This window comes from Haliaeetus leucocephalus, unplaced genomic scaffold (assembly GCF_000737465.1).
Source record: "Haliaeetus leucocephalus isolate CR32 unplaced genomic scaffold, Haliaeetus_leucocephalus-4.0 Scaffold555, whole genome shotgun sequence".
NCBI classification, from domain to species: domain Eukaryota; kingdom Metazoa; phylum Chordata; class Aves; order Accipitriformes; family Accipitridae; genus Haliaeetus; species Haliaeetus leucocephalus.
The window spans coordinates 2,917,567-2,989,225 of NW_010972991.1; the positions used below are offsets into that span (position 1 = coordinate 2,917,567).

General features: G+C 45.1%; 1 protein-coding gene across 1 annotated transcript; it reads left to right on the forward strand.

Moving 5' to 3' along the window:
• Window positions 1-35,612: 35,612 nt before the first annotated feature.
• On the forward strand, window positions 35,613-58,177 carry ST3GAL1 (ST3 beta-galactoside alpha-2,3-sialyltransferase 1). The gene is made up of 6 exons (XM_010576901.1): window positions 35,613-36,162; window positions 45,328-45,524; window positions 48,701-48,880; window positions 53,576-53,621; window positions 56,161-56,280; window positions 57,442-58,177. The coding sequence occupies exons 1-6, from the start codon at window positions 35,851-35,853 to the stop codon at window positions 57,613-57,615; spliced, it is 1,029 nt and encodes a 342-aa protein (XP_010575203.1). The 5' UTR covers window positions 35,613-35,850; the 3' UTR covers window positions 57,616-58,177.
• Window positions 58,178-71,659: the final 13,482 nt, after the last annotated feature.

Consider the following 71,659-nt stretch of genomic DNA (forward strand, 5'->3'; position numbering starts at 1 on the left):
GTAACCCTTAATATACTAGATGAGAAAAATGAATGTGGCTCATTTACTGTGACAGTGGTGAGGCACTGGAACCGGCTGCCCAGAGAAGTTGTGGATGCCCCATCCCTGGCAGTGTTCAAGGCCAGGTTGGATGGGGCTTTGAGCAACCTGGTCTAGTGGAAGGTGTCCCTGCCCATGGCAGAGGGGTTGGAACTAGATGATCTTTAAGGTCCCTTCCAGCCCAAACCATTCTATGATTCTATGATTAATAGCTGTCGATAGGTAGCAGACATGGTTGCAAATGACAGCATGTGATTGGCAGTGTGCTGAGAGTAGGTGCCCCTCGGCAGGATTTCGTGGCCCTGCTTGGCAAAGAGGTGGAATATCCCTGATCCCTGGAGAGGGTATCAAAGTGGGATGCTGCTGGCTGCCTGCCCATGAAAGCAGAGATAAAATCCAGCCACGATGACTCTTGAGCAGCGAAGGGTGCATGGGTATGGGAATTAATCAGTCCAGGTGCACGGTAGTGCCCTGTGGGAGCGTAGTTTAGAGGGCTGCCAGGCCTAAAGTAGCTGCAAATGTGTCAACCTTTCAAGCAGAAAACCTTGATGGGCGGAAGAATTACTGCTGCCCAGGCAACTCCGTAATCTGAGGTGCCTTATTGACTGCAATTACTCTGGTACCTACTGAGAGATGTTACTCTCATACTTCACTTTACATGCAGTGATGGAGAGTGGAGGGAGCCGCTACCACAACGCTCATCTTTTCTTCTCTGGCAGGATGAAACCTGGAACAGTGTTCTCTCTCTCTCCTCTTGGTCACAGTGCTGGGAAGGGGGATGGAGATGTGGCAATTGTACCCATGCTGGGGAAGGTGGTTTTGGGTTCACAGGGCTTCCCAACCTTGGCAGCTCCAGTATATTTTTTTTTTTCCCCAGGCAAGTCTTTATTCTTCATTTCTGTGGCTTTTCAAGTGAGGAAGCACTGAGAGCGCTGTCCTCCTGGGCATCCTGGGCTGGCGGTGAGGACAAAAAGGGGCGAGGGAAAGCCGTCAAACCGAGTCAGTGCTCAAAGGAGCCCAGAAAACAAACAGCTAGGAAAAAAGCTCAGCTTCTGGGTCTCATTTCCGTAGGAAGTACAATGGAAGCAAAAACATGTGGGATGACTAAGATACGGAGGAAAACCATGCTTATGTTTGGCAACAAGCCTGCCTTTCAGCGCTGAGGGTAGGGCTTGGTTTCTCTGTCTTGCTCCAGGTCTCGCACACGTGTGGCTCTCGTGGGCAGCACTCCCACTCCACCTGCCCACCTCAGTGCTGCCGGCTGACAGAGCTACTGGCAGAATCAATACTGGGAATAATAGGCTGCTGCAACCCCATAATTTAAAAACGACCTTGCAGAAGGGAGTATGTTCTCCGGCGTCGCCGAGGGAATTGGCGCTTCATTTTCTTTTAAGAAAACTCCGGTTTCTTTTAATTGGGAGAAAACTGCTCGCCTTATGAAATGAAAGGGAGCGCATGGAGGACAGGCATGGGGAGGGGGAAGCAGTTTGTGCTCCTTCTGGAGCAAGGGGTGTTGTCCTGTGCTGGGAATTTGCTTAGAGTGCAGGAGATCAGTGTGGGATGCATCCGACCGAGTGCCAGCATCTGCAATGCACGTGCTGCTGTCAGAGCTGTTTCTCTGTCCTCCTTTTGTAGGTGGCAAAGAGAAATAGGTACTTCAGCATGTGATTTGTCTCATTTTAGAGGAAACATCGAAAAAATAGGCTCTGGAGGTGGGAATTCATCCCTGTTGACACTCGAAGAAGCCTTGATCACTTGCTCAGGCATTGAGGTGTAATGTCAGATCAGATGGGTCCTGCCCCAGCATGGCTACGAGCGAGATCCCATTAACCTCTTTGTTAGGGAGGCAAGTGCCAGAGGATAGAGGCTGGGGCATTTAAACCAAAGGAGCTAATACTGGTTTTGTGATTTTTCTTCTTCTGTGGAGAATTGAAGTCCTGAGGCTGTGTCCCTCAGGTAAGCTGATGGGAGGTTTTCAGAGCCCAAACAGCACTGAGTTGTCTGCACCTTACTGAAAGTCAGTGAGAGCTGTGCCTGCCTGCTTTTTAAAAAAAAAAAAAAAGAAAAAAAAAAAATTTGGTGTTATCTATTGAGAAAACATCCAGCATATAGGTGTTGTCCCTTGTAAATGAGTGTGAAAGAGATGGAGAAGCATCTTTATGGTCCAAATTAACAGGATCTGCTCCTCTTTCTGTAGGAAGGAAAAAAAAAATTACTGGCCTGATTGACTCAGAGCTGCCCTGCAGACCCCAGGACCCAGACTCTTTTTCATAAAAGCTTACTACATATAAACAGAGTCAAACCCCCAATAATCAATCATACTAAGATGCATGGCTTAGCTGAAAACTCACCCAGCTGGTGTCTTCCCCCTGTACCCTCTCAGAGATGAGAGGTCCAGACTGACCCGATTCCAGGCGCTCGCAAGTGCAGTGAGTGAAGCTTTTTGCAAAGTGTTGATTCTCCACGTGTGAAAACAACTTCCTCAAGTATTTAATATTTAGCCTTGTCCCCTGCTTGAAAGGATGCTGTGAGCCCTCTGCCACAGGGCAGATGTTAGCGACTTTTTTTACTGCAATGAAAGAATAGCAACATTTAAGTTCCAGTGAGATGTTGCTGCTTTGTCGAAGTCCAGTTGACCCTGAAACTTGCCGCTGCGCTACAGTTTTGAGTAAGCCAGAAAAGCAAGGTTTCTGATATGCCAGATGTTGTATCTCGTGCTTTGGGCTGTATTGCTGTCTCCAAAAGGTTGAGGAGGAGATGGCTTTTCCTATCTTAAAGAGCCTTTCACAACTTTCTGGTGGTCTTCTGAAGCACCAATTGCTGGTGATAACCTCGGGATGGAATTTTTCCTGCACAAACATCTGATCAGTTGTAATTTGTGGCAATTTCCCTTTGTTCACACTGTTCAGATGCTTTTGCTGATGTTTTGTAGCAGCGGATTCATGAGCTCTTTTTTCAGTAGGATATCTCTGCCGTGTATGCAAGTCACCGTTGATATTATAACACGTTTGCCTTTAACTCGATAGCCCATTGCTCTTACACGTGTTCACTGTCATTGCAAAAAAGTGCTTTTCTCAGGAAGGGGTGAGGGGATGCAGAAGTGAAATTTCTTTAGTAGAGAAACATCTTTTCTGTTCTCTAAATATGTAAAAGAATAAAGCTAAAAATATTGGTCATTCTGTAGAGAAATAAAAGCACCACTGCCTTGCAAATGCAGCTGTGGGATGTGAAAACATGATTCTCGTTCAGAAGATTTTGGATTGTAATTCTGCATCACACCTCTGCCGCTCGGTGCTCTGCTCTGTGTCTCTCTGTGTGTTCAACTCATAATATTTTGAGTATTTGTGACTAGCTGGACAGCTACAGCCTTAGATACAATGTGATCTAAAATCCTCTGAGACACAGAAATACTTGGAGGCAAGGAAAGATGTTGCTAAAGAGTACATGATGTAACTGAAAAGTCTGACCACAGAAAGCCCAATGTCTGCTAGAGGCACTATTTGCTTAATTCCTTAAATGTCCAATATTAGGCAACTGTGTTAAAAAAACCAAACCAACAACTAAGTTGCAGGCAGTTCTTTTGAGGTCTAAAATGACTGTCATGGATGATCCTTAGACAGACTTTCGAAATACAGATTCTTCCAGAAAACCAAACAAACCTCTAGTCTATGCCATTTTAGCAGGCTGGGGTTTTTTTTTGGTTTTTTGGTTTTTTTAAATTTTGGTAGCTTTTAAATCAAAAGTTGCATGTCAGGTTGCTGGGAATGCTCAGTCTGTTTCGCAGTGATGCTTTCCTTATTTCCAAGGTTTGTGCTGAACCATTCATGAATATCTGGTTTCGCACAGTCCCCCGGATTACTATCCGCCTGCGTGCAGCTTTGCACTGGGATGGCTCTCCGGTGCTCTGGCCGCTGCCCTTTCTCAACGCCAGACCTCAGGGAGCGATAACTTCCCAGCACTACGCACTTGCCCTGTAGTTCTGCTTTTGCATTGTCATATTCCAATTTTTTTTTACTTTTTTTTTCTCCCTCTGACCTGCTGCTGATGACCGTGCTGAACCCGTGTCCTGATATGTATCTTATGCTACCCTGAAATGTCATGCACAGGAAGCATCTGGCTCTTCCCCTGCTGTATGGGGCATTCTTTCAGCAGATTATCTCTGTTTCATTCTGCTTCATTCTGGCACAAAGCCCTGAAAAAGTCATTTGACTAACCCGAGCTCTCTGCAGATCCAGCTCACCCATCTCTTGCCGCTCTTGAGACGCAAGTGATTCCTGCTGTGTCCACCTGCTTGGAGCTGGCTGTCTTGGGGACGTGGGCATGTGTCAGGTTTGCTTTTCCCCCTTCTCATTGCTTTATCATTCATATCCCCTAGAAGATGAACTGCAAGTTGCTAGGAGAAGGTGAATCAAAATATGCTCAACTTCAGGAAGTGAAGTTTGCGATGGGGATGGTATTTTTAAACGTCCATTTTGAGTATTCACAGTGGGGGGGGGCTGGTTTTCTCTGAAGGCTCTGCATTTGCAGGTTTTCCATTGAGAGAAAAGGGAAGTTAGCTTTGGGTTTGCAGGTGTAAGAGAACACAAGTGTCTGTGACTTCCCTCTGATTTTACGCTGGCTTTTTTTTTTTTTTTTTTTCATTTGGCGCAACTGCTCTGCACAGGCTTGGCAGGTACTCAGCTCTCTGTGCTTTCTTTTGTTGAGTCAACAATAAATCCAGCCAGAGGAGAACAGCTTAATGTCTATAGTAATCATCTAGCCAAAATCTGGCTAAAATATCCTCATCCCTCCAACCTGTGTAGCTCCTGGGTTTGCCTCCTTTCATCCCAAAGGGGACAACATTTGTGTGTGTGGTGGGGTATTGGAGGGTCCTTGTTTTGTGTTCAAGGCGAGACTGGATGAGGCTTTGAGCAACCTGGTCTAGTGGAAGGTGTCCCTGCCCATGGGAGGGGGGGTTGGAACTAGATGATCTTTAAGGTCCCTTCCAACCCAAACCACTCTATGATACTATGATTCTATGCCATGAGCAGGGCAGGTGATGTTGGTCTAGCAGAAGTGGCCCGGACCCCTGGGATCCCCACATCCCTGGTGAAATATGTGCCTAACATGGTCCCTTTAGGAAAATCAGGAGAGCATTCAATCAGGATGTAGTACCTTTTTCCAGGGTAAAAAGTAATCTACTCAGTTCCAGACAAATGGGTTTCACTTTGACATTGGAGCTGCAGGCTTTAGTCTTGTGTTTATTGCTGTGTTGATAAGATTAATGATGTTGTCATGATTATCTTAATGGTGTTTCCCCAAAACGCCTCCTTTTCAGGTTGGGTAGAAATGTGGGCATCTCTTCCTTCACCTTTTAAGTTGTTTTCTAACTTTCTTACTAGCAGGAGAAGCTTTGAGGTGTGATTCCCAGTGCTGAGACCGGAAGGTCTGTTCAAAGAATTCAAAACCTCCTGATTTCTGAGGCCTGACTGAAGGTTATTTAACGGTTGGGGCTGCTGACTTGCACCAAACCCCTCAGGGTGTGCCGGCACGAAACAAAAGCCTGAGAGGCATACTTATTCATGACTGTGTACACTCATTATAAAGCTTAATGTTTGCTTGAAGCCTGGGTGATAGGGGCTCCATTTACGCTGTGTTTGGCTCTTAATCATTATGATAATTTATTATACGTCATCTCTAAAAGGTAGATTAAGTCCAAGCATGACAAAACCTCCTATTGTGTTGCTGCTGAGATCTGCCCGATAAAACCAGCCTTGGGTATATTTTAATTTTTTTGAAGCAAAGTTTTTATTTACCTATTCCCAGACCATGCAATTACTTAAAGATATTATTTTTCTGGTCAATGGTGAAATAAGCCCCAAAGTTATATCAGTGAGGTCACCCGGATACCTGCAAATGAGATCTCCGAGCTTAGCAGCGGTTTGCTAATTACTGCTGATACGGTGCCCTGTAAGCAGCAATCATTAGCAAGATGCTGTTCGGCTGCTGGCAGTTTCCAGCCTGGATGCACAGCACACTGGTGCCTGTGCTGTTCTCAGCATCACGGAAATCCTGAAGTAAGTGATAACCCTGCCGTCAGCACGGGTGAATATAAGCAGAGCAGACATCCTGATGGAGGCTAGGCAATGCTGTTTAGTTCACAGGGCAGTCTTTTCGAACCACAAGAATTTATTTTCCCATTTGGGGCCCCTGGGCTTGACTTTCAAAACAGAACCATATTCTGAGCTTTTTGTTCCAGCAGAAAATGAGCTTGCTTTTTCCTGCTGAAGCTCTCTTAGTGCTGCAAAGGTGTAAAAAGAAATCAGGTTCTGGCTCACGCCTTCGATTTAATTTTTTGCATTTGCCAGATTGGCTCTTTTGGTCGGCCCTGTGTTCCCCGTACAGGCTGTGGCTGCGCAGGGAAGATCCCACGGTATTAGCACATGTTGCCGAATGCAGATCCACTCCTCGTGTGTGGCTGCTCTCGCTGCCTACAACTGTTTCAGCTCACTTTGTGTGAGATGTCTCCCTTCCAAGTGAGTAAACCACAGATGCGACTTCCCGCATGATTACCAACTTTTATGGAAAGCTTATGGCTCCCTACGAGGTCTCCTCCTCCGCTCCCACTGTGCAGCTGCTTTTCTGAAGGCAAATTAAACAGATCTATTCCTATCTGACTGAAGCCATTGAGTTACTTAAACAGATTGACCTGACTTAGGCTTATCAATTTCTTTAATGAGGTATCCTCTGCAACTTCGGCTTGGCTTTTCGCCATCCTTCTCATTAAAAAAGTTTATTTTGGTATCTCTTTGTTCCAGGTGGAGACATTGCCAGCTAGTTGGCTGGGTATATGCCTGACCCTTAGCCCCTAATAAAGCTTTAATTTTAATTTTTAAATCTATCAAAGGCACTGAGAAGTTACCTTGCTTATAAATGTATGATTTGGAGAGCATTTTAACTCTACCCAAGGAGCAGCAGTGGAGACGGTGCTTCCTACCTCTGGCTCCATGGAACTAATCCTGCAGAACAGAAAGAGTTTCAAGATTAAGATGCTGTTTCTTGCAGCCTGGGTGAGATGCCTTCTCACGATCGCCTTTTAAAATGACAACAGTGACAGATTCCACCCAGGCTGGAGGATAACCACCTCCCACTGCATCTTCTTTACGAAGTCAAACCTTCAGGATCAAATGGTGGGTATCTGTGAAGAGCTTACCCGAAGTGTAGGAAAAAAAACATTATCGATGCATAGAGAAACTGGTGTGTTTCTCTGGGATGAGTATGAACCAAAAATGGCTGAATTAATCCAGATTTACTCTGATAAAACTGCGCTCTGCTCTCGAGCATCACTCCATGGCCCCGTCTTTCTTGATGCTGATCGTCCATCTCCTAAAGCTATTAAACTGGCTAATGTTAGAGGGTGGTGGTTTTTTTTCCTTCAGCCACTAAGTATCATTTATGTATCATACATCAGTCAGGGCCAGATCTTCCACAGGACCTGTATGTGGATGAAGTCATGCCTTTCTGAAGGCCTTATTCAAGCCACAAGGAAGCTACCTTTCTTGTGTTCCAGATCCCTCACCTTGAACCTTTACCCAAAAGTACCTCCCAAGCTCTTCCTCCCCACCAAAAAACCCCACGCAACAAGCAGTACTGGCTATCTTCTTTCAGGGCACAGATTATTAATCCTGCAGGTGAGATCCTGAGCAGAGCACTCAGCGGTGGGAAGGATGTACCTCAGTCTCCTTCTCAACAAATCTGATCTTGTGGCTGACTTTTCTGCAAAAGCCCACCTTGTCCATGTGTGTTGGGCACAACACATACAATGTGGAGACCCCAAGGAAGCACAGACACAGGAATGCCTGATTTTTGGGTGCCTGTTGTGCGCGGCCATGAGGTAGATGGCAAATACATACTCCTGCAATGTGCAGGGACATCACCCCTGGTACCTCTGGGAACATTACTACTACTACTACGATAATAATTATTATTATATATTAAATAATAATAATGATAATTTTTTTCCTTTAAGACAAAGTCCCTGCAGAGTTTAGGAGCCAGTGTGGGAAGAGGGCTGCTAACTAGGAAGGGTTAGATGTGCAAGTTTGCATGCAGGCATCCAGAGGCAACAAGAGACTAAAGTCTCTTCTTGTTGTCTCTCTGACCCTTTCCTGGAGCAGAGTCTATCAGAGCTGACCAGGTTTAGCAGGGACTGGTTTTCCCTTTGTCTTTGGCGTGCTCCATGTATATTGTTAGTGGGGGCAGGTTCCCAGCTCCAGTGAAGTGTCGGTTTGGTCTTTTATCCTGGTAGAAATAAAGCCAATTTAATAGAAAGTTGCTGCAGAAGAAAAGCCTTCTGCTCTGGCAAGTAAACCGTCTCTGCTTCTGCCCCTCTTGCTTCAGACACCCAGCCTAGGCGCTGACAGTATTTTCATCTCAAATGCATGGTTAGAAGAGCGGGGCAGGGAAACCCAAGATAAATCTTGCATAATAGATACCTTCAATACAGAGACATATCTTATTCCCAGACAGAGAGAGGAGGAGGAGTGCGTGTGGCTCTCGGCCCAGGGAATAGAGTGGGATGCGGCGAAGCGGAGGCAGTCCCATGGCACTGGTGAGGACACTACGTTACAGAGCCCAGCAGTGCGCTCCAACCTCCTGGCTGTGGAGCAGAGAGTGCTCTTGTATGTCACAGTATTTATTACTGACTGCTATTGGATTTTTATAAACCTGATTCAGCAGAGCATTTGCATCTGCATCATTTAAGTGAGTGGGAAACCCACTCTGTCTTTATAAAGTTAGATGTTCACTTAAGTGTCTTGCTGAGCTGGGATTAATTTAGAGAAAATAAATAGCTGCTTCCTGGCTTGGGTAGCAAGCAGTCTGGGGCCAGCATTTGCAACCTGATTAGATTTAGGATGTTTCGGTTCTGAGTGCCTGACTTGAGATACCTCAGCACACAAGTTTATCAAAACACACAAGCACCCGTGAGAAAAGCAGAGCTTTAACTGCATTGAACCACATTTAACAGCCCAAACACTAATTTACAGAGTGTTTTCCAAAGTGTGTGGTCCAAACAGTTGGATAATGAATGTAAAGCTGTCCAGAGGGCCATGTATATTGGATTTGCAGACAGTATTATTGAGTTGTGGTCAAACTGACCACAGATAGACCTGTTCCGACTCAAATAATCGAGGAGCAGTCTGCGTGTGAGCCACAGGAGTGTGGAGAAGGTGCTTCTTGTGCCTGTGTGTGCCCAGTGGGCCTGACCCTGCATTCCTGTGCTGGGCTCTGAGAAATTGTCCATTAAAATCAAAGAGTTTTTTGAGTGAATGAGGAGTTCAGGCTGTATTGCTGTGGATTTTAGTTCCTTCTATTCATTTTCCTTTGATTATCAGTACAACACTTTATTTTCACACAGTGTAATATTTTATTAAAGGCGCATTTGTAGCTAATAACATTTATGAAGAGGCAGCTTTGACTTTTTTTTTTCAGAAACTGCATCTGAACGTCACTTAAATAATGAATGGGAATGCCATATATTCATTAAAATTTGAACAATGATAACTGTATGTCTGTTAGAGTCCCCTTTTTGATGGATATGGCCAGCAGCCATTAAAATACAGTGGGAATTCTTGTTCAGCCAGCCTCACAGTGGCTGATAATAACACTCTTGATAAGTATTTGCAGCTCAGGACACTGCATTTACAAAAGGGATTCATCACAGCTAACAGTGGCTCTGAAGATTGAGATGTTATCATCATTCAGCTCTACTTTTTCTTTTCTTTTTTTTTTTTTGTCTTATATGTGTAAAGAGTATTTCACTTCCCTGTCAGTCTGTAGAGTTGGTTTTCTGCTGGCCCCTATGAGAAGCTACTCACTTTTTGAATTTAAAATATTCACCAGTATCCCCAGCTGGTGCAAACTGGTCTCAGCACCACAATGGGAGAGGTGGAGTCTCGGTGCAATGAAAGTATGCACCTTTCCTAGGTTTTTCTGCCCCTCTTCCTTTCACAGCAAACCATGCGTAAGCAGAAGAAAAGACAGCACATAGGTTACATTGAGATGTTGTTTCAAATGACTTGGCACCTGATTTCCAGCCACTGTGACTAATATGAACTTTAATATAAATGAAGCCGTCCAACAGATCTTTAAAACGTTCCCATACTTGCAAAGGCAGTGTTTAGCACCCTGTCACGGACACATTCTCTCTGCACAGACAGAGCACATATAGTCACTTGTGACCTTCTAATTACTCTCGACCTATAACATAGCACTGGTGTAAAGAAAAAAAGATCTACTTTTCATCTGATTTTTAACCCAGAGAGTTTGTAGAATTTAGAAATGAAAGTGACCTTCTGGGTCGTCTAGTCCATTTTCTACACCCCTCCACTCCTCTTCCAAGCCTTCATGTTTCTGGGCTTTTTAATGTTTACAGATGCATTGCTGCTGCCGCTGTTTCTCCAGCTCAGTAATGTGTGGATGTCACTCAGCTCTAACAAGGAGACTCACACGGCACTTTGAAGTCAGAGGAAAATATGGAAGAATCCTCTTAACAGCATCTATTCCAGAAAGTGACTTTGCTTAGCTTACAGTAAATATGAGGTACTTCAAAAAATTTATTAACTACAGAGTCTTGTAACTCTTTGCTTAGACCTACAAAGCTGATCCAACAGAGGCAGTGTAGTACAGTGGCTAAGATGACTGGCAGATTTATATTCTTCATTTTGACCTTGAAAAAGTCACTTGATAGAGCTTTTCCTTTCCGTCCTTGTCCATTCTGCAGGGCAAGGTTTATCTGAGCAAAATGTGCTTACTAAGCATCAGTAGAGTACCTACTGTGCCAGGACCCTGAGCTTTATCTCTCAAGCCTGGTCAAATAAAAAACGATAAGTTGGTCTTCTGAAGAAATAGATGTCTGAAGGAATCTTGTAGGGTTGGGTTTTCAACTGGCACAAAGCGTTGGAGTTCTTCTTAAGGATTTGGGAAGCTGTTTGAGTTTAGTTTTTCCTCTGTCATCAAGGATATAGTCTGTTGACTTCACTCATTCTTTCCCTCATTCCTGTGTTCAGTTCCGATCTGGCAGTGGGAGCTGGAAGGCTCACATCCTTGTGCATTAAACAGGATGCAGCACCTAATTATTATCTTGATTAAATTTTGTGATTAAGTGGTCTGTAATTGTCTGTAGGCTCAGACTTTCCAAGATATTACTCAGAGCTGCATTGACTGATTATCTGGTCAGGGTTGAGGTGGCACACTGCTTTTATTAAATCTTACTTTAAGGGGAAACGGCACACATCTCTGCATGCGCTTAAGCTCTGTGGAATTTCGTTATATTTCTCTTTGCTGAGCAATATGTAAAAGTCTATCATCAAGTGCAAGGCTAGATAGGTAATAAATGTTGAGAAAGTATCTATAGGGGGATGTCTGTGTAACAGATATTAATGACTTCTTGTTTAATTTCAGAAGACAGAAAAATACCAGATTCCTGATAAATTTCCGAAGTATGTACAAAACCCAGAGAAAATAGATATATAATAGCATCTTAACTTCCCCTTGATGACTAAAGCTACAGCATTTTTAAAGCTAGGGAAGAAGCAATTTTAGGGGTGATTAAATTGAAATCTCTGTCTTTCCCTGTCCTCTCAGAATAAACTATCCATGCATTTTAAATTTTACTTCTCTATTGATAAATAATAATAATGAAAAAGCAATGCTCCTTTTAACAAAGAAAGGGCAGTCTGGTAGTCAAATGTTTTTTTTTCAAGCTTGGTGCAACTTGGATTTAAAGACTTGAGCATCACCCAGCAATAAGACTGTGGAGATGAAATCCACTTGGATAAAAAGCACAGAGCAATGCAACTTGACAGGCTGAGTCCTAAAGGGCAGCACTCTTGGATCCAATAGTCTCTCTCATTTTGAATAATTGCTGTGCAACACGGAATCAAACATTTATTGCTGAGTACAGGCGCATTTGCTCTCCCTGGTGACCCTCTATAAGCAAATGTGCAATACAATTTTATTACCAGGAATGCATTTCACACAAACTGTTTGCTTTACAGAATTAAATAAACCCGGACAAAGGACAGTCAATACTATTGTTTTGCCTTCTTGCATTTAAATGCTGTCTCCTAGACAGTTCAATAGCAATCCAGAAGAGAGAATGGTTCTGTCTAAGTGATTCACGTAGAGAAATTCACCTTTGAGGAAAAGCTCATAAGAGCACCAAAATCAAGGGGTTACTTCTCTGTAGACAAAGCTTTCAGACTATTGCCTTCATCTGAGCAGACCGTTGCGATTCATGGCTAGTGGGAATTAGGTTGACTGGAGAAATCTTAGCCAAAAAATTTGTTTCCAAACTGGAACAGCCGAGCAGTGGCAAAGCTTTGATTTTGCTGCCAATGCAGCATTTGAAGAGCGAAACCATATTTGTGGCTGTGGCTGAAAGAGCTTCTGGGAGACATTTGAACCCACGCCATGAATTTATGAACTAGAAACATCTTTCAGTGCGCAGGAAAAGGGCATCTCGGAGCAGCATTTGCCTGGGGAGGGGCTGTGACCAGTCTTGCCTTTGGGCAGAGCCTGCGATATAAGACCGTCTCTCTTCAGTGCAATTAAAAATAAAGGCATCTGGTGCCTTGCTTGTCATGATGACAGCACATTGCACTGTTGTGGAGGGACGTTAGGAGCCACTTAAAGTGCCAACTAGTGCCTTATTTGTTGTGCTAATGTATTCCTGTAGTGTTGACTCTCCCTTGCTGGGACAAAACTAGACTAAGCAGAGTCAGAAAGGTTAATGTGTTCGGTCTTTTTCTTTCTATCAGCTTTATGAGCACGAGAGGGCTAAGGCATCCCAAGGCATGGAGCAGGGGCTTTGTTGTCTTCATAAAAACTTCAGAACTCCGCTCAGAGATACAGATCCAGCACAACACCCTAAACTCTAAAATCTTGTAACTGTTCATATTCAGATGCATGCTGGTGGTGTTCTCCCCCCGCAACGCTGTGCTTTGTACAATGATATGGTTAAGTCAAAGGGAAGTGTATTGGGTTTGAGTGTCAAGGTTTTTGGTAGTGGGGGGGGCTACAGGGGTGCCTTCTGTGAGAAGCTGCTGGAAGCTTCCCCCATGTTTGATACAGCCAACCCCAGCCGGCTCCAAGACAGACCCGTTGCTGGCCGAGGCTGAACCCATCAGCGACAGTGGTAGTGCCTCTGGGAGAACAGATTTAAGAAGGGGAAAAAAACCTGGTACACAATAGCAGCTGGGAGAGAGGAGTGAGAACATGTGAGAGAAACAGCCCTGCAGACCCCCAGGTCAGTGCAGAAGGAGGGGGAGGAGATGCTCCAGGCACCAGAGCAGAGATTCCCCTGCAGCCCGTGGGGAAGACCATGGTGAGGCAGGCTGTCCCCCTGCAGCCCAGGGAGGTCCACGGGGGAGCAGGGGGATGCCCAAAGGAGGCTGTGACCCCGTGGGAAGCCCGCGCTGGAGCAGGGTCCTGGCAGGACCTGTGGCCCTGTGGAGAGAGGAGCCAAGGCTGGAGCAGGTTTTCTGGCAGGACTTGTGACCCCGTGGGGGACCCACACTGGAGCAGTCTGTGCCTGAAGGACTGCAGCCCGTGGGAAGGACCCCACACTGGAGCAGGTGAAGAATGAGGAGTCCTCCCCCTGAGGAGGAAGGAACAGCAGAGACAACGTGTGATGAACTGACCCCAACCCCCATTCCCCGTCCCCCTGTGCCGCTCGGGGGTAGGAGGTAGAGAAAATCAGGGGTAGAGTTAATCCTGGGAAGAAGAGAGGGGTGGGGGAAGGTGTTTTAAGATCTGGGTTTATTTCTCATTACCCTGCTCTGACTTTTGATTGGCAGTAAATTAAACTAATTTCGCCAAGTCAAGTCTGTTTTGCCCATGACAGTAATTGCTGAGTGGTCTCCTTGTCCTTATCTTGACCCACAAGCCTTTCATTATATTTTCTCTCCCCTGTCCAGCTGAGGAGGGGCAGTGATAGAGCGGCTTTGGTGGGCACCTGGCATCCAGCCAGGGTCAACCCGCCACAGGAAGCAATGTAAAATATATATTGGATGTGATTGATAGCACTGCATGGAAGCAAAAGCAAGTTCTGAAATGCTGATTTATTGTTCCAAGACCAGCAATTGGGCTATTTATGAGACAAACTAAGGAATATAAACACTGGATGACAGGCACAGTGGGATTGGCTACTCGGACTATACCACCAGTCTGTCTTATCAAGAGCCAGCACAGAACAGCAGAGAAGCCATCAAAACATTGCAGGAACTCATCAGCTGTTGCAGATATGTTGGTGGTGCACGGATGAGATGTCCTGGGGCTCAAGCCCAGTCAGGGTATTCTGTGGTGTTCATCCTCTGCGTGGTCCAGGATCAAGCCTCCAGATGCAGGGAGCAGAACCGGCACCGGGTGCAGGGTGATCACCATCGTGGACCATTTTCTGAGAGTCTAACCCCGTGTTTGGAGCAACAGGTTTAGTCCTGAGCAAAAAAAGGTGGGAGGAGGTATGTCATCTCAGCACTCTGACTGTGTGATCTGGCAGAGGAGTCCTCTCTACCAAAATTGTCTTTGTAATCGTGAGATAAATAAACTGCAAGCATCACACACAGCCAAATGAAATGGAAGCTACAGCGAAGCTGGTCAAGGGGACCATAACAAGGCACTTTTAAGTCAAGGAGACTTTCTCTTTCAAAAAGTTATGTAATTGGTGACCCAGACTTTCATGACAAAATTTTGGCAAGTGAGTTTGATCTGAAGAAATTCTCTTACTCACTCAAAAGCTCCTGCCTCTTGCCAACTCAGTAATGTGCTGCCAGGACAGGTATAAAGGGCTGCTTTCCAAAAAATAAGCAGATATTATGCAATAAGCTTAGTTATGTTAATAACTAAAAGACGGATGTACTATTTATTATCGGCTTTCAAATCCAAGTAGGCAGTCATGCTGATGATTACTGATTTTTTTTCCTCTTATAAAGGTAAATGTGTGGGGAAGGGTAGAACTCGGTATTTAGCATTCTACTTTTGACTCTACGGTGCAGCTTGGTAACTGATTAAAGATCCTGGCATGTGTTGCTAGAAGCTTTTCTGTTGGCTTTGTGCTTTGAACCAGGTCTGAGAAGCCACATCAGGCATCCTTCACAGGACGCTTGCTCTAGCTAGAGTAAAATCCTTCTTGCAGGACCTGCTTCTGGAGTTTACATTGAAGTGAATGGAGTAGATCTGGATAGAAAGCGCCTGTCCCCATTCTGTTACTTTGTATTTTTGGTCCCCATTCTGTTGAATATAGGAGCTGTCCTGAATGTAATGTCCACTGTTGTAATCAGCAGCGATCTTAAGATTCATCCTGAATTTTGAAAAAAGGGACTTTTTAGATAAAACGGCTGGTGGAAATCACTTGGAAGACTCAGCTGGCTGTATGTGAACTTGGAGCAGGCTCAAAATACACTAAGTCCAGCAGTGAAAAAAATCTCTGTGTTTGTTGTCAGCTAATGTAACCTTCCCCTGCACTCTGGGTTATTCGCACTGCCTCTCCTTAGGCACTTAAGTTTGATGTCTAAATCAGGAGCCCAGTAAATGAGAAGGCAAGGCTCCCCACGTTGCCAATGGAGGGAGCGAGCCCCTGCGCCACAGTCACTCAGTGGAGGAATTTAACTTGGAAATTACAAGTGTGAGTTGAAAGTGTGAGATCGAGGCACGTGTCCCAACGCCGGGCTTGAGCTGCACGTCCTGGCTCTCGTCCCAGCTGTTCGTGAGGAGCGACCCAAGTGCTTACCTACCTCCATTCACCTGCGCCATCATCCCTAGGGGATTTACATTACCCTCTGCAGGAGCACCACTGTCTGCATAAGGAACCTGCTGGTAGCATCACACTAAGCACCAGATTCACGTCTCTGCAGCCTCAGTGACCTAAAAGGGGTTGTGCAAATGTGAGTAGATGCACATGGCTTCTCTGCCCCAGAGAAAGGCAGTATGTGAAATTTGGGCTTGTACGCCTACATGGAGATACACAGCTAGAAAACAAATAAAAATCTTGAGTTGATAATATGTCCCCCTATCACACTCAAAAATGCTCTTGAATAGGGTGGGTGACAATATCACGGTGTCTCCTGGATGCAGGTGGAGGCTGCTGGGCAAACTGGCTGCTGCCGCCAGGACCCAGCCTGGGACCCCGCGGCTCCTTTGCAGGCGTCGCCGCGGGTCGCTGAATCGCAGCCAGTGAGCCAGCTGGTAACACGCTCTCTGTCTGCAGTTTGCTTTATCCCATAAAGTGTTTCAAATGCTCCCCCCCGCCCCGCCCCACCTCTCTCTCCTTGCTTTTTAACAGATGGCATTGAAGGACTTTTACCTTTTTTTTTTTCCCGAGTCTTTTTTAGGCTCTCCCTGCCTCTCGTCATGTCACGGGTGATGCCCCTGACAGCTGACTGCTGACTTCTGCGCCAGCAAGCTTTTTTCTTGTCCAGAAAGCGATCTTTTACAAGGCTGCCTAATAACCCCTTCCTCCTGCCACCGGCACCAAGCCCTCACCCCACCTTGAGCGGCTGCTCCATCCTTCTGCCAGAGGCGTCAGGGATGGGCACATAAAGCCCCCAGGAGCAGCAATCCCAGCCTCTCCACTCAGCTCCCGCGATGCTGCCTTTGCCAAGCGGCACGGCAATCTGGGCTAAATTACCGAAGCAAAAGCCAGCTGAAGCGGTGCAGTGTTACGCTCTTCGGAGACCGACTGCTCTCACCTGGCATCTTGCAGCTAATCATATTGACAGGAGCCATTGTTTATTTTCCTCCGTCCTTGTCTTTCTTGTTTTATGGTAAATTAGAGCAGGCAGGCAAGCCATCCATCAGCCTATAAATGCTGCGGAGTATTTTGGCTTTGTGCTAAATAATTGTGCATTTTATTGCTATTTACACATTCATTTTCCTAGGCAATAAAATGCAAACTGCAGTCCCCAATAGTTTTTATATTTTGTATCTGTATTGTGGCAGCCGCACAGGCTTCAGCAGCAGCAGCGTGCAGCCTGCTGCCGTAAATTCACTCTCTTATTTTAGTAGGTCTAACATTTATTTATAATTAATGTCAGGGACCTTACACAGTAATACCAATTATTGATTTTTTTTTTTTTAAGAAAAAGAAATTACTTTTTTTCTTATTACTGCCATAGCAACACAATCAAGTTGCAGGGGATAATCTTGTCCAGAACAGTGAAAGACAAGGCTCTTAAAAACTGAGTTGGTGGTAAACTTATAAAAAGGAACATGTGACTCCTTAACTCTAGGGTTCATATAGATGGAGATTATCATATGGTGGTCAGGGGGCAGTAACTCAAATTAGCAGCTCTGTTGGTGTCAGCGAAGGCGAGTGGGAATGGGAAAGCTCTGCAGCAGGAGCCGTTGTAGCCACTGCAAAATGAACACCTTTGGAAGTAGCAATAGGGCTTAATGTCCCAACACAGCTGGGGATGGGGTGGAGGGGTACAGGCTCTCCAGTGGATCCCCGAAGTCCCATCATTAATGACGGAGGGGTGACCGCTGTGACTGCAGGTTGTGCACTGCCAGCCGATGGGATGCAGCACTCTCTGTGCAATGAACGTAAATGAAACTCACCTTGAGTCGCCACAAACACATGCACAAGGATGTGAACTGGACCAAAGAAGCCTTAAAATAAATTTTTATACTTTGAATCATCTGTTACGTTCTTGGTGTTAAGATGGCTAGCCACGCATTTGCAAAGTAAATTGCCCTTATCAGTAGCCCTTGCATGCATTGTGCTTCTTTTTCCATCCGACTGTGGCCCATTATGCCAGAAATTTGCTGAGGGCCGCATCAGACTTGGCAAAGAGCGATGGGAACAGCAGCCAACTCCATCTTAAACTAATTTTTACCCCTGCCAGGGACGGCTGCCTAACAAGTGCTCAGAAGACCCAGGCTGAACACACAGCCCTGAAAAAGCTGTGGGTCGGAGGCGTGAAGGGGGCTGCAGAGGGCAAAGTAACATTTCTGTTACTGCTCCAGGTTCCCACTCCTAATAATTTACATTTGAAATGCTGAGCAGCAGTGGGAAAGGGAAGAAGTGGAGTCAGGAGCAGAGTCGGGAGCCGGGAATGGATGTTGCATTTCTGCCTCGAGCTCTGTAAGGGTGAGAAAAAGTTGGATGCCTGCAGGCTCGCTCAACCCTTCCCCATCTGTAAAGCACAGCTGGCAGCAGGATGTCTTGTGCATGGTGGTATTTGGGGGATCATGGAAAAAAAGGCTTGTGGTGAAGAGTTGTCATGGGGGTTGAATAAGCAGCTCGTTTGTCATCTCCCCCTCTGAGGGGTTGGCCCCAGGTTAACCTTCCCATAGCAAAACCAACCTCAGTGGGTCAGGAAATGGAAACAGAGATGGTAAATCCTTTTCTGTGCCACCTTTCTAATGTGCTCTGAAACCAGTAGCGAAGCCCTGTCTCACCTGGGCTGTGTGTGATGTCTGTGTATGAACGTGGGAAGAGATGCTCTCAGCCCAAAGCGGGATGTTGCTCAAAACTGGGATAAATTGGGGGTTTCTCAGTTTGAGGAACAGCAATCCTGAGGGATTCTGCTCTGGCTTCTTGAGGTCGTTGAGTGGTTAAAATTGTGGAAACCAGTGAGGGGTGGATGCTCAGCATTTCTGGAAACTCAGCCCCCAAACATCTCAAGTGGACTACCCCAACTGTAATCAGTGAGTGCTATGGCTGGTACTTGGTTGTCAACATGCAGCCTCAAATGCCGCCCGGATTTTGTCACTTCAAGTCTGCCATTGCGAGGGATTTTTTTTTTTTTTTCTCTAGGACTATTAGGGTTTTTCTTTTTTTACCCGCTCATCAGGAAGACAGCTCTATTTTCATTTCTTAATTAGCCTGGTATTTCTACAGTCATTTAAAGATGTCTAAACAACTTGAAGTAATGTGCAACACCTGTCAAGCCAAGAGATTTACATATCAGGGCTAGATAGCCTGGAGCTGGGAGAACACATCCACGCCACATGCGCTCTCACAAAGCTGTATTGTTGGGGCTTGGGCAAGTATCGTCCAAAGGAACCTCACCTGCATGCAGGGGAACGTTGCTGATGGGCATCTGGGCAGCAAAGGGGCTTTATTCCTCCCCAGTAGCACTGGTGGGCTGCAAAAACTTCTTCATTCCTTCTGTTTGCTGTGATGATGCCGTGGAGCCCAGTCACCAAACACACAGCTCACCTCCATGATTTTTGTAAAGCTGTTTCTGAAAGCAAATCCCATTTTTATCCTGCCTCTGTTGAGCAGGTTGAGCCATAAATCATGTTTCATCCCATGGATGCTTTGCAGCCTCAGCCCTGCTTTGCAGAGGATGAGTTGGAGAGAGTACCTGTAATCCCCAAGGGCCTGTAATGGTAGGACAAGGGGAATGGTTTTAAACTAAAAGAGGGTAGATTTAGACTAGATATAAGGAAGAAATTTTTTACAATGAGGGTTGTGAAACACTGGAGCAGGTTGCCCAGAGAGGTGGTAGATGCCCCATCCCTGGAAATATTCAAGGTCAGGTTGGACGGGGCTCTGAGCAACCTGGTCTAGTTGAAGATGTCCCTGCTCATTGCAGGGGGGTTGGACTCGATGAACTTTAAAGGTCCCTTCCAACCCAAACCATTTGATGATTCTATGATTCTGTGGTTCTAATACAAGCCATGAGGAGGAAAAGGGGTGATATCCCTCTCATTTGTTTCAGGCCTTGCTGTAGCAGAGGCTTTTTATCATGGTGGGAGGTTGGTTTGGTTCAGACCACCAGAAATTTTGACAGTGGCTAGATCCTTGCGTGCCCCTCAGCCTCCTTGCATGCCGCGGTATGATCCATCTAAGGGTTAATTCCAGCTGTAAGCCCTGTCAGACGGGCAGTAAACCTGCTCCCAGACCCTTCCTGCTCCCAGCTAATCCAGGCAAATCCTCTTTCCTTGTACCTTCTCCTCTTTCTTCCACTACCTTGAGGTAAAAAGGTGAGGACAAACGGAAGTTATGGAAGCACACTTCAGTTTCCCACAGGTACAGATTAGCCCCTGATGTCCCTGCAGGCTACGTGCATACAACTATGTGCAGTTTACTCAACCTACATGGTCCTCCCCATTTGGCCACCTGGCCCACAGCATCCCGGGATTTTTCCTATTGCTGCCGGCATAGTGTCCTGTCCTGTAAGTGAGGGATGGGATCACAGGCTGAAGCTGTTTCCCAGGACACCTGTATCTGGAAGCAGGGGGACATTCCTCCTGGGGTTGTTTAGTCTGGAAAAAAGGAGGCGGAGGGGAGATGGGGAGACCTTCTCGCTTGCTTTCTACAGCTACCTGAAAGGAGGCTGTAGCAAGGTGGGGGTCGCTCTCTTTTCCCAGATAACAGGTGATAGCACGAGAGGAAACGTCCTCAAGTTGCGCCAGGGGAGGCTTAAATTGGATATTAGGAAAAATTTCTTCACCGAAAGGGTTTTCAAGCATTGGAACAGGCTGCCCAGGGAATTGGTGGAGTCACCATCCCTGGAGGTATCAAAAGACGTGTAGACGTGGCACTTAAGGACATGGTTTAGTGGTGGACTTGGCAGTGTTCGGTTTACGGTAGGACTCGATGATCTTAAAGGTCGTTTCCAATGTAAATGCTCCTCTGATTCTTGCCCCCCTGCACCGCTGTGCAAGCCGGGGTGCAGCTTCAGCAGCAGGTGGATGCTCACAGATGCTACAGGGCGATGCTCTGAGGTGTTCCCAAAAATTTTGGTTTTGATTCAGGGCTGAAAGGTTTGCAGCATAGTGTTTCAGCTGAAGGCTGGACTTGTTTCAATTTCTTTCTTTAAGACTAACTCAAATGGGAGTTTGGGGAAGGGCTTTTTTTGCTATTGTCTGAGCCAGGGTTGGTCTTGTATGGATAACAAATTGCTCAGAGAGGCAGGAGGATTTCCTCTACTGGCTGTTTTCAGAAGGAGTTAAGACAAACTTCTATTAAAATAGTTACGTGTAACTTGTTGGTGCCGTCTTTGTGCAGGAGGAAACCTCTTAGCACCCCACCCAGCTAAGCATCCTACGAGTCTATGAACAAATGTCCAGAATTAAAGCCAAATCGTGTCAGTTTTGGGTGTCAGGCAGGAGCTGCACCTTGCTGAGTGGCTGCGGGTGGTAAGCAGTCCTCTCTCTCTTTCTGGTTGATAGCTCTGTGAACAGAAATGAGTGCATGTATTTGTAAAACTCAGGCAAGATCATTTTGCCTTCGTATGCCATGTGCTGTCACTGTGAGCCCCATCGCCGTCTGTCTCCCACACTTTCCTCGCTGTTTTTCATACAAATCAGCGATGCACCAAATCTGCCGTGCACGTAAATCAGAGCAAGGTCAATGAAATTCAGAAGTACGAAATACAAGAGGCTGTAACATGAGAATGATTTCCATCAACTGCAAGTTTGGAAATGTCTCTGCAGCAGCCATGCTGGTCACTGGAAACTTCATCTTTTAAACAACAGATTTAGGAGCGATCCAGGAATCTGTCGAGGCACAGGATCCCCTTGTATCCACTCTCTTTTCCTAAGGATGGGAACACCCCAGCAACAACAACTACCACGTACTGGATCAACCCCTTGTAGCTGAGTGTGACAACGCTTCTGGGGCTGGGGACTCTTGTCCCCTTTTAGAGCAACTTAAAAGCAACGCTACCCCTCATTTGATACTACATCTCCTCCATGAGAAGTCATAGGTCAGTTCTCCTCTGGGAACATTTAAGGTCTATTTGTAATGACTTCCCTTTGGATGCAGTCATTATTTTCCAGCATTCACTTTGGTTTTTGAGCAAGAGAGACGTAATAAAAGAGGTTAAAAACTCATCTCACCCTATTTAAAACCTAGCCAAGCAGAACAGTGTGTTTTCAAGTCTTTTTTGGTATACAGTTCCTGGCAAATCCTTGAGAGGTTTTAATTAAAGGTGAAATGACTTTTCTTTTTCCTTTGCTTAATAAAGGCAAAACACAAATAAAAATCCTGTAGCTGCCACTTGCAAAGCAAACTTTTTGACACAAATTGGTGGCTCATTTAAAAGAAAACCCAAAGCCCCAGGGCTGCACTGCCTGCGGTCATTGAGGACTGTTAGTTTTTAACACTGTGCCCATTAAAACTTGCCAGGAGCTTTATGGCTGGAGCAAGTGGTGACATTTTTGTAAGTCCCATTTTAAAAGTTAATGTGAAACTTTTCATCAAAGTGGGAATGAGATGCCACATTTATTGCAATAGTAATATGCACAAAAGCTTGCAACAGAAAGAAAAAGCGTCCCTGTGCCACTGAAAATGGAGGGATGTTTTAGATAGGGAAAGGATATTGCAATGAATGTGGGATTCCTGTTCTCAGTGTTTGAAAGGGAGACATGATCTTGAACCCAAAGACAGGATTTAGCTTTAGATGTTGCTCCTCTGTGGGGTTTGTGCTGACATAGCACTGATGTGGTTATGGTCACTTAAGGATAGTGACCCCAAGGCTGAAGCTGGGATTTCTGACCAGCGCCAAACCAGCCCGTGTAGGACTGGTGTTTATCTTTTGGTGATGCAGGAGAAAAAGTTCTTGGTTTTCTAATGCACCAACAACTGGGCAGATGTTGGAAATTATTGTTGGGGAAAAGTAAGCAGCAGAGGCTTCCCCGACCTGGTTCGATAATCAGAGCCCAAGGACAGAGATCCTCTCTCTTCCACTCTTAGTCATCACTAAAAGAATAAGTCCAGACTGATGTTTCCAGCATCTGGCCTGCTATGGCTTGATTTCTAGGTAGGATGTGGCTGGCAGCACTGCAGAGGACAAGACCAAAGCAGTATTGAATTGATCACCGCTTTCTTGTGTTCAAATTTCTGCTTTTACAAAATCAATGCCTGATAGTATGATGCCATTTTAGAATTGAAAATCTTAATACTAAATAAATTAAATCTTCCTCTGCTAATTATTTCTGTATGGATAAGTGATACTTTGAATTTCTCTTTGAACCAGAAAGCCCTTAAATATTCACGGATTGCTGTCTACCTTGCCAATCTCCCTTTTTATGATTTAACCACCTAAGTAAGACAAGTGGAAAAGATGCCATAGTTTTGTGCATGTCTGTGTATGTTTCTCCAGCATTCAATTATCAGCATCCACATAATTCAGTATTAACATTTTTAATGCACTTCAGGTTGCCCAGTCGAGCGGCTGTATGTGCAGTTCTGATGTATGTAAATCCATTTTGCATGCAGCTCTTGACATATTTTCATATTCAGGATTACGGGAAGCCTTTTCTGTGCCACTCTGATGTATGCTAATCTTTGTTTCTCTCAAACACTTTAAAAGTCCAGAAAAAAACAGACAAATTTCTTCTTCACTGAAAACCTGTGGTTTTTCTGTACCCAGGCTACCACATGGTCCAAAGCAAATCTGCCACCGATGGAGCACCAAAGGGCCATATTCATATTGCCTGCTCTGGGCAGCTACTTCTCTCCATCAGGTATCAGAGACAACCTAAGATCTGGCAGTCCTCTGGATAAAAGGCAGTCTGAATCATTCGTTTCTTTCTTGACTGTCAACACCATTGTAGATGTAGGGCAAGAGCTGGAATGGGACCGTCACCATATGCACAGAAACTGGATGATGCCTGGGCTTTTAATGTATTATTTATTGATGCCTTATAAACTTATTGTTGCTGCCAAACTCTCAGAAGTGTGCACGTAAATGGAAAACTCAAAGTATTTTTTTGTACTTGCCGTAGTTTGCACTGACTGCCAAGTCCAGACTATGCAGAGATGCTAAAACACCTCTGAATTTAATTGTGGTCAGTTTGACACCTTCGTAGCATGAGAAAGCCTAAATGTAAATCACAGGTTAATGAAGGAGAAAATCCCTGTGGTGTCATGAAACCTTCTCCAGAGTGAATTCAGTCTGATAAATAAATCTTTAATGCAGAGCCGAATCAGTTGGTGTCATCGATTGTAAGATAAACGCTGTTGGTTTAACGAGGAGCCCATCAGTGTGAACATGAGTTAACAACCTCACAGTGCCAACAACTGCTTGGTATTGCTTCAGGGCAGGAATCCCAGTGAAGAGAGTAGAGATGCTCACGTGGGCATGGAAACATGTTTCCTAGATTTTAGGGTTTATTGGAATACCATCAATATTATCATTATCATTATCATCTGATCTTTCTCTGCATTTAGAATTATAATGCCATGAGGGTCCCTGTGGTGTGTTAATCACTCTCTTAATATCAGAAATCAGGGTACCTCACAACATATCCTTTGAAGTCTGTTCCACATGAACAACTGTATTTATAGTCACATACGTTTCCCTACAGTTTTAACCAAGGAACAAGTTTGGTGAATATTTTTGAGCTGGATACTCATAGACAGTCTAGGAAAACACCTGCTGTCAATGTGATTGAGTCCCACCTTTAGTTTAGAGTCTCCTATAATCTGAAATAATCCTATATCTTCACCTGTAATCCTGTAAAACTGAAACTAATGCATGTACAGGAATTCACTTCTACAATACTTTTAGCTTGCCTCTATTTCTACTGTGGCTGTTGCCATCATTAGTTTGTCTTTTTGTATTTGGATTACCTGAAAGTAGCATTCTTACTGTCTCTGGGGAATGAGAAAGACTTTAAAAAAAATACATAGCCAGCCCAATATGAAGGTAAAACCAAATAGAAGAGGTGGTAATTTTTTTCACCCTTCTCCTAGCAGGAGTGAAAATAGAGCTTTTTTTTTTTTTTCATATTGAACTTCTAAATGTTTTCCTTTCCTTTAATTACCATAAATTATACATTTTCTAGAAGAAGATTTTTGAAAACTAGAATTTTTTGTTTAAAATGTCGAAGATCCTTCTTTTTTGAAAGTGAGAATATGTGAGAGAAGCAGCCCTGCAGACCCCCAGGTCAGTGCAGAAGGAGGGGAGGAGATGCTCCAGGCGCCGGAGCAGAGATTCCCCTGCAGCTCGTGGGGAAGACCATGGTGAGGCAGGCTGTCCCCCTGCAGCCCAGGGAGGTCCATGGGGGAGCAGATCTCCACCTGCAGCCCGGGGAGGACCCCGCGCTGGAGCAGGGGGATGCCCAAAGGAGGCTGTGACCCCGTGGGAAGCCCGCACTGGAGCAGGGTCCTGGCAGGACCTGTGGCCCCGTGGAGAGAGGAGCCCACGCTGGAGCAGGTTTTCTGGCAGGATTTGTGACCCTGAGGGGGACCCACACTGGAGCAGTCTGTGCCTGAAGGACTGCAGCCCGTGGAAGGGACCCACGCTGGAGCAGTTCATGAAGGACTGTCTGGTGTGGGAGGGACCCTACGCTGGAGCAGGGGACGAGTGAGGAGTCCTCCCCCTGAGGAGGAAGGAGCAGCAGAGACAACGTGTGATGAACTGACCGCAAACCCCATTCCCCGTCCCCCTGTGCTACTGAGGGGAAGGAGGTAGAGAATTCAGGAGTGAAGCTGTGCCTGGGAGGAAGGCAGGGGCAGGGGGAAGGATTTTTAAGATTTGGTTTTATTTCTTATTACCCTGCTCTGACTTTTGATTGGCAGTAAATTAAACTAATTTCCTCAAGTCAAGTCTGTTTTGCCCTTGACGGTAATTGGTATATGATCTCTCCCTGCCCTTATCTTGACCCACAAGCCCTTTGTTATATTTTCTCTCCTCTGCCCAGCTGAGGAGGGGGAGTGATAGAGCGGCTTCGGTGAGCACCTGGTGTCCAGGCAGGGTCAACCGACCACAAGGGCACTCTGTCCTCCATGGACTCTGCTATCAAAGGTTGTCAACAGGAATCAAACAGCAATTTTTATATGTCCAGTTGTCTGCTTGGATGTTTTTAAAGAACTCTTCGAAGTAGATCAATTCACAGAGATAGAGTGAATGTTTAGTCAGTGAATTTTAGTTTAGGATTTTCACCATAGTTATTCTTTCCATTGCCCCAGCTTTGGGCTCTCAGTGTGCTGGCCTATATAAAGACAACACAAAAACTCCCATCCCAACCCATCGGTGGATATTGGCCCACCACAGAAAAGCTCTCATAGACCAGCCGGTTAAACCTACGCGTCTGTCCAGCATTGCAAACTACAGGATGAGGAAGGAAAAGCATATATTTAAAGAGCTTGTAGTAATATATTTGCTATTTAAAACATCAGTGTGTCTGTGGGGAAGGGGATTTGGAATATAGGGAAAAAAATTAAGTACCACCAGGGAAGCAGAGGTGCCATTTCTTGATTAATAGAGTGTGTGCAAAGAGGTATGGCTCCTCCAAAATCACCTTCTAGCAAGTCGGAGGCTGTGAAAGACGTTACTACCAGCAGCTTATTTTTCCACTGTTGTTTTTCAGCACATCCCTGGCGAGACCTGGCAGCCTCCAGCCTCTTGGCCGTAGTTGCTACTGTTCATGGCTTGGCTGGACAGTGCTCTCGTTCTGGTGCTCCTATTTTGTCCTGGAAATACTTGATCTGAGGCTTGAGCCAGAGGAATGGACCATAAACAGGTCAGCAGTGGAGCTGTCCGTTAAGTTTGAATTAATCGCCCTTTTCACTGGCCTATTCCATTTTATCCCATGAAAAAGACACAGAGGGGCCAGTTTGCAAGGGCTGGTTGCTTCATGGTCTGCAGATGTGGCTGAGCGCTCCCTTGGCCCGTAATGACCAGGAAAAGTTAAGACTAGGCTTACATTGGCAAGTTTTGGTACATTATCAGTGGGCTTTTTCACTGAGCCTGGCATGATACCAAGCCTGGCCTCCTTAACAAAGGGCTATTATATAAACAGTGATTTATTTACATACTTATTTACTTACTCCCACTGGAAATAAATTGATCATGAGGTTATCTCCACAGTCACAGTCATCCATGTGTTTCTCAGTGATAAGTGGTACCCAGGTGAATGTTGTCCTTGCATAGCTGCTGCCACCAGGGCAGGCATCTGGGCTCCCCACAGCCTTGCCCTTCACCCCAAGCCCAGTTTCACTCCTTTCTCAAGGCTGAAGATCAGGTGCGGTAGGAAGACATGGCAGTAGGGGACACAGCGTTTAACAGAATGGTGCCAATTTGATTTGGATCCTGGAATGAATTTGCAGCATCAGCATTTTTTATTCATAGAATCATAGGATGGTTTGGGTTGGGAGGGACCTTTAAAGGTCATCTAGTCCAAGCCCCCTGCAATGAGCAGGGACATCTTCAACTAGACCAGGTTGCTCAGAGCCCCGTCCAACCTGACCTTGAAGGTTTCCAGGGATGGGGCATCTACCACCTCTCTGGGCAACCTGCTCCAGTGTTTCACCACCCTCACTGTGAAAAGTTTCTTCCTTATATCTAGTCTGAATCTACCCTCTTTTAGTATAAAACCATTACCCCTTGTCCTACCGCAACAGGCCCTAATAAAAAGTTTGTCCTCATCTTTTTTATAAGTCCCTTTTAAGTACTGGAAGGCTGCAATAAGGTGTCCCTGGAGCTTTCTCTTCTCCAGGCTGAACAACCCCAACTCTCTCAGCCTGTCCTCACAGGAGAGGTGTTCCATCACTCTGATCATTTTTGTGGCCCTCCTCTGGACCTGTTCCAACAGGTCCATGTCTTTGCTGTACTGAGGACTCCAGAGCTGAATGCAGTACTCCAGGTGAGGTCTCACCAGAGGGGAGTAGAGGGGCAGAATCACCTCCCTCAACCTGCTGGCCATGCTTCTTGTTATGTAGCCCAGGCTACATATGGCTCCCCAGGAGCAGAGTGAATTTGCCCTGTAGCCCCAGAGGAGAGGTGGTTGCAGCATCTACCCTTCTCTCCATGCTCAGCTCCTAAGACGACTTTGCCATAGACATGGTGGACTGGCAAGGGCAGAGATTTTGGAGCCAGACCATCTTTCATGGCACTCCCAGCCCCATTCAAAGCAAAAATTCCCACTTAGCCTGAAGACATGAGTAGGAACCCTAGTCCATGGAGGACAGCACAATTAATCCTGGATACTACCACTGCAGTTTCTCTAGACCAAACACTCCTTGCAGGAATCGACTTTTGGTATGTGAGCTTTTGCTACTGCAAACACCTCTGCAGCGGTGGAGAACAAAACATCTTTACCCCAGTGGGAGGAAGCAGGGATGGCAGCTCTAAACACCCAAGGGTACGGGCAGGCTCATGACCCTTTCTGAGCCAGAGACTCCAGCCCTTTCCTCAAGCATTGCGAGGGAGTTTTCATTTCCAGACCGCTCAGCAACATGCCTGATAAAGTCTGCCAAGATAAAGATTTATTTTGAGGCAACAGAATGCAAATTCTCCACCCAAGTTTCTCTTAATCTTCTACACATCTTGCACAAAAAACTGTTTGCTTACCCTGACTACACAGACCTGTTATGCACGTAAGCAGGGCAGGCTGTGTAAGAGTACCAGGGAGATCTCCTATCTACCTGGCCAGCCTGAGCCTGCCAGCAAACCTGCCCACTGATAAAAGTCAAGTAGGTAATGATTTTTTTTCAGATTGCTGGCACCTAAAATGCCTTGCAGTTACATTCCATAAACCACCTCCAGTTTTTCTTCTGTTCACTGTGATGGATGAAACACTGCCCAATAGCTGGCTCCAAATTCAAGAAGCATGGAGGAGTTGCTGCCTTCAAATTTGTCTAAAGCTACCTTTTCTCATGTCTTAAATGTTCGTGAATGGTTTTGTTTTCTAGGCAGTGTTGATATGATTAGTTGGAGTTGCTTCGGGTGAGCTTTTTAATAAATCCAAGAGTGATATATGGACCTGCTTGCCTGACTTCAATGCTGTGACCCTGTTTGTCAGTAACAGTCAAACAGATTTATGCCTTGCAGCATGGTCAGGGATGGGGCAGAAGAGTTACAGATCATTTTCTCCCTGATTAAATGGCAGAGGAGGCTTGGGGCTGCTTTTCCGTGGCTGTGGGCACACGGGACAGCAGCACCTATGTCATCCCTCTGAGGATCTAACGATAGGCAGGAGAGAAGAGTCAGGTAGCTCTGAGAAACAAAACACAGTCTGATTTTAATTATATGTGCTGGTTTTGGCTGGGATAGAGTTAATTTTCTTCATAGTAGCTAGTATGGGGCTATGTTTGGGATTTGTGCTGCAGTGTTGATAATACAAGCATGTTTTCATTACTGCTGAGCAGCGCTTACACAGCCTCAAGGCCATTTCTGCTTCTCAGCCCACCCCACCAGCGAGGAGGCTGGGGGTGCACAAGAATTTGGGAGGGGACACAGCTGGGACAGCTGACCCCAACTGACCCAAGGGGTATTCCAGACCATACGACGTCATGATCAGCAATAAAAGCTGGGGGAAGAAGGAGGAAGGGGGCACATTTGGAGTGATGGTGTTTGTCTTCTCAAGTAACCGTTACGCATGACAGAGCCCTGCTTTCCTGGAGATGGCTGAACACCTGCCTGCCCATGGGAAGTGGTGAATGAATGTCTTGTTTTGCTTTGCTTGCATGCGTGGTTTTTGCTTTACCTGTTAAACTGCTCCAATCTCAACCCACAATTTTTCTCACTTTTACCCTTCTGCTTCTCTCCCCCATCCCACCGTGAGGGAGGTGAGTGAGCGGCTGCGCGGTGCTTAGTTGCCAGCTGGGGTTAAACCACGACAGGATGGAAAAGGGGAAAGTCACGTGGCAGCTGGTGCTTTTCCAAAATTGCATTCTGTGATGGCTTTTGGTGTCTGAGAAGGACCAGGCTCACCTTTGCCTGCCAGTGCCATGGGGCCAGCAGCACGTGAGAAGTCACACACGAACAGGCTGAAGTCGCAGAGGCCGTGCTGGGGCACAGGCAGCACCCCCTCGTATCTCCAGCCCTCATGTGGCCTTCGATGCTTGGTGAGACTGATCTCCTGGAGCTGAAGGAGATGGACCAGAGGTCTTGCACGGGCTCCCAGCATCATATATGGTTAAGGGAGATTCATGTTTCTGCCCTGTGTTTAACTGACGGGCTGCCAGGCCGTCTCGTAATTGCACAATCTATTTCGCGTAGCAAATGCCTCATGCTCAGAAGTCTCTGGCAAGGTGTCAGCCCAATGAAGTGTGTCTTTCTAAAAGTCAGCCAGCTCCGGGCAGTGGGAGGAAGCCAGCGATGAGCCAGGGCAGGGCAGACAAGCCTGTGGTTTGGAGTGAAACAGTCCCCTCCATTGTTCCTCTCCAGCCCTAAGCATAGACCTGGGGTGGAAATTTATGTGTATTTTTCCAGGGACAGGCTTTTTGCTGCCCCAGGATGACATCCTCCGAGACTGCTCTGGGCCTTTGTGGGTGCAGTAAAGGAAGATTTAACATTCCATCCTCTCCCAGGCCAGGGCTTTGAGACTGAGGGTTGCTCAAGTAGTTACTCGCAAGGAGTGCGGATGGGAAGAAAGTCCCCAAACAGCAGGAAGGATGCTTGAGGACATACTGTTTGTGTTGCCAAAAGGCTTTATAACAATATAGCTGTCAGTGGCTTAGCTGGGAAACTAATTCATCTTTGGAGGTTTTGCAAGGCAGGGATCTGAGCTGTGCTTCTCAAAATGAGCACTTGCAGTTCTGCCGCTGAGACCTTTCTAGCCCAGCACAGTCTCTTGAAGTCAAATTGCAGCAAACCTCTACTCCTTGAAGTATACAGTTTCCAGCTGTAAAATACTATGGGTCGTAGAAGGGTTGTGTGATGGCCACCATCAGTCATGAGAGAGCTGCAGCAGGTCACATTGTCCTTCCCCATCTTCCATCAGGGCAGGTGGGTATGTGGGTTTTGAGTCTAAAGGACTTCGGGACCTTTGAACTATTCAAGCAGTGAATGGAAAGCTGGAAATATCCCTCTACAGGGATGCTGTCCCCTGTTGCCTTTGTGCTGTTCTGCCTGACACGCTGCGTCTGGAAAATGCTGGCAACTTCAAACTAGAGAAATGCGTTTCACACTGGGGTTTTAATGTGAGTTACGGACCAGAAGGCAAAAGCTGGATCCTGAACCGTTGGCATCTAACATGAGCTAACAAAGATCTCCTCAAGTGGTGCTGGTACTAAGTACTTCTTTGCTAGCAAAGTAGGCATCAAAAAGGGGTCAAACTCTACCTTAGTGTAGTGGGACATTTACAAGTTGGGGGGGATGAGAAGTGCAGTGATTTTTTTCTCAATGTTTTTTCACTATTATTTTCTACATGCTTTTTGTTTAAGACCCATCTTTAAAAAAAAAAAATAAAAATTAAGTGTTCTGCTAATATTGTGTGACTGACCGTACAGATCTTGTGCAATCCCCAAATGTTCTTTCACCGCACCCCATAACATGTGCCATGTCCCCAAGCAGCAACCCATCTCACTCCCCAAGGTGCTCTGATGTTGACTCATCTGGGTGAGTTTCATGCCTTGGACTGAGGCTGTCCTGGGCCAGTCCTGGGAGGGCTCCAGACAGAGTGTCCCTTCCTCTGAATCCTTAATTTGGGTTCCCACCTGCCTTTGTGCCCCTGTGCTCCTCTGGGCTGGTGCAGACGGGCCTTTGATGGGCTGATGGCTCCTGGGATGGGCCTGGGAGCAGCTGGGGCGGGGTATTATTTGGGCTCCCCCTCCTGCCATTGTCCCTTTGTGCTCCTTTGTGGGTGTGCAGATGAGCTTTTATCACATAACCTAACAAGTGCAGTGAGAATACATTGCATTTGTAGGTGGGTTTGTCAAAAAAATATTTTCTGAAGGTGTTAAGAATTGCTTTATACTAGTCCTTGTCTGTTAATTGCCAGATTGGCAAGGGACCAGGAACATTCTTCAGATTGTGAGTTTACAATACAAAAAAGATCTACCCAAGGGAAAAAAAGAAAAAAAAAAAAAGAAAAAAAAGTGCTCTTTCTGTTCCTTCTTTCTAAAATGTGAGAAGACAACGAAGACAAACAATTGCAATAGATTGAACCCAGTATATTTTATAATATAAAATGTAGACAAAAGATTAAGCTCTGCTCTCCTTTATGACCATTTAATCACACTGGACCCACTCCTACACTCAGGACAGAGCTTGGAGGAACCTACCCCTTCTTCTGAAGCTGCCCCCCTCTGCTCTTGCCTGGGACACCTCAGTTCACATTTTCCCTGCATTGCACATAAAATAAGTTATCCCGGGGTATACAGGAGTGTCTTACATGGAGACAAGGGTATATTATGTAGGAAGGGGGAGGAGGTGGGAAGGTAGCAGGAGAAATCCAGACCATAAATAAGACCTTAAGCACCCAATCTCTTAAGGTAGCTTAACCTGCTGCTTGTACGAGCTGAGCTGGGACAGCTGCCCAAGGCTTAGCCACAGGCATGCTCTACTTAAACTCTGTTTAACTCTCAGGGGACCATAGCTGGGACGAGGGCTGGGCACGTAGTTTAAATCTCCATACCTGAAGTCCCCAGAAGTGGTTTCTGGGTTGAGGCCAAAATCGCCTGTTCACAGATGTACTAAGGCCAAGGTCACACCGAGGTACGTTGATAAGGAGCGTGGCTAGTATCACGCTACTTACTTGTAATGGCTTAAATTAACTATCACAAATAGTATCAGGAGGTAAAACATTCCCAACAGCTGGGGTTGGCAGGCCTGCATGGTTTTTCATACCAGCTTCTGCTTTGGCATGGTCCCTGTCCTTCCCGCTTCCCGGCACCTTGGCGAATCCTATGGAAACCCTTTTGCAAAGATTTATGACACAGGGACGGTCTGAGATGAGGTGCAAGATGTTGGGAAGAGTGAAAGTACCGATGTCTGGGTTGGATCTGATGTGTGTTTTAAGAAAGGAAAAAACCAGTCCCAGTCCAAGTCACAGTGAACTCGATGAAAGCATTTTCCATTTATTTCAGCCTTCCTTTTCCTCAGGCCCTAAATCACATTTACAGTCCCCAGAGCCTTTCTGTCAGGTTAAGAGCCTTTCTGTCAGTTTATATGCATTTTTTTTTTCTATCATGATTATCCATAGGAAACATGAGCTTTCATAGGAAACTGTAAGTAGTGAGAATTAAAATAGAGTATCTGGTGTTTATTTCCACACTGGAAAAGGGCCTTGGGAGTTCTGGTTTCTCACCTTCTCATCACGTGCTATAAAAGGCGGGATGATTAGGAGTTTGGAGACACTGTAGTCCACTGCATAAACACTGGTTTGGGTTGGGTTTTTTTTTCAAATTCTAAGTATAAGTTTAACCTTAGCTCAGTTAAAAAAAAAAAAAAAAAGGCTGGTGAAATGGATGTTTATTTTGGAGGCCAGAACTGTGTCTTTTATGAACAATACTCCATTTTATAGGCTTTCCCAAGAAAGCCTGGATAATCCCCCTCCTTCCTGCACTTAAAAAAATAATAGAAAAGCAGGAGCTGTGTTTACAAATACTGAATTGGCCCAGCCATAAGAGCAGTAGGGGTTCGACCCGCCAGCATCACATCTCTTGAATTATCCACTCCATAAACCAATCTACTTCTGGGATTTGCCATATCTGGGGGGGTTTAGAGGCTGTGTTTTTGTTTAGAGTAACAACTACATCCAGGCTAGTAAAGCAAATGCGTTTGGGGCCAGCTGGCGTGGACGGGGCTGTGCACAGGGGCCGTGCTCTTAAACTCCCTGTCTAACTCTCCAAGGCACAGTAGAAGCATCCCCACCACCTTTTTTGGGTTGCGATTCCTGAATTTTACCCGGGAACAGTTTGGAAGATTTCTGGTTAGCCCCCAAACTTCCCTCTAAAAAGTTAAAGCGAGCGCAGGATTGTTCCCTGGTGCAGTTTAGTTTACTGGTGCAGACAAGCCCGAGCAGCTGGGGTTAATAAAGCCTTTTGTTATCCAGCCTGACCCACTTGTCAGCCCTTGAGCTCCTGTAAATGCATTTGTAGGGGCCAGACTTAAAATAAATCTCAAGGCATTTGGCAAACAGCAGCTAATTGAACGGCACACACTACCCACCATGGGCTGCAGATGCGAAACCTGAAGCAGAGCAAAGGCTTAAGACCCCGGTCTGAGGCTCCTGCCTTCGGAGTCGGATTTACAGGACTCGGCAAATATTTACACGCCGCCTTTAAAAACCAGGCCTGTGCTGTCTCCGAGACACCATGTCAAACCCCTCGGAAAAGCGGTTTGGCCTTGGGCAGCTCCTCACGGATCCCCAGGAGAAAAGCCAGCAGCAAAGCTGGGGACGCTGCGCCCAGCCCAGACCTGTGGCCACCAGATGGACTTCCCCAACGTCTGGGTACACATGGGATTTGAGTGATGAAATGAGGGGATTTTGCATCAATGTAGTGCACAGGAAGGCTTAAAATGATGGAGTTTAACGGTAACAGTTTCAGTTTTGCTTTTCGTGTGCTGGCCTGAAGCCTGCAGCTAGGCAGCAAATGAGACTTTTCTTGCTAGGCTCTTGCTTGTTCATAAATTGCATATATTCTGACACAGTTGCTTCTCCGATTTCTTTCTTTTTTCTTTCTTTTTTTTTTTTTTTGTTTAACTCAAAACAGTGTTATTTAAGCAATGACACTTTGGGGGCTTTTTGCAAACATCTGAAGTTTTAAAACCCACATGTTTTTCTTCCCACAGAACAATGGCATTGTGGGAAGAAGGGATCCATTTTTTGACTTTTAAAAAGTTGCTTAAAACACTGCTGCCAGGCAGGGGACACCAGGAGGGGAACGGAGAGCAGCTCCGGGTCCCTCTGTATCCTCGGACTCGCTGAGGCAAAGAATCTTCCTGCCTCTCTGCCTGGCTCAGGGTCTCACGGGAACTCTCTGGGATCACTGGCTGCCCTCACCTACCCTTTCTTGGCAGGAAAAATAGCAATAATCCACGTGAAACAAAGGCCACTTATACTTTGATTTCCCCCGTCTGTCCCAGAACGTATGAGTTGTTCTTGCTTGGCTCTCTCTGAATCACAAGTCCAGCCCCGATCCTTAAGAAATTAAGCCGGTTGAGGGGAGGAAGAGAAAGGAACCGATTCCTCTTCCTCCGTGTCCTGCTCCTCCGTCTTTTGCCGAGTGCTTTTTGTTCAGCTGCTTTGGGTTATGAATACTTCGCTGTGTATCTTGTGGCTATCAAGGTCAGCCTAAGGGAAGGAGGTGAGTCACTGCCCTGCAAAAGGATACAAACTGTAATTCAAATAAGGCCAGAGCACCGGGGCCGATTCGATACAAAGGGACTCAATGTCTACAGGTCGATGCTCTGCCCTTTTGGAAATTTCACCCTGAAACTTCTCAGAATGCAAATACTACAATAGAAATTGCAGCCAGTGCTACTGTGTCAAGGGCTCTGAGCTGATCAGAAGTTTTGGGATGGGCAGAGAAAAGCAGAGAAACAAGGTTTGGGAGGAATGCAAAAAACTTTCTGACAATAATTCTTCTTTCTTTTTGTGTGTGTGTGTGTGTCCAGGCTGCAAACTGTTCTCCATGGCTTAAATGGACATCAAAGGATATCTCTCTGCTGGAATGTACATCCCCAGATGATCTGATCCTTCATGAGCTAACTTTCAAGAAAAAAAATAACCACCCTCTTCTTTCTACAGTTTGGTTGCTTTAATTTATGGCTTGCTCCCATACAGAAAACCTAAATTTTAATGCTGGGATTGCTCCCCTCTAAATCTTCTGGTACGTAGAAGGGCAAGGGTCCATCTTTGCTGAACCCTCATCGGGAGAGGTTAGCAGGAGGCCAGGGAGAGGTGGAAGAGACTGGGAAGCACTGTGAGAAGGTGAAAGGAAATACCCAGCTTTGCCTTTTTTAAGCCCGTTTGGAGGAAACGAAGCTTCTTCCTTTATGGATGGAGGTCGTGGAGTTAGTATGTTCAGCCTAAGCCCGAGGTGGTAACTGGCAGGCGGCTGCAGCACCCTTTCCTTTTTGCCTTACATTGGACCCTACATCGTACTTGGTCAGCAGCGACGGCAGAACCCGAGCGGGAAAGATGGTCGTCGTAAGGAGGAGGAACGTGAAAGTGTTTACCTTCGCCTTTTTGCTCATCACAGTAACGTCATTTCTGCTGAACTACACGCACCAGGTGACCATGACTACCTGGGATCTGAGACATCTCATCATGCAGTTTTCAGAGCAAGTCCAAAAAGTCTTCAAGCACCCCAGGAGACCGTGCAGCTGTCGCACATGCATTTCTGAGCTAGGACATTCCCTCTGGTTCGACCAGAGGTTTAATTCAACTATGCAACCTTTCCTGACCTCACAAAATGCCTTGATCCCAGAAGACAGCTACAGGTGGTGGCTGGTAAGTGGAAGGTGTGGATACGGCCCAGAGTTTGTGCAACGGTTGTGTTAGGCTTCGAGTGATGCCAAGCAGATAGCGAGAGACGGTTCCTGCCAAAAGCATTTGCTGTCTTAGCTGACGAGGCAGGCAGAGGTGGAAGAAAACGGGTGTTTGTGCTGCTGTTTAGCTTGCAAGCGCTCGGAGTGCACGTTCACTTGCCCCAAGCTAGAAAAGTCCCTGGCAGAGTTAGGTGGCGAAGCTAGAATTTGCAAATGTCAATATTGCCTTTTTCTCCCTTCTCTTTGAAAGACTAGACTTCGTCAGCTGGCTTGTTTCACTTCAGAGGGTAAAAAGGGCTTTTGCCATCCATCGAGGCAGCAAAGCAAACTCGTTGTGAAGTGTGTAATTTCCCTGGGGCTTTCCCTACCATAAGACATGTAAATAATTAGCAGGATTAAATAGAAAATTATTAATTCCATGTGTATGAGAACAGTCTCCGTTGTGGCTGATGATGTAAAATGGGTCTGTAAAGCACACGGGCGGCTGTGGGTCACTGGAAAGGAGCAGCCCCCGCGTATCCCTGAGCAGGGTGGTCCAAAGAGCCCAATCCAAGTATCATGAAAGCTAGCGGATACCTTGTTCAAAAAACACAGAAAGGAAGAAGGTGTATCCTGATGTTTTGCCTAATTAAAGCCCCTTTTATGTTCTCTTGAAACAAGGCATTGATTAAATGAATTGCTCATGGCCTGCACTGGTGAGCTGCTAAAGCGCAGGTTCTGGCTGCAGCAACCCCAGTCAGATCACAGTTTTGTTATGACTCGCTTTCCCACTCTTGAGAAAAAACAGTCTCCCTGGGCCTTTTTTTGAACACACAACAGCCTGCAACTTGGTGTGCTGTGGTGAGCACAACCCTCGATGTTGAATTTGGGGCTTTCAGCCCTTCCCTGGTGCCCTGGGGAGACCCCTGCGGCAGGCACCCACTTTTTGCATGTTTTGAAGTTTTGGAGGAAGTATCAAGTGCTGTAGGAACGAGGCTGTATCTGATTTATCACTTCTCACTCCACTGGCTGTTGCATTTACTGGTAAAAAAAGAGATGCCACTGAACTCCGACGTCTTTAACCGTTGCATAAATCATATCCTCGTTTTATGATGAAACCCTCCTTTTTGCTGAGAGTCTCACATACTCCAGGCATTGTAGCCTTTCACCTGCCCCTTGGCCATGACTCAGATTTCCCATTCCTTGTGTTTTTTCTTGCAGCCCCCAGACATTTTTGCTTCTGATCCCCACATTTCCTAGCTGGGCTTTGCCGGAGCCATGAGAAGGGAAGATGGCAAGCTCAGGTCCTAGTTTCCCTTGCCCCGGGGTGAGGTTTCACCAGGGAGCTGATCTGATTTAACAACTGGCAGTTTTCGGAGAGGGGGGGATACCCCAAATGGAGCTCAGTAGATGAGAGGATGAGGTTGTTCATGGACACTATGAGTGTTGAGGCTGGTTGTGAAGTGCCTCCTGGTTGCTTCTGAATACAGAAACCAGGAGCACTCAGCACCTTGAGGAGGTGCCGAGGGGAGGGTGGGATGATCAATCCTAAATCCTGGCATCGGTGCAGGGGCTGCACTCCTGCAGCACCTGGGCTGAGGAGGAGCCCTGTGAGCAAAGCCACCCTGCATTCTGCACTCAGACACCACTCTGATTGCAACATGATGTCTCAATGCATTCTCTTTAAAAAAAAAAAAAAAATAAAAAGGAAGAAAAAGTTTGGGACTTTCAGTACAGAGGTCTGAATTTCTGATTCGCCTTCTTGTAGTGAAACCGAAAAAAAAAAAAAGCACAAATATCTCACTTTAGCTCAACCTGGAACAGATTGGGGGGGGGGAGGGTTGTTTTGTTTTCAGCTAAATTAAAAACTGGTGACTTTAAGGACAGCCCAAAGTCTTCTTTTTCTCCCCCACACCCCCCAACCCAAATAAAAGCTGTCCATTAATTTTCAGGGCTGTCTAACCCTATTTTTAGTGTTTTCATTCATTTTTTGAATTCAGGTCAAGTTCAAAGGGAATACACCATTTCAGAACACAAAATCTAATCAGTTTTTTCTTAGATGGTAAAAATAAATCTTCTAAGATGTCTATCCTTTTCCCACCATATTTTTTTCAGCTAGAAGTTATCTTCAACCAGAATGTGTGTAATATTTTGGTGTCTCCCAAAACTGCATTGTGTATTGGAAGTCAGCTACATACTGAAAATACTTGCCCTAATCTGTGATAGATGGAGAAGGTGCCCTGACTCCTCTGAAAGATGCTTCTGGGTAAACCCAGGCATGACATGGCCTCAGGTCCTCATTGCGATGTATTTACTATACACATGTTGCTTTGGGTAAGTCTTTTCGAGACAGTCAGCGTCATTTCTACAGTAAGTAACTCCCAGGTGCGTCCTGACTGCGCTCCCTTTTTGCTGTTCCTTTTTAGGCTCGTCTTCAAAGTCATTCTGAGAGTTCAGCCAGTCTTACAGAAAACATTGCTCATGGCCATGTTTTACTCTTGCTTGCTTTGCCAACTCAATAATTTGTGACTTTTTACTATATTTGTAGTTAAAGGATGAGGCATGAAGAGACCTGAGAGTGCTTAAACTTTGTTTCAGGGGAGAAATGACTGTACATTCGTTCTCAGGAACTGACTTGAGACAGCGTGGTTGTTTTGTTATGCTGTAACTGAGACAACGGTGACTGCACTGGAGCTATTTATTATAAGGCTGTGACTTCCCTATCACAGGGACACCCATGTGATGTGCTTGGACTAAACACAGGCAGATCCCTTGCTGGAGAGCTGTCTGTCTACCAAGCTCAGTCTGCCCTCCCTTCCCATTAACCCTGTTGCTGTATATGTGAATAAGGATTATTCATCCAAATAATCCTGTAGCATTAGTATCCCTCCACTTCTAGGAAGGCGAGGACTGATTTCAGAGCCTAATGACCAGTATTTGAGAAGAAGTGACATTCGGGGCCAAAGGGTGGGGTGGTTTCGCTTGCTTACAGCTCTTCACATGGCTGCCAGGCTGCTTCGTGGTTTATTTGGAGAATATATGGTTTCAGCTCTTCCAGTTTGGTAGGATGTGGCCTTTTGGAAGGAAATATTCCTGGCTGCTGTGAATAAAATTGCGTTGTCCATACTGGAGTTAGTGGTGCCACCTGTGCTGGTGGGAAGGAGCAGGGAAGAGAAGGTCAGTGCCACCATCCCTGCAGCAGCTCATCTTGCTGCACGGGGCAAGGCTGCTTCTGGAGAAGGCACCTGGAAATGTACGTCTCTGTTTCTGTGTTCACGGAAACAAGGGGGCTGTTGTCAGGGCTGTTACTTGCTTTTTGTTTGCTTAAACCTACCCAGCTGATAAACTCTTCCTTGGTTGCTTTAGTTGGGTAACAAGTAATGGCCAAAATTCTTCTCCTGGGTATACCCCTGCAGCTGCTCTGTGCTTTTTGTGACTTGAATTGGAGTCCTCCTCTCTTGGAGATGATCTGGGCATTAATAATACTCCAGACTGTAGCCGGCTTGTTAGAAATTCCTTCCTTCCTTCCTTCCTTCCTTCTTTCCTTCCTTCCTTCCTTCCTTCCTTCCTTCCTTCCTTCCCTCCCTTGTCCCTCCATTCCTTCCTCCTCCTCCTCTTTCTCCTCCTCTCCCTTTCTCTTCTCCTCTACCTGCGTGTGTCTCTGTCTGTCTGTCTGTCTGCCTTCCCACATCTTACGCTCAGGGACTGTGAGAGTCTCAGTGTTTTGGAAGTTAGCACCTTATGTTAGGTGATGCTTTTCTTTCTGCTTGTATTTTCTTCCCCGCCTCCCTGAGCTGGTTCACCTACAAGTTTTTCATTGTTGTTCCATGACACACATGCTGTGGACATTTCCACTAAATTTAGTAACCTGTATATAAGGAAACAGGGCAAGAATTATATGCTGTAACACAGCACAGCATTTATTTATAGTTCTCTTGTTTTATGCTCAGGGGGTTTTGGCATTGGTTTTGGTGGTCAGAAAGTATTAAAAATATGAGATCAGAACCTGCTGTTCTAAATTCAAAATAACCCTGTTGAGGTTGATGGATTAAAGCTGTGATAAATAAAATCAGGCTCAGAATTCCTTGGCCATCTTATCTGTAGCACCTTCTTCATAAACTACCACTTTATAACAATTTTTATCTCGAGTCTTATGATATTTGAGGATTTTGCTTGCTTTTTTTTTTTTTTTGGAAGAAAGCTCAGCTCTTGGGGCCATGTGATTAGTGTATCTAAAAGAAAATGTTAGCTTTTAGTTGTTACGTTTGTAGGAAAAAAGTAATTAAAAGATTTGCTAACCAGATGGCGAACAAAAGGGCATCCCCAACATGTGCGCAGGGGAAGTCGTGGAAGCTGCACTTATTTTTAAGACAGCAGCAGAGCTATTTGGCACCTGAGTCATGCATTTTGAATGCTCTTTGTAGAAAATATGCCCAAATACTTTGATCACCCAAAGTCGTCTTTAAAACTGGGACGCTGTCTGTGATATACTTTGAAAGCAATACAAAGGGCTCAGCGCACTGAAGGTGGCATGTAGCTACCAGAGAGCTGCAGAAAGTGGAACCAAATCCAGCCCAGATCCCAGGCTCTAGTCCCAGTGCCCAGTCCCACCTGGGTTTGTACTGCTTGGGTGCAAGCATGACATTTAGACCGGCCTTGGACATACCGGGAGAACGTGACCCTGGGCTACCTGTTTTTCCCACTGGCAGCTCCTGCGTACGTCCAGCTGGGCTGCAGCTCCAGGATCCCCTCCAGCGAGGACAGATGGATCTGAAGGTGGTCCAAGCTCATGGGTCCCTCTAAGCACAAGCTCTGCCGAGCTGCAAGCATCTTGCAGCCAGAAACGAGGGCACGCAGAGCTGGCAGAGGCAGGGTCTTTGCTCCTTAGAGTAGTGTGGAGGTGACCCGTACCAGCCATGGAAGTCAGAAATCATACAATTTGGCATACGCATATTAGTGTATGTTATTTACATAATATATGCACATTACATTCATGTTTGAGAATGCGTATTTTTTGACAGACACAAATCATTAAACAAAGCTTGAACTCTTGAAAACCCCTATCTTCTTCCCCTTAATCTCTTTGATACATAGTAATTGCAGGACATTAAGTATAACAATAATAATTCCGTATTTTCCAGACCAAGGAGGCATTTTTAAAATTGATGGTTTCATTTTAACCTCTCCTTCAATCTGCAAAATGGAGATTACCTGGATTTGCCCCACCAGGCTGTTGCTAGGATTCATCTTTGTACAATGTCTTATAGCTGGGAAGTGCTGCGTGAGTATTAATGCCTCCAAACTGCTGCAGTGAGGCAATTAGTAGCTGTGCAAAAGAGATTCTCATGGGGCTTTATTCCCTCTTTATCTCTTAAAAACAGTTAAAAAAAATTAGAAAAGCCACAAAACACAGTATCGCTACACCAGTTTTCCCAGGCAGCCTGGCTGTGTGCTTGCGGGGCTGCCCTGGCAGTGCTGGCTGCTGCCAGAACCACAGCAACACCTGCCTGTCCACCACGAGGGTTGTGTCTTGGTCCATCTGCATCCACATCACAGCCATGATTACAGGTTAAGCAGGATATTTCCTACCTGCTAATAAGTTGGGATTTTGAAGGTGTATTTAATACGCTGCCAAACTTGTCCATGGATGCACCGGGAGAGCTTTCCTTTGAGGCTTTCCTGGCTGTAGCTGTGTCCTCCCCACTCCAAGCTATTAGCTCTGAATTCACACCCTCCCTTTGCACCCCTTTAGCTGAGTTTTGGATATTGCTTCTTGGCAATCGCTGGCAATGTGATGGTACCGGAGAGCCCAGGAAAGCCTTCCGAGAAGGTTATAAAAGAAGGAAAGTCTCTTGTCATCCTTAATGGAGGTGTGCACGTAGTGATGAGAGAAGGAGCAACAGGCTCTTCCTTGGAAAGCCATTCATGGGTAAAGAAAGGAAGTGCAAAAACTTTGAGGGTTTTTTTTTCTTGGCTTCCTTTTTTTTTCCTTTTTTTTTTTTTTTTTTAATAAGAAGAAGCAAAAACAGCTAGTAAACTTCTGTATCTGAAGTGGGGAGTTTCTAAGGCTGGGAGGATGGTGTAGTTTGTCTTCCCTGTGAAGATGATTAGGGAACTTCTCAATCTGGACTCCCAATCACAGTTTTTAACAATCTAAGGGGAAGAGTTGACTCTCAAGTGCCAGACAAATATTTTATGGAGGGGAGCTGGAGTTTTAAGTGATCTAGTGATATTTTATATGTGGACACAAGGTGGGTTAAGATGCTTTTGGACTTGGGCAAGAGGTTAAGCTGCATCATTAGACATGGCTAATGATTGCACAGACTTCCGAGAAAAGCAGCCACTTCACTCAGGACACAGGGGTCAGGTATTTCAGTGTATTTAAACCCACTTCTAGCAGCTATCTCCATACGCATATCCCTGGCACACATCTACGGCACTTGGAGGGAGGATGCTGTCCCAGCAGAGCCACATGGCACTTGCATGGTTCTGCATGGACAAACTTTCACCCAGTGCTTTTGTTGATTTATGGGAAAGGCTAGACTGGTGGGAGCTTGTTAAAAAAAAAGACAATATTACTCAAAAAAGGGACAAAAATTTAGTGTGGGAAAGTGAACTATAATTGGCTTGTAATTGTAATGCTATTAAAATGGTCTTTTTCAAGAAGTCAAGTAAACATTGTGCAATAAGGAACTGGCTGCACATTAAGTCTGAACTTTTAAAAGCTGTATCTGCGTTGGAGTTAACCAGCGTCATTGCCTGCTCTGCTCTGTTTTGCTGAAATGTCAAAGACTAACCAGTGCTGATTGAAGATTAAGCCTGAAAAATGTAGTCCAATCAGATAATCACTGAGGAAATTAAAACAGACCACTTCTAATGAGTTAAGGATGGATGTCTTATTGTATGGAGTTCAGCACACAGTGCGATAAGGTCATCATCCTATTTGAGGTCATTGAGGGAATCTCTAACATAAGTAAAAATCTCTGCTGTGGAAGTTGTGTACAACTGAGGGATTGTAGGGTGACAGTGTCCTGCTTTCAGGCTGGTGTTGGTGCCCATCTTTTAACCTGGTTGCAACAGAGTTACTCTAGACCGACAGCAGCATAACAGAAAGAAAAGGCAGATCCCTGTTCTGTGTAAATGGAGGTGCCTATCCATGATAATGTTTCCTACCATTTTAATACATCAAACAGAGGTCAATACTCCAGGTCCTTTCCTGATGCTATCACTCTGGTTGAAAAAAGCAATTTAACTTAAAAAGGGGGCTCAGGTACTTACAATTTTCTGAAAATTACATTCCTCATCTGAATTTTCTCAGGCAAAATCAGTTCAAGAACAGGTTTTGGGTTTTTTTCCCAGAATAACTATGTTCTTAAAAATGTTTTGGTGCATGTTTGATGGTTTTCCCTTTAATTTCTTAAAGTCAGTTAAAGTCAGCTCACCTTTACAGAGAGACAGTCTACATGGGTGTATGTACATATGTGTTCAAAAAATCAAAATAAGTTCCTTTTTTAAAAGGGTTGGATTTTTCTACATTATACACCTGATACTATACTCTAAGACATCTATGAAGTTTCCATTTATTTTTGAAGGCTGCAGGCTTTCTAATGTTAAGTGTTTTTCATATATTGAGAGTAAAACCAGGTTAGATTGGATTCATAAAGAATACACAAGAGTTTAGATATGTGAACATGTATTTGTAGCATCACACACAAATTTAGAAGATAACTTTTTTCACTTAAATAATTGAGCCATCCACTGAATAGTGACATACATGGTAATAATGACAGTGCTTGTCTGGTCATCCTAATCACCTTGCATCCTAATCACCTTGTGCAGTCCATATATGAGTATATAGGCTAGAAAGGATTAGCAGAACGATTAAGTCTATGTATGCAACATTTCTTTGTCTTCTTTGTTTCAAGTTCTTGGCCCCAATATTGTCTTGAAGTTCTGAGCTCCACAGACGTGTTCAATTCAGTGCAAATAAGGTTGCCTTACCTAGTTCTGCAAACAGACAGCATGAAATTTAAACAAAAATTACAGTGCTACATCTGTCTGTGTTTGTGAGAGAGAGAGCAAGCAGGACAAATTAACAGTTCCTGGTGCAGTCAAGGGAAACACATCGGAAACTAAAGCCAAATTACCCCAGGCCGTTGCTGGGAGTCAGGGGAAAAGGTGTTTCTCCTCTCTCCCTCCCTGTCTCTCCTTGCCCTGGGCTGGCAGAGCCAGGGCAGAGCCTTTTGGCAGATTTTGTGTTAGGAGCCGTTCTCCCTTTGTGAGCTTGCAAGCCAGCGGCACCACAAGGGTGGGCAATGCTTTTTGTGAGCCTGCCAGCACTTCCAACCTCTTTTGTAGCCCTCAGAGAGCAGAGCCCCAGAAAAGGAGTGTCTGACCATCACCTGCCCTGCACCTTGCCTGTACCTTCCCCATCCAGCCATTGTTTCCACCATGCACCACAGAGCTGCTACAAAAGACTTTCCCTCCATGGCAACAGACACAATGACCAAGGTCCGGGTGGTTTTCTTCATCCTGGAGAATTTTTTCAATGATTTTACATCCCAGCTCTCAGGGCTAACTCTACTTTACCGTAGTTTCCTATTGCACTAGCAACTGGTTCCTCCACAGTCCAGAACAGCAGCAATAAGATCTCCTGCTCCCACTTCTGGCATATGCCAAAATTTGTGGAAGGGGTGTCAGCCACTTCTGTGCTCCATCGGGTTCCCTGAGAGTCTTCTGTCCTTTCTAGGAGGGTTAAAAAAAATCTTATACGTATCCTAACAGAAGATAGTTGGTCCAAGGTGGGATTAGGCTTATAGAAACCAGAGGAACATTTATTCTGCTAAGGTCAGCCTTGGGGAGAACGCATGATCTGTTCCACCATGGCTAGATAGAGACTGAGGAGTTGTGGGAATCCAAGGAGAAAGAGGGGAAACGGGGAACCAAGTTTAAAAAGTTAATGGGAAGGGGTTTTCTAGGTTTTTTTTCACACTTCTGCTCCCAGCCCTAAGCCTTGTAATGCATACTGCAGGAGACAGTGTCTGCAGGTAGATGCAAGAATAGTCTTTGAGAAGACATTTGAAGCTATGTCTTGCTCACAGAGAAGCTAGCAGTATTGATAACCTGGAGTGATTTTTCTCCCTAACAGAAATTGCAAGGAGAGAAAACTCCAAAGAATATTAATGCTACTCTCAAGGAATTGTTTGGGAACATTCCCGGGGATGGGGATCCGCTGCAGGAGAGAAGCACCTACACATGCAGACGATGCGCCGTCGTGGGCAACTCTGGGAACCTTCGGCAGTCTCAGTATGGCCAAGATATTGACTCCCATGACTTTGTGCTCAGGTGAGTAGGCACCACCTTGGCTTCACATGTCTCTGTTAAGATTCACTGGTGTTTTTGGGCACAAGTGAGCAAAGAAGATTTCACGGGTTATCTAGTGAAATCTGTACTTGGGTCAAATCTAAGTTCCAGGGATGTAAATTATGTGTGTTGGAGATATGACCTCACGTTTTAGCTTGGAAAAAACCCATGAATAGATGTTGATACTGTAGCTTGTTCTGCACTGTGCATAATTGCCTCTGCTAAAAAATATAGCTGAAAAAACATGCAGTTTTGAGTAAAAGGTATTTCTGCAGCTAGTACTCACAAGTGATCTTTTACACGCTTCATTGACTGTATCAGATTTGACTTTCTTGCACTGGTTCATTCTTAAGCAACGGTGGGGTGGGAAAGCCAAAGTCACTTTGCAATGGACAGGAGACGACTGGTTGGCTGCAGCTACTTTGTAAAGAGTTGCATTGCCTCTTCCTTTTGAGGCCATGAAGGTTGGCTATGTTGCCCCACTGAAACGTAAGCAGGAACTAGGTAAGCAGAGCTAATCACCCAGTGGGCAGCCAAGATACCTGGGCTGACTAAGTTCACCTCCAACACATTCTCCAGCTTTCACACTTCAGCAGCGAGTACAGCGCAATTTGGGGAGCAATGCAGGGCAGGTCAGAGGGCCTGGAAGGGAGAGATTGCTATTGAAAATACCACATGTGGGATTATACTCTCAGAAATAACATAACCTTTAGGAGGAAGCTGTACACTGAAGTCAAGAGTGAATCACCAGAAGATCAACACTCTTTGAACTGTTAAGCCACCTGAGGCCACTTGGCTTCCAATGTGGCTTGGACATGCTGTAGAGTCTTCAGATGACATCTAAATGTTCACGATAAGTCATTTCAGGAGTTGATTCCTTCAGTTGTGTGCCTTACCCTCTGCCAAAAGTACCTCCCAAAAGGCAAAGGCAGCCAACCTGGTCTTCAGATCCGTGAAGGGAAGAGCCCTTGACATTAGTCCTGCAGGTTGCAAATGTAAGACAGCTGAGGTGCATTTATGCTTAATTCTGTGTCCCTTGCTATGGAGACAGCCCTAGTCCTGTGTGGACTTTCTTATCTTGCCTGGCCTATGTTTCCAGATTCACACGGAAAAGGTTTTGCTAGATTCAAAAGCTATTTTTTGGAGTAGTAACTAAAGAGTAACACACACAGATGCGTATTTCTGCTCTGAGGCCTTGCCCTTCCCGTAACCACGCATCCCTGGCAAGGGAGAAACTCTCTGTGACTTGGAATTGAACCTTCCAGTCTCAGATTTATATTTGAGCTATCTCAAGCCAGATCTGAAGGGATGGCACAAGGTTTTAGGATTCACCATGGAAATTTGTGCAGAGAAGGTGACCCCTCTGTGTGTTAATCCAAACCCCAAAATCTCTGGTGACCTGATATTCACTTGCACGTGCTCTGGCAATACAGCCAAGTGCGGGAAAGAGCCAGGGAGTCTGAGGGGAGACCTTTCCATCCAAACACCGTGTTCCAGCCCACCTTTATTTGTTTAACTATCTGCTTTCATGACGGAAGGAAATTCCTGCTTGGTCCTTCCTGCCGAGACTGGGTATGAACACTGCCTTCTGCCATGTCACGCAGGCAGCCCCACCACGGATGGTGGGGAAGGTACGTGGACCTGAGGGCAGGTTGTGAGTAAGATAACTAAGGTGCTACCCTTGGCTTTGTCCTGATGGAAAGAACCCCCCATATTTTATACCTTAGACTGACTAATCTCAAGAAAAAAACATCATGTCTCATGCCTTACTAATATTTCTACACAGTATGATGTGGGTCACTGGCAGGGAAGAGGCTAACTCAATAACAAGTCCACACAGGCTCACAGGCTATTCTTTCTACGCTAATAACTCCCTTCGAGGGAGTTAGAATAAACTTAACTAATTCACCTGGGGGAGCACTGCAATAACACAGCCTGGCATAGACTTGATAAGCAGATGTTGCCTCCCCCATTATCAGTGACCAGGGCAGCGTGTTGTCTGGCAGTGTACAATGCTCCTCATCACCTCGTCAGCTACATCGTTTCTTGTCCTCCCCGCATTTCTGCCAGGAGCTGAGCTAATGTCTCTGCAGAAGATTCCACTGGGCTGCAAAGAAATCCCATTCTGCTCAGAGCCAGTTTGGGGGCTTCTTCATGGTGTTGCATAGCACCATGGATTCATGCAAGGTCAGTCAGAGCCACTTTGGGGATCTCTGATCTGCATTACGCTGCACCACAGAAACATGCAAATTCTACTAGCAGGGAGCTAATGCATCAGGGAAGGAATTGCTGATGTGTCCCCAGATTTGCTTTCAGAAGTGAACAAAAGTATAGAGGCCTTTCTGCAGTCCTGATTTCAGAAACCCCCACTGATACACCCAACATAAGGTAGCCCTGTTTGGCCAACAGGTTTTGACTGAGCCCTGGTGGGCCCTGGGCAGATCTTCATGCACTGACCCCAGATCTACCTAAAGCACACCACATGTCTGGAGACTGACCCTAAATAGATGTATTAAACTTGGAGGATATACTACAAAGTAAGGTTTGAGTAAATGATGTGTCAGCAGCAGGTCCTGAATTTGTCTACTGTGGGTTTGGTGCCTTCTCGTGGGAGGACCATAAGAAATATTTGCTGCTTCTCATCACACAAAACATGGTTTGTTACCTTGACCCTAGACGTCCAAATACACCTGTACAAACGGGGGGGAATGAAACTGCAAGAAGTCAAGCTGATGGACTTTAGGGCAATGTTTTTCTCACCTACTGGAGGCTACAGCTTTAGGATGAAGGGAGATGTGTCCTCATGGTCTCATCACTCTTTTGACTATCTCTTTGCTGACTGTAAAGGGAACGCAGGGAAGTGCTCAGAGATACACCTGCTTGGTAGACACTCCCATTCAGTCCAAGGAATCCCACACAAAAGCTGAACTTTCATTTACTGCTAATTTTTTCACATGGGTGATGGTCATTTCAGCCTGCTTGAGGACCCCTACCACCTGTCAAGGTCGTCTGAAAAGCCTGCATACAGCACTCTCCTTAGCCATGGGAGCATTTTCCTGCCACCTCAAGCAAATGATTTGGGGAAGATTCACACATGTTTGTACCTAGTTAATTCCTCTCCTGCTTCTTCACTCTCCCTTCTTACTTTTGGGCTGCAGAATGAACCGTGCTCCCACTGCTGGCTATGAATCCGATGTTGGGAGCAAGACCACTCACCACTTCGTTTACCCGGAGAGCTACAAAGAGCTGGCAGAAAACGTGAGCATGATCCTGATCCCCTTCAAAACCCTGGACCTGCGCTGGGTTGTCACCGCTCTCACCACAGGCACCATCAACTTGTGAGTAAAGGCAGGCTGAAAGGGTGGCAGCTCCCACACCTCATGTTGCTGTGCGAGGTAAAAGCCTACAATGGGCAAATCCTGGCTTCTGATAAGGCCTAAGGGAGCTTTACAGACCCCCTCAGGTCAGAGTTCAGTCCTGAACATTTGCTTTCTAGGAAAAGCTTAATGTTACGGTGCAGTCTCTGAGGTGAAGAACCAGACCCAGCTCTTCACAGCCCCACACAGCAGTCTCAGAGAAATGAAAAGGGGAGGTTTTGCTGCTGGAGGCAGCCAGTTTGAGCAGTGGCTTCCTGGGCTTTGGGGTTCAGTGCCTCATTTTGGGCTTCTGCTCATTCTTCCTCCTCTCCGGTCCCTCGTGAGTGTAGTGAGTGCAGCCAGCATGCCCGTACCCAGACGTACCCATCAGAAAGCTATCTGCAGAATCCGGTGTTTGGTGGGTTATTCATTTAGTGGTGGTTCTAGACACCTGGATTATCCCACCTGAGACACTTGGGTGGCCAAGTGGTCCTCCAACATACATTATCCCACTTGCAGAAGAGGACAAGGAGGCAGACAAGTATGTGCAGGTTGCTCACGCAAGGCAGTGAGAGCAGAAGCAGACTGCAGCACTTAGTGCCCCATCCACAGCATCCTCCCCTGGACAGGTTGGTCAGGAGTTCGGTCTGTCTTTCCTGGTGGAACACGACTGAGCGCCGTGCAGAGGAGACACTGTTGTTTTGTGCATCATCTGTGTGCCTTAGCCTTAAATTCACGTGTTCTACCTGGCAATAACGTGCCACGCTGGTATTTATTCTCCATTTCTTCTTTATGAGTGCTTTCAGAAGTAAATGTCCTGCTTAATACATTTATGGCAGCGCTAGAATTAGAAGTGTGAACAAAATGAATGTTTCTTCTGGATGCCTGCTAGCAGATTCTCTCACTTCCTGTAAGCTGATTTTTCCTAACCCAGAGAATGAAATACGTGACATTTGTACTGTGTGTAAGGTTATCTGCTGGGTGTAAAACCACAACCTTGTGGGATTGCTCGGTGACACCCTCTTACACATAGACAACAAGAGCAGATCAGTTTACTCCAGAGAGAAGTATTTCAAGACATTTCAACTTTTTTTCCCAATTTCAGAGTCTCAAAGGATTAAAAACTTGGAAAAGTATGTCCCTGTTGACTGGGCATAAGACCCGCTTCGCATTTTTAAGGAAAACTTTTTGATGGGACAACAAATGGAGTTTTATTTCTTCTTTTCTTTTCCTTTTCTCTCTTTGAAAATGCATTTTAGATTCTTTTCACTTCTTATTAAGATTCTCTTAACTTTTAACAAATCTGGTTTAGTCTCTTTTTACGTTTTTTGCCACCAGCACTTAGTATATACAGTCATAAGTTGTCTTGAAAAAAAAATCCATCTTCAGGACACACTTGTAATTTGGAAAAATCAGCCCACTTCTTAGAAAATTGGATAAAATTTATCACCTTTTTTGCAAGGCTTAGGTTTTTTTTCTTTTAGAAACTGTATTGATAAAAAAGATTGAGAACCTCTGCCCTTAAGCCTGGATCTAAATCCTATCAGAAGCAACGGAAAAATCCCAGCTGCCTTCAACAGCCTTTGAATGAAGCCCCTTGCTGCATCTTTATCATATCTGTGCCTGCACTGGGAAGAGGAGCCCACAGAGGGCCAGTTGCTGCCATCATCACCCATCCGTGTTTCCATCACTGTCACTGCTCTGTGCCCAGATTGCAAAGCTGTTCGCTATTTTTTTGTCGAGTATTTACCTTCAGAAGTGGCAGCAAGTAGGTTGCAGTGGTAAAGTTGAGTGAGCCCTTAGCCTATCGGGAAGATATAACTGCTTGACTACAAGGCAGTCACAGCACATGAAAGGAAAAACATCTTTCCTTAATAAATTACAGGATATATTATGTCTTTATAATCAGATTGTATACATGGGCTTGGTGAGCGTCTGGTATAAATTAGTGTGTGAGTAACCACATGGAAGAAATATCAGTATTTTAAGATTTTTGCCATACTCAAAGTGGGGAAATTGCATAATTAATAAGCTGGTACATGGTGGAATAATAAAACCAGAAATTTGTAAGCACACAAATCATAACAATATATGTAACATAATTTTAGGCTAGCAGAATAAACCTATGAGCACACGTGAAACACACAATGTCAGATACAGTGTATAAAGAAATTGTTGACTGTACATTTGTAAAGGGGAGAAGGCATGAAATAAAAGCAAAACCCATCTGAAGTGCGGTATTTTACAAGAGAAGAAATACTCACCTCCTTACCCCAACCTACATGGCCATCATGCCTTGTGCACAGGCTGCATAATATCAACTGAGGTTAGGTTAACAACAACCTAAGTGCACTCATAGTTAAAAAGATAAGCATCCTGTATTGATTAGACTTTTACACAATGTTTAATCTTCTGTATCCCATTCAAATGAAGTAATAATTTCCTAAGACTCAAAACCTGTGAATTAATCATATTCTCCTCCCAGTAGTATTATAATTCAAGCAATTTTTACAGCTCAAAACAAAAGCCAAACTGCAGATGGCCTTAATATTAGATTGAATTGGTAGCTGAATGATTCTCTCAGACATGTCCCATTTGACTGATGGATGTCCCATTCCAAAGTTGCTCACTAAGGCTGAGCATTATCCCAGAAAAGACCAAGAAAAGCCTTCTGGGACAGAAAACCTTCAGGCCATCATCAGTCATATATTTAGCCTAGTTGCCTTAACTTGCCTTCTGCAAGTCTTTTACGAATCTCCATAGTGAAAAAAGCTCCATGTATCTCTGCTTTGTTTGGCAAAGAGCAATTTTTGTATTCTTTAAAATGTTCCATATCTTCCACTTGGGTCAAGGGTACAGTAAATGTCCTGTACAAGGTGGCCAGTAATGAAGGCAGGCTTCACTAGAGCCCTGCAAAGTGGCTCATAGAAGATGTTTTCCAAATTATATGTATTCTACCTGTAGCCACCTTCATCACAGGCTTCATTCTTTGTTCAGTTCCTGTGTAGTATTTACTGGGTTACTAACTCCCTGACTGCTATGCAGCCCAGGTTTTATATGATCATAATGGAATAGGTCTCCATTCATTCTTAATCAGTGTGCCAATACTTTCTGTGCGGGTGTATGAAATTCTGCAGCCAAGTGACAGCAGGACTTGGGTACTGCTTCTGAAAAAATGAAATATCCCATGACTAAAATGCCTAACGTGTCACCTGACAAGAGCTACAATAGTCTCCTGGTTGGAGCAGAGCTGTCTGCAAATACTGTCTTGAACACTGCATACCGTTCTCTTTGGTCTTCTACTGTACCTAGCTAGATGTCCATGAAGTACGTCCCCCTTGCTTCCTCCACATCACCTTTTTAGAAAAGATTGGCTGTTTATTTACATAATAATGAGATTTTACCAGCAAAGAAGCCCTTTTGTTTTCATAACCCCAAAAACGACGCGGGATCACCAAGCCTACTTCTACTGACTTCGCTAATCGAGGTCAGGTGTGGGAAGCAGATGCAAGGGCAGATTTGCTGAGAGCAGATTAAGAAGTCTGCATGGTTGTCCCTTTCCCTGTGTCTTGTGTCTCGTCTCAGGAGGGCTGGAACCCACCCGTCACCCATCCCACTGCATCCAGCCCAGAGCAGGGATCGCAGCTCAGGGATGCCCAGAAGTACTTAAGGAGATGAAGACATTGCCAGGTCACCACTGGTTCAGGGAGACTTAGACTAATGTTTCAAAGTGGTGATGATCCATAGTTCAAAGAGAAACAAAACCGTAATGACAGGAACCTTGTCGTTACCAAAAATCAAGTGAAAACCTTTTAGATTGAACTAATGGAAGGCTTTTGTGATTTACCACAACCCATCTAAAAAGCATGCAAGGTATATTTTGGGATATACTCCAATTACAAAGCTAGGTCACCAGAATTTTTTCACTTGAAACAAAATCAGGGAGATTTTTTTTTTTACAGCACTCATGATAAGCTGTGCAATGCGAGCATGCACTATGATGAGATATGGGGAAGAAAAGATTTTTTTTTTTGTTTTCAAGACATGACTCGTGATTTCAACCCAGTCATAAGGTATGACTTGGAAGTTTTATGCTGGGAACTGCAGGAAGCCTTCAGCATCCCCCTGGGGAGGAGGGAAATAGCTTGCTGGTGAGGAGCTGTGTACTGGGAATGCCTGACTTGCACATAACCACAGAAATTATGAACTCTGCTACCACCTACATTGAAAATAATGCAGTAGCTATAAGTATTAGGAGGGGAAAAGTCTCCCCCTGGTGGGAAAAGGTTTTTCTGCCATGAAATTACATGGAAAGCCCCGTCATCAGAGTGCAACAGTCGTGATCCAAGAATTAGAAGTCATGGGCTCCACTTAATATTGACTCTACAGTATATTGTTAAATAAATCTTTGGTGTCCTACTGTCAATAATTAACTTGAAAATTTAAAAATGTAATGGCTTCCTATAAACTTCCTTCAGTGACAGCTCAGTTCTTTTCATGCTGTATCACTTAATTGCAGCCTCATTTTCCAACAACTTCTTGAATTTATTACTTTCAAATAATTTGAATTTATTACTGTACATGAAGAATATTCTTTTTTTCTTTGAAAATACCTAAAAATATTAATTATATTGAGCTTTTATTAATCTTGGCGTTGTGTTTTCTTTCTTTTAACAGCACATATGTTCCAGTTCCACGGAAAATCAAAGTCAAAAAAGAGAAGGTGAGCAATGCTGGCTTGTGAATTTGTTCTTCTAATCCACTTGTAGGTCTTTTGTCTCTTGGGGCAAACTGCAAGAATCCAAGGAACCTCTTGACGTTCATAAAAACTGCAGCCAAAATACACACACTTTACAAGGCTCAGCTAAGCTAAAGGTTTAGTTCCTGTGTGCCATTCAGGCCATAGATCAACCACTAAATAACTAAGGTTGGAAAGAAACTGCTCTTGTGACTATGCCATTGCATTAGCACTGTTCTGAAGGTTTCATTGCTTCCTCTGGTCCTGCTCAGGGAGATTTAAGATGCACTGTTGGCCAACAGTGCTCACCCTTCACAGCAGTTGCTCTGTTCCCACCCGTTGCAGTCATTTGACACTTTGAGCTGTGGAGAGCCTTTGAAGTTTTTTAAAAATAATTTGACTATTTGAACTCCAAGGATGTTCCTCCCTCCTGGGTCAGTTCCTTGTCATAAGGAGCTAAGTGAACTCTGAACAAAGATGTGTGTTTTCAAGTCAGTGGAGAATTCATGATGCTATCAACGGCTCTTGGGGAAGGCTCTTAGCCCACAGCTGTAATAATAACTACCTGCACCCAATTAAACAAGCTTGGAGACTGGGCTCAGGCCAAGTCTGTGCTGGTTTTGTCCCAGGTGTATTAATACTGTCCCAGGCAATGTTGAAGCAAGGTTTGGAGCATAGCACAGACCAGGGAATATTCCCTGCTTTACACTGGGACAGAACTGAGCAACGTGGACATGATCTGTGCCATGCCACCTCCCTCAAGGCTAACAAAAAAACCTCTCACCCATTTTATTTCATAGTGTGGATGTGCAGAAGGCAATCAGTCAGGGGACCTCACTTCTCTGAGAAGGTCAAAGAAAGATGGGCAAACCTGGTGCGCAACCTACAGCAGTGAGAAGAGAGCCCATCCCATGCATACTGACTCATTGCCCAAGTATGCTGTGGTTTAACAGACATGCCCTATGGCTGGAGGCAGGCTTTCCCATGCAGCAGGGTGGTCATTCCCGTGTCTCACCTTTAGCCACCACGCAAAGACTTTTTTTGTTGTAGCTGTATGCTTTGGGGATGTAACCAAGGCAGGCTATGGAGAGGAAAAATGTTTCTTCTTCCACAGACCTTCCAGCAAAACAAAAGTCTCATTCTCTCGGCCTTTCGAGAGGCTGATTTTCAAAGGAGCTCAGGCTCCTAATGTCTCAAGGGTTGGTAAAGTTTGATGTTAGCCCCAGAGCATTAAAATTACAAATTAAAGCACATGTCCTTCATTCAGGAGGCCTGCTTTTGCCAAAGGCTTCAGATGAGATCTTTTAACCAGTATCAGTTTATATCACTGTGCTTCCAACCGTGGACCTCTAGGGGGTATTAAATAATCACTTAGCTCATCCCTACCTGTTGTGGGGAACACAATAACCTCTGAAAAACCCTCATGAGATGCACTATGGCAGGTTGTTAAACTCACGTCACAGTTGAGTAGCACCAGCCCAGGGTACGACTGGTGATATGCAGCAGCTTCCCGAGCAGGGAGATGAGAAGTTTGTATTTCTTATCACACCATGCAATGCAAAACACCCTGTGAGAAGCGATTACACACAGATACAATATCAGCAATTAACCTCTGACTTTATAAAAGGAAAAGCCCTGCAGCTAACCAGATAGCACTGAAACACTGTCACTCTAATTACAAATGCAGCATGGAGGGAAAAGCCTCTCTTTGCCACATTCAGGGAAGGGGGTTGAAACCAAGGGCTCCCACCAGTCCTTGGATTTACTGTACACTCAGGTCTGATCTTAAGTAAGTGCTCTGTCTTCATTAGATAGCCTCATAATTTCCCCAGGAGATAACCAAGTGGGATTTATCTTTTGTAAAAAAAAAAAAAAAAAGGCATAGAAAAATAGCATGTTTGGGAAATGAGAGAAATGCAGCTGATACAACCTGATAGGCTTCGTGATAGTTTACACCTGACCCCTGGTTTCCTTAGATCTGTACCTATAGACATACCAAGACATGGTTGGCATATTGTGCAGAAGATACAGTTGCTCCTACATTCCCACCCAAATTACAGTTGGACTCGATGATGTTAAGGGTCTTTTCAAACCTAAATGATTCCATGATTCTATGAAATCGGGCATGGCATCTTACGCTTGCCTTGCTCAGGCCTCCAACTCCCCAGAGCTCATCTGCATTACAGCAGGATGCTGCAGGGACAGTTGAATGCCTGATTTTCTTCTCACTTGTGCCATTTCATACCCATTGGTTTCAGTAAGAAGCACCCAAGATTTACATTAGTGTAAGCAGGTGAGGTATCAAGACCAAGGAAGGAATATTCTTGTGTAATTGTCCACGGGAAATATTCTGCAATGCATTTAATTATAGGACTGTATTTTTTCCTTTCACCTGCCCTCGGGGAATAACTATAATTCCTTTGTCCCCTACTCCCCTACCCCAGTGTCCTTTAGGGATGACATGCTACTGTTGTTTTTTCCTAGGGTATTTTATTAATGAGTCTGTCTCTCCAATTTTGCCTAGATCCTGGTTTATAATCCAATTTTTATGAAATACGTCTACGAAAACTGGCTCCAGCATCATGGGAGATACCCCTCCACAGGCCTTCTGTCTTTGATATTTGCACTCCATGTATGCGATGAGGTAAAGTCTGGCTATGTTTGGATATATGGATAAAAAATCAGGACGTTCCATACTGAAGTGCCAGAAACATGCCCTGGCCACTCACTCAGCTTTTATTTCCCCCTCTCCATCTTCTCTGCCATTTGCTTCTTCAGACAGATGCAGAGTCCTCAGCATCAGTCCTCAGAGACCAGGTCAGCTGTACAAAATCCTGCAAGTATGGGTTTGTCAGCATGGGGGTTAAAAATCACTATGCTGGAAAAATCCCTGGCCTGGATACAGTTCTGCTGATGAAAGAGAACTTTTGTCACCTAGGCCTGTGTTGCTTGGAGAGGTGATGGAAATACTCCTAATGATGCTGGCAGAAACTGTACCATAGTCAAGGCAGAGAGGAGGGGTGGCTTGGGTGGAATCTGTTTTCTGGTAAGCAGGCAATGCACAAGGCTCTGACATTACCAAAAATAACTTAAAACCAGCTAGTATTTGGGTGGGTCCAGGTGTGGGTCGGTTAGGGTGCTTGTTTTGTGGGCTATGACCCACTCAAACCCAGCCATATCGCCACTCTCAGTTTAAATAAATCAACTGTGATGGTTGGACTTTTACCACCAGAGGAGACAGGCACAGCCATCGATGAATGAGCCTTTGGGAGAGGAAAGGCCATAGGCGTATACACACACAAAGAACATAATGTCCATCTGCCTCTGAAGTGACTGCAAATATCGTATAATTAAGCACATAAGTGGGGGTTGACATGGGTCATCATTTGGAAGACTAGGAGCAAAACCAAAAATTTTCCACTCTTTGTGGTCTTAACCAGCTAAAGAGGAGATTCACTTCCCAAGCCTCTGAACTCCTGAGGTCAAACATCAAGCTTAGAGGACAGGAATGTGTTTTTCATATCGCTAAACAAGAATTCATGGATAGAAATTTCCTTTTCTGTCTGAGTTCAGGTACGGTGGTGGTCTCAGCATAGCTTAAGATGTAATGTCCCTTGAGTAGGCCATTCTTCTTGGTCATTCTTCTGTGGTTGCCTCGTCTCATGCAGCAGAATAGCTTGGCATACCGCTGAGGTCTCCGGGTGCTGCTGCCTGTAGATAAACTGAGAATCAAGATTTCTTCAACATTTCGGACGAAGACCAGTTGCTTTCCAGGCCATAAGACTAGTTCTCTCTTACCTCCTAGGTGAACGTGTACGGCTTTGGAGCAGACAGCAAAGGACACTGGCATCACTACTGGGAAAACAACGCTTCAGCTGGGGCTTTCCGGAAGACAGGTGTCCATGACGGGGATTTTGAGTTCAATGTAACTTTGACTCTTGCCTCCATTGAAAAAATAAATTTTTTCAAGGGCAGATGACCCTGGCCACGGGGAGAAGTGGGGGCTGCAGTTTCCAACAGGCAGCAGAACCAAGCTCAGTGAAGATGATCTGGGCACCAGCCAGGTTTCAATGCGTGTATCTGCGGTGGATTCGGAGCGTCTCACTGCTGCAATGCTCACCGCAGGGAGCTCGGCCGAGGACCAGCTTCCACGCTGCACGTGATTTCCTATCTATGGATAGCTGGAAACTACCAATCAGTTGTGGGAATAAATGAATCTCTGCTTAGGCTCTGCGGCTCAATTCTTGAATTATTGATGAAAGATCTGCCTGTTGCAATTAGGGGAAACATGGGCACAGGAACTGCTGTTTGTATGTCCGTTCTTTCCTCCAGTAAGGCAGGAGATCCTTGAAGAAGAGTGAAAACGACTTCTGGGACTTGAGACCCACTAGGGCAGCTGTGAACATCATAGTAAGGATTACCTCAAAGAAATGAATTCACTTCTGCTGTTGATCTTCTTTTTGAACTGTCTCTTCTGTTTCCTCTATTCTGGTTTTGTGCTGTATTAAGCAAAAACACGATGAAGTTGCCTGGAGTAGTAAATATCACAGCCATTGCCTCATTCTGCATTGATAGTGTCTAGAAAATATGGATCAAATAATCTCTGATCATATATTATTTAATATTGCTTCCTATACAGCCATAATGAGAGAGAAAACAATACTGAAAACTCCAGCAAAAAAATGGCCTTTTTAGCCACTTGTTTGTTTGTCTTGTTTGGTTATATATAATTTTTCTTTCTTTTTTTTTTTTTTTTTGGTGGAAAATACTCTGGAATGCTCATTTTTATTTAATCAGTTTAAGGTTGGAAAGTGGACTTTTTCCTTTCAGTCGTTTATATGTGCCTTTTATAATTGTGCAACAGATGTGATTTTTTTTTTAAGATGACAAACCCTAAATTAAACTTTTTTATAAAAGGGGGGAAAATTTACCAAAGTTTAGCCTCCATGTGGTATACTTTTGTAGTCAAAAACAATAATAACAGCTCCTATATTGTATTTGAGCAAACACAAACAAGACTAATTTTTAAAGGTAGGTTTTACCTTTTTTTATGGGAAAATATTCAAAAGTTCCAAGGAAACTTTTCTTCTTATTTTTTTACAAATTCTATCTCTTTACAAGGTCTCTATCTGAAATGGCAGAAATGTCATGGGTTGGGATACCAGCTAGTAATACAATAGGAATCTTTTGTCCTGTAGCACTGTAGCAGCATCTACAAGGACATTATCTACGCAAGCTGATCCTACAGTGTAAGCCAGACTTCAAAATTATGTGCATCTCTGGAGGAATGAGTGTATTAATGTCAGTACCTCGAGGCAGTGAGAGGAGGGAAGTGACAGTGGAGATTTTTATATCCACAGATTTTTGCTGGAATCAATGCATTTAATCCTCAAGGACAGATAAAGTATGAATCCAAGAACAAAGTTTAGGTAGTGAAGAATGGAGAACAGTGGTTTTTTCTTCCTGATATCATGAAAACAGGATTCATGGATTATTGACCCATTTTCAGCTCTGGTGAAGCCAGTGGAGTTCGTGCCACAGACTTCAAGGGACTTTAGATCAGGCTTGGAAAAAAATGGCATATTTCATTTTTAGTGTATCAGGATGGTTGGGGTTTGTGGCAATTTAGAAATCATCATCTAAATGACTTGTCTTTCATGCACCAGTTGTGGCAGCATGTCCAAGCAGGTAAGTATCTGAGCTCAGTGAAAGCCCAGCCCTTCGACAAGTGACGTGCTTCAGTCCAAGATTTATCTATCCCCTTGTCTTTCCGTGCCAGTTGTTAACAGTGAGCTCCCCTCCAAGGCAGCAGTTCACAGCACGATGGCACGGTCAGCTGGAATATCCCTATTTTGGGCCACAGCACCACTCACCAACATGAACTGCTTTACCCATGTGTGTATGACTGGACTCGCAGCGTACAAAGAGCCGAGGGTGCCAAACGTCTGTGCAGGGAACTGAGCTCCCTTTGCTATACACACGTGACCCTTCAGTTTAGCAATATGGAAAGGGCTGGATTTTCAAATCCTCGTGCTGAGATCTTTTCATGATCCTCATGTCAAGAAGCCCTTTCCCAGCATGGTGGCCAGCAGAACTGATCTGCATGTCACAGGCGCGGCAGATTCAATGGGCTTACTGTCTACTACATGTCCTTTCTAAAAGAATGAAACATTTCTACCTGACATGTTTGTTTGTTTGTTTTAAGCATTCCCACTGTTTAAACTGTTGTTAATCTATATGCTTCTGGTGAGATGTCACAGTAATACAAGCAAAGGAACTTTAAGAGGAAAAAGACTCCATGGAAGACCCCAATGGTATCTTCACCCTGTGGCTGGATTTTGGAGATACTTTTTTCATCATGAGCTTCAAATGTTTAATTTTTATTTCTCATGGACAGATGTCAGTAATTCAGAAACATTTAATTGCTGTTTCAGTCATTTTTAGAAAGACTTGGAAGAAAAATCCTAGTGGTTTGGTACCCAAATCCCATTGATTTATTTTTTTTTTTCTCACAGGTGGCAGCTTGGGAGCAAAGAAAGTGGTAAAAAAAATCAGCTATCTTTTAGCCTCTGTTGTTCTGGAAGTTTCCTTTTGCTGTCCAAATTAAATTTCCAATTTTCCCCTGAATATTCTGCCTCTGACAGCACATACGAAACATCATGGCTCATTGTATTGTGGATAGATTTGGTGTCTTCATCATGGAACAAGCTGCAATTCCCATTTAATTTTCTTGCCGACAGCAAGCACTAACTGTGTACCACTGCTGTCTATTTTTCAGAGTGTGAGGAGAGCAGAGAGCAAACCTCTCCAGCTGTAGGTTGAGGCATAGTCTGTGCCATCACATTTCCATTCCAGAGGAACTTTTTCTTGAGTCCTTCAGGCAACTGACTGTTGTTTTAGATCTTTGTCTCAGTTTCTCCACAATTTTGCTGCTCTTTCAAATGCCTTCAGAATAAGGAGATACCAACAGATGACGCTGAGGGAAGAATTAATTCCCACTGCCAATGTTGAAGACTGTCCTGTTTCCTGCTAGAAACTTTCTGGGTTTATTTTGTTTAAAAGGACAAAGGAAAACATTTAGCAACATGTCAAGGCTTCAAACTCTTGGACTGTATTTGCCACCACTGCAAAGTCTCTGAAGCACTCCTTGACTGTGCGTTATGTTTTTTTACCAAAGCCAAATCTCTTGAGCACTTTTTTTCTCCCATGACCAGATTTTCTTCCTATTTTTCTTTGACTACATGATTGATTATGTTTGGGGTTTTTTTCCCTGATGGTGGGGAGTCTCACTCAATCATTCTTTGACATATTATTTATTTAATTTTTCAGTATGATATGAATCAAAATAAATTTTTTATTGTAATCAAATCAAAGGTGTTTCTCTCTGTGCACACTTCTTCTTCCCACAATATTTCCATTAGCTCCTAGAACCTCCTCTGTCACATAACAGTGTAATGAAGCCTTATTCCACTTCCCTCCCACCCATCCCTCGGGTGACATCAGCATGCTTCAGGTTGCTGGAAAGCTTGTGGTCATGGGCATCACACTGCCCAGCTTATGGCAGCTCTAGGCCTCTCTGGAGAAAAAAAATTAAACTTTGTATGCCTGTGGTCTCCTGATGGATCTATGCTCTATTTAGGTGATATATAAAGGAAATTAAGGCAGACTCAGAAATCAGTGGCTTGAGAAGAGATTCAACTCACCTGTTCTTTGGGACTGACAGACCTGGCTTATTTCATAGGGGAGATGCTGAGGATTCACCCCAGGTCCCTATTTTAAGGGCCTAGTTTAGCTGCTATGATCACACAAGCACTTTAGTCATGGATGGCCTAGGCTGTCCATTAGAAGAAGCCCATCTATGAGATGGACATCTTTGATCAGGTATCACTTCAGCATGCCACACCACCTCATCTGCATGACTGTGGCTTTACGTGGGAAGACTCCACCTTAACTATTTCTTGTGGACCTCGTAAGCTGCTCCATTTCCTTGCGCACCGTTTCCATTCATTGTTTAAGTGAGTGAGTAGGGTAGATGGCCTAGCAGTGATGCAAGTTGCCCATTAAAATGCAACCACCCTGGCTGCTTAGTGGTAGAAGCTCAAGAAATCATCACAGGGCAGCTCAGGAAGCTCCCGTTCAGATACAGGCAATGGTCTGATGGTCACCGTAAGAGCTGCTTTCCAGTGGGACTTTCAGAAGACCAAGTTCTCGGGAACTGCTTCACACTTTGCTTTTCAACCCAGGCTCTAGGCAGGCTGCATCAGTGAGAGATTAACCACTGCTAATGGATACAACCCAGCCAGCATCCCAGTTGTTGAAGATGAGTGGGAAGTAGAGGTGCAGAAGTCTGAGGAGCTATCCCAGTCACTTCAGGTCCCAAAGCCTGGTTTCTGCCCAGAGCTATAACCAGGCTGGTCACAGGGTTGTTCCAGACAAAGGAGTGCTAACCTGGGATGGCTATTGAACTGAACTGTCATTCACAGTGGCTCTGTACCTGCAGACTTGCCACTGTGCAGAGGAGATGCAGAGCATTTGCTCCTCTGTCATCCGCAGCAAAGCAAAATAACGCTGGGGAACAGCTTGCTCTTGAAAATCATTTTGCATTTTGCTTAATGTCCACTCACAAGAAGTGGACTGAAATGGAGCTTCCAGGTCTGAAATGATTTTGTCAGGAAAGTAATTTGCATAAAATTACAATCTGAAGACCCACTGAGACCAGTAAGACAGGCAGCAGCGACAACAGCAACATCCAGACAGATGGACCGTCCACAGGAGTTGGACAAAGGACTTTGCTTATACCATCAAATGAAGAACAAAAGTACCCACAGGGGAACAATATGGCTTCACTTCATGGCATGGGTTCCTTTGATGGCTCACATTCAGGATAGCAATTAAACCCAACAAATGAAAAGGCAAGGGAGTCCCTTGCCACTTTTAAAAATCTCTGTTTTCACTTCTCTTTCCTAGAGACATTCAGGCAGCAGATCTCATTACATTTTGTTATCTTCAGGCAATGTGAAATAAAATGTGGTTCACACAGTGAAAAGTTCTCCAAGGTTAGGTACTTGTATGCAGAGGTAAATCTCTGGTTTTCAGTTTAATTTTCTCCTATAGGAAATTAACTATGTTACTTTACTCCTTAGTTTCTACGGTAACCTTTGCCTGGCAGAATATAAATATATCCATATGGGAATTTGTTTAGACCTGTGACATTAACGCTCCTACTAAGACAGGACATTTCCCAGAATAGTTACTTTTTCCCACATAATCAGAGACTCCAGAGTTACACAGCAACTACCAGCTGCCTCCCTGTTTACCCAAACACTAAAGCAGTAAGAAAAGCATCCTGGCTTATGCCACTAACACTGCATCCCGCAGCACCATGATGTTCTTCCAAGGACACCCCAACCAAGCCTCCAAATCAGGTGTTACATCAAGGAGCCCCTTATGGCAGTTTCTCCCCATGTGGCTTTTTGTGTTCCCCTTCTTGCTTTCTTGGCCCCAAAGAGCTGTCACCATCCAGTGGAAGCTGCATATTGCTCCCCCAGCCCAAACCCACAGTTTGGGGCTGGGTGTTTGAATGGACTGGCGGTACTTTGAAGCATGCCCAGCTTGTAGCCACATCATGCGTTCATCCTGCACACATGCCTGGGTGGCTTTCGTATGGTAGAAAATAACGGAAAGAGTGATTTCCACTCCTATTTCTCCTTTGAGTGTCAGAGAATTTTGTATAACTCATCCTCACATTCAGATATTAGAGGATGGGGATGCGTGAGCAAGCTCCGCAAGACACTGATGAGGCACCGAGCTTCTGCCTGCAGCAGTGGAGTCACAGGCAGAGTCATGGGAGCAACTGATGACCGATGGTTCATTACTGGCGACATCAAAGAGCTGGCTGTGGGGAGAAGTTCTGCAAGCTGACCTTCTGTCATTTGAGGGTTTGATTTGAATAAATAGGAAAGGAAATAGAAATAAACAGAAGTAAAGGTCAAGACAGGCTAAATAAAAATACAGTCAATAAAGCTTCAATAAAACCTTAGGAAAAAAAAAGTAGCATTTTAACCATTTGTTTGGTCCATCAAAGTAGGTGGGCCAGGAGTGAATTAGACTGGTGATGCTTTTAGGCAACATATGTTGTTGTGATTTGACCCCAGCCAGCAGCAACCACCCGCACAGCCACTCGTTCACTTCCCCCATGCCACCCCTCGCCCCAGTGGGACAAGGGAGAGAATAGGAAGAGCAAAAGCAAAAAACCTCATGGGCTGAGATACAGTTTAATCAGTAAAGGAAGACAAAAAAACCAAGCTATGTAAGGCAATCAATCAACCACTCACCACCTCCCACCAGCAGAGCAACACCCAGCCAGTGTCTGAGCAACTGCCACCTTGGAAAACAACCCCACCTCCTCCTTCTCCTTCCATCCCAGTTTATTGCCCAGGTTGACATTACATGGGATGGAATAACCATCTGGGACAATTCAGCTCAGCTGTCCCAGCTGTGTCCCCTCCCAACCTTTTGCTCACCCCAGCTGAGTTACTGGGGGGGAGCAGAGTGAGAAACAGAGAAGGTCTTGACATCGCACTGTTCAGCAACAGCCAAAATTCTGGTGTGTTACCAGGAGTGTTTTATCCACCAACCCAAAACACAGCACTGTGTGGGCTGCTATGAAAAAAGTTAACTCCATTCCAGCCAGACTAAAATAAATTAGAGACTTAAAGAAGTCTATGGATTCAAGAGGTGCTAAGACCTTTCCTGATGTCTGAGAGCAGGTAATACCAACAACACCTGAGATAAATCTTTAGGTCAAATTTACACCAAACTACTTCAGTTACTAGTTGTTCCCAATTATTCACCCATCCCACAGACAACCCACTGGAACCAGGTGAGATTACTACTCCCCATTAGCAGGAATGACATTCAAATTGAAAAAACTAGGAGCTGCTTCAGGAGGAGTGCAGCCAGGGGCACTGGTGCCAGTTCAATTCTTGCTACTGTAGGAGCTGGAATAATATTTTAAACCAACAGCCAGGGGCAATGAGAAATCACTGTTTTATGTGGTTGTGTGCTTGGTGTTTGCCTTCCTCCCTGGGTTGGCACAACGCTTCCTTCGCTGAAGGTGTGTGCCATTCCACCAGCGATAGTGGTGGCTTCTTGGGGGGCCAAGGGAACTTTGCTGCTTGTCACCAGTTGCGAGTCTGGCCCACAGCTTAGCAGAGAGATCCAGCAGACGCAAGTCAATGAGGCTGGAACAATGTTTTTATTTCCCATAATAAGCAAAGGAATGGGAAACACCAGCATGCACGCAGATTAATGGGTCTCTGAGCAGTGAGGTGTGATTAACTCATTTCAGTCAGCGCTGGGGATCTCAGCACCTCATTAGCTTTTTCATTAATGGTTACAACTAATATCTGATTAGCATCTCTGTTTCACCAGTAATGAGTTCTCCTTCTTAATGGAGATGGAGTTTTCTACTGGGTGACGGTGAAAGGAAGGGAGAGGAAAGGAGCCCTCTAATTACTGTGCTAATGGGGCACCTTGCCATTGCCGTCACTGACCCGATTGTCCTCTCTGTACGCTCGTAACTGTCCCCGCCACCTTGGCGTGGGCATGTGTGTGATGTGCCAAGCGCGCTCAGCAAGCCAGAGGGGAGAGGACCCAGTTCTGATTCCTGAAAAAGAAATCAGCCCAAGCTGCATGACAGTAAGTGGGACAGCTTTGGAGGTACCGTCGCCCTCCCTGGGCTAATGGGTATGAGGGGCAACGAGTGACTGGAGGTGCGCAGGGAAGGGAGAAGGAACACTGGATACAGATACGAAGCAACAGCTGCTTTCACATGGAACGCTCAGTGCAGCCATTTGTTTTCTAAAAGATTTTAATAATTTCCCCACTAGAGCGTGCTGTTTTGCTGTTCCCGTGAGTTATCTGGTGGTTTCTGGTGCACACAGCTCTCTTATAGCAGCGTGTGTCACATCACCGGCTCAGAGCTTGTTCCCTCCTGACACCACTATCTTCACAGCTGTAAGATTTGTTATTTACTAAATCTATCTATTTTGGCCTCTGGATGAGAAATAAATGCAGGAGTCCACTGGCCATGGGGGGGATGGGGCAGCACGAGATAGGAGAAGTCCTGCAAGGCTTCACACCCTGAGGGTTTACATCAATGTGGTTATCCATGCAGTTTTCCTTTTCTGCTTTGAGAGGGGATGACACTCCCAGCTATGCGTGTGTTGTCTTTTGTACTGACCCTTTAGAAATGGTTGTAATTTAAAAACAAAACAACAACAAAAAAATATTCTTCCTTTGAAACTTAATTCCCTAACCAGGGACAAATATGTGAGACTCCTGGCTATGTGGTAATGCTCAAATATTTTTAGCTGGGGATGTAAAAGGCTTTAGTTATAGCAGATCAAAATGTCCTTTGTGGACTATAAAGACAACTCGGTTGTTTCTAACAGGACTTGCATGTTACGCTACCAATATAATCAGCTTGTGTAGTTTTGGATTTATTTGTTCTCAGCTGTAGTACCCAAATGTTAAATGAGGGGCAGATATATTGTAAAAAGCAATCAATGCTGCAAATTAATTAGCTGGGTTCAATGAAAGCAGAAGCCCTATCTGGTTGCCGACTGCCAGCAGCGCGTACGCTCATGCCTCAGCCGTGCCCCAGAGCCGAGGCAGAGGGGAATGCCCTGTGGGAAGCGGTGGGAACCACTTGGCAGAGCACTGGGCAGGGACTCAGGGGTCGTGGCTCCTGCCTCGGGCCCCAGGACGGCTCTGCTGGGTGACCACATCAAGTCCCATTGCCTGTCTGCTGCAGGGAAAAGGGCGTCCATCCGGGGCACTCCTGGGGATGGCTCTGGCTGGGGCACATTGGCATCACCCATCACCCCCCACATGGATGCAGAGCTGCCTCCCACTCACCTTATGGGAGGAGATGCTTGTGCCAAGTCTGAGAGACTGACAAAAGAGCCTGACCCAGTGCAGCATGTTCAGCCTGCATGGGAAAGATGTATCTCCAATGGTGATGCTGGGCCCTTTCCAGGGTGTGTGGCAGTAAGCCCCCCCCTGTTTAAAATTGTCCTATTTGAACAGCTACTGCCTTCAGTTTTAAATTTCCTGTCCAAAGACTTCATTAGGCTCCTGAGTTTTCAATATTGTGATATCAGTACGGTGAACAATTGTTCTACTTCATCTCTTCTGCTGAATACTTCCATAGTCCACTCATCATTTTGAGCTGAAGAGTTTTTATTTGTTATTCTCATTCTTTGACCATCTCTGAGATCTGTTTGAGGCCTCCCACCTAGCCCAGTAACTCCCATTCATTGGCCAGATCCTCACAGCTGACCATGGGTGATGCAGGATTACAGCCCAGGGTAAAATTGGCTAGCCCAGCTTGCAGATGCTCTAGCCGCTATTGCATTGCTTAGCTTCCAGTTGTTTTCAGCAGCATGATAGCTTGTCCTTACTCATAGCCCAGGAACAGCAAAAGCCCAGAGCAGGCAGGGAAAGGTTGCGCTGGGATTTGCAATGGGACTTTTCCCTTCTGAGCGTATACCTCATTGAAAATAATCCTACCCTGGGTCATCTGCATTTAGGGGCAGTTAGGGTACATTGTGGTGACCGTGCTGACCTGTGTTTGCAAGAGTAAGGCTGAGCTGTTTGCCCAACGCTTCCTTCGTGATAATGAAAAGCACAGTAAGGCTCAACTCACCAGTTCTAGACATCTGTCCAGGAATAACCCACTATTCATTCCTGTGGCTACATCAACACTGCTGATACTTCATTTTGGGGAGCTGGCCTCACCCGTAGTGCTGAGGACCAGTTCTCTCCAGCTGACTGAGCATATCTGTGCTGCTTAGCACTTAACCCTGCATCTCCTGTCTGCCCTGAGTACTGTCCCTGTAACCTTAAAGAAGAATTATCACTAAAAACATATATGTATTTTAGGTAAAAGTATGTGAAACAACGTGAGAGTGCGGCAGCAGCACCATCAGAATGGGATTCCTATGACACAAAGCTGAATGTTTCTGTTGTGTTCCCAGAGGTGGCATGAAGGGAGAGCTGGAGAGTACAAGGGTGAGCTGGCAGCTGGCAGTTAACAGTAGGCACATTTGGGGAGATGTTTATGTATGTAAATATATAAACATAAAAATAAGATATAATAAAATAGGTCAAGTCCCATTCTTGTAACTAAGGGCACAGATGTACCATGGAGTATGCCTGTAGAGCTAAACCTCTGTGTCTTAAAAATACTGGATGTCTTCATCTATACTGCCTTTTGGGAACAGTCCTTGGCTCATGCTGTGCCCCAGGCTGAGCCTGGCCATTCTCTGAGAGGGGATGAGAAGCCATGAGCTAAAACAGTGCCAGGGAACAGACTTCAGACTAAACAGTAGGGATGATCTCTGGACATAGCTTGGTCCTAGTTAGTCCCTAGCCTGCATGTATACCCTGTGACTTCTTTTCTACAATAAGAGCAAGCAATGTATAAAGATGCTGAGAAGTACTGGCTGGCTTTGATGTCCTAGCCCTTGTGTTAAGGAGAGGTGAAGATGGCTGAGAGAAGTTCATTTCAGTAGTATCAAATGGCAGTAGAAGCAACAACAGTGACACACTGCAGCTTGGGAGATTCAGACTGGACATTAGGAAAAAGGTCTTTCTCACTCGGAGGGTGAGAAGGTAATAGGTCAGCCAAGAGAAGAAATGGGACCTCTGTCCTTGGAGGACATCAAGACTTGGTTAGGCAAAGCCACGGCTGATCTGATACAGCACTGGGGATTTCCACATGGATTAGAGACCTTCAGAGAGTCCTTTCAGCCAAAGATTTTAGGAATCTCTGGTGAACTGCAGATCTGCAGCATTTTTCTGTTGATTTGCAAGACTGGGGTTATGTCTGGGCAGCATGCTTCTCCGGGAGTGGAATGGCTCTGGTGAACTAGCTGAAATTGCAGAGTCTTGAACAGAAGACAGAAAGATTTCTTTAAACCCATCAGCAAAGAGTCTCTGGCATCCAGCTGTTCTGGGAGAGGCTGTATTTTGCAGGAAGGACAGAAATGTAACTGTGCTTAAAACAGCAAATGTTGATCTTACAGCTGGTACAGAACAGCTTTAGCTCTGTGGTTCAGGTATTCACTTCCTTTGGTAACAGTGCCCTTCAGACCCTCCTCTCCTGTGCAATCATACAGCACACCTAAACCAACCCCCTAAACAAACCAAACTCATCAGCTCTGTAAACCTGCTTAGTGCAGAGATCAAGGCAGCACGTTATTACTTGGCCATGTTCTCAGTGGATGCAGATCAGCTCCTCTTCCCAGAGGTCAAAGCTACATCAATTTACACCAGTCAGCAGGATTTTCCATTACATCCCAGAAGAAAAAAAAAAAAAGGAAAAGAAAAAAAATGCCATATTTGTCATCACCTGAACTCTCTGTGAATTTAACTTTCTGGATCTGGATTTATGGAAATGCCATATTGCATTTATAGATCTGCCATACCCTAGCATCCTTTCCTTTCAACTCTTTGAGCTTGTCTTTTGTCAGACTTGTCTAGTGCTTAGCACAGGAGAGTCTGGGCCTTGATCAGAGAGTTTTGATCTGCTCAGTAGCCATGAAAAAAAATGCCCAGCAAAACCTGTCTGCCAGTCAAACGTTTTGCTGCACCTCAACAGGTTCCTAAAAATCATATCACTTAATGGTATGCAGCAGGGTCACAAGTTGTCACTAAAATGATGGTGACATGATGAGTCCTTGCTGCTGTAGCACAAACATCCAGGAGCTTCAGTAATACAGTGTCTGTCCTCAGTACCAGGAAATGTACAAACTCAGAACAAAAAATGATTCTTATCCCCAAGATATAAAGGCCAGGTAAGTATTTAATATGTCCACTGTGTTACCAAAAATAATCAAGAAATGGCATTTATGACAAGATAATTTTCAAAATTACCTTACACCTAATGTATATGTATATATAGAGTGAGACATATAGACATACATGTGTATTTACACATCAAATGTCCACCTTGCCTTTGGGCTTGATTTTTTTTTTTACATGCTGTCCCAATCTTTTTTCCCTGTTCCAAATTTTTAGGAGTTGTGGAAAAACTTTAAAAGGTGGAGAAAAATAAAAAAACACCTGCTTTTACAACGTACCCAAAAGCACTGGAGCAAAGTGAAAATTTTCATTGGAAAAATTAATGATTTATGAAGCCCCATTCCCTTTTGAAAGAATCCTTATCTGTGGAGGGAGGGTACAGCAAGGCTGCTTTAAGCATGGGGTTAACAGATTTCACGCTACAATAATTTATTCTTACTCTGTAGGTGAGTCATTAACCATTATCCAGGTCACATTTCTAAAACTTACCTTGACTGGACTGTGTCATGCTCACAGTTATAAACTCATAGACTTGACATAACACGTGCAGACTTGGTTTTCAGGAAGCCCACACCCTGCAGTGCTAACCCCACTATTGAAAATTTATATCAACAGCTCCACTGACATCAGTCTGATCCTGTGTTGGCCTGAATTCAGTTTAGGACATGACAGAGACTACTGAAGGCACCAGTAGATCTTTCAATTTTCTTTAGTGGGTTTGGATTAGGACTGCAGGTGATGGCCATGCCAGTGACCAGAAGTCATGCACCTTTCCCTGGTATTGGTGCTACGAGACAGCACAGCTCACCTCCACCCAGCCCAGCTGCGTTTAGACCCCCGTACCAGGTGTTGCCTCATGGGAATGGCTCCCAAAACTGGGCCAGCAAATGTGCAAGCAACTAAGCAGAAGGGACAACTGTGAGACAGGGTTTCAGTCGGTGCTTTGTTTTATTATTTGTATAGACCCAACCTGAGGCAGCTCAAACCCAAATCCCACTGACGTACTCCTGAGCAGTGGGAAAGGCCACTCAGCCAGGGGCAGGTAGAGCCTCCCCATGTTCTTCACCATCACCATCACAGTTCCTCCCCAATGAGCAGGTGTTGGCCATCTCCTGTTAGCTTTGGCTCAGAGACCAGGTTTTGCATTTCTCCTTTACTAGCAAAAGAGATGAAAGTCAAAGCCCGTGCGTGTTTGCTTTTCCACTGGGTGGTTGGACTGGAACAATGGGAAGCGATTTATGTTGGAAAATAGTTGTAGAAAGAAAAAGATACCACAAATGCAGTCCCTACCAAAATGGGAATGGGTGAGGGAAGGGAGTTCACAGTACACAGATTAGTAAAGTAGCTTGTCCAGGTTAAAAGGTTAGTTGAGGTGTGGGTCTGGATGCTGTATTAAAGGACAGAAATGTCATTTCATGGCTTCATTCACCCTTTCCTATGGAAAGGACTACTCGGAAAATTGTCTGTTCATTTCATAGCACATTTAGCTGTGGTAAGACATCCCTGAATGGCCCTGGGGAAGGGAGAGAGAGACATCAAGTCCCCCATCCTGCCTATGACCCCATCCCCAATTAAGTTCGTGGCCTGTATCAGCCTGACACCGGGAGGAGGTGACAGGTCCACTATCCATCCCCTCCCTACATCTTCTCTTCCCCATCATCTCCAGTGGGGTCAGCTCAGCCTGGCAGACCTGCAGGGTTGCTGCCAGGCTCAGAGGGAAGCAGGCAGCAACCCCAGCGGGAGGTCCCTGCAGAGTCAGCCCTTGGCTGTTCCTGATTTTTGGTCTTCACTGACCTTGGCTAGATAGGAGGAAAAGCTGGAAAGCTGGAAAGCCCTCTGCTCTGTTCCTCGTCCCCTGCTCCATGCAGTAGCCTCAGGAAAGGCTCTTGCTCATCAGTTTGTTATCGATCCATGTCACTTACAGCAGCTGTAATTGCAGAGATGGGAGTTGCAATTAGAGCAGTGGGAACAGCATAATCTGCTACCCTGAGGTGGTGGTTACCAGAAGAGGCACATCTCCCATGCAGGAGTGGACAGAAGTGGTCCAGAGACAGCATGGTCAAGAGCAGCATACTTGGCCTCTGATTTCCACTTTGCAAACCATGCCTGGACAGAAGCCACCCCATTTTTCTCCCCCCACGTCTCAGCGCATG

What these genes read in the sequence shown, in the direction of transcription:
- ST3GAL1 (XM_010576901.1), top strand. Translation starts at nt 35,851, where the DNA reads ATGGTCGTCGTAAGGAGGAGGAACGTGAAAGTGTTTACCTTCGCCTTT. An exon ending in ACCACAGGCACCATCAACTT is followed by an intron (nt 48,881 to 53,575) that starts GTGAGTAAAGGC and finishes TTCTTTTAACAG; the next exon opens with CACATATGTTCCAGTTCCAC. An exon ending in CACTCCATGTATGCGATGAG is followed by an intron (nt 56,281 to 57,441) that starts GTAAAGTCTGGC and finishes CTTACCTCCTAG; the next exon opens with GTGAACGTGTACGGCTTTGG.